Consider the following 72,089-nt stretch of genomic DNA (forward strand, 5'->3'; position numbering starts at 1 on the left):
CTCCGATACCCATATACTCTTTTGGGTTGAAGCGGGCAATCGTAGTGCTCATCTTGGCAAAGTCCACCCAAAGACAACTTCTTTAGGGCCTCGGTAAGCGCCTCTTGATGCTCAAGCATCTTGACTATCTCATCTACACTCATCTATTGCGCTCTAGTGTACAAAGCAGATCTCTTTGGCGGCATCTTTGAGCTATAAGAGGAGAGACAAACGTAAGCATATAGCCTACGACTCAAAGCATATACGACCTGTAAAATACAAACTCGATCGAGTAACCACACCCACTCGATCGAGTAGAGGTCACTCGATCGAGTCGCCCACTTACTCGATCGAGTGCTTCAACTCCAGAACCTGACCAGAACGTACCACATAACGCACTCGATCGAGCTCCAAACGTACTCGATCGAGTAGCCCCCACTCGATCGAGTACTCTACCTACTTGATCGAGTTTCCCAAAACAGTAGCTACTGCCCAACATCGTCATATACCCACTCGACCGAGCTCAACCCACTCGATCGAATCCACCCTACTCGATCGACTTACCCCCGCTCGATAGAGTCATGCTGACTCTCTAGCTACCCGCATACTTTACGTAACAACCTTTCGCAACAATAGATAGATAGATAGATAGATAGATAGATAGATAGATAGATAGATAGATAGATAGATAGATAGATAGATAGATAGATAGATAGATAGATAGATAGATAGATAGATAGATAGATAGATAGATAGATAGATAGATAGATAGATAGATAGATAGATAGATAGATAGATAGATAGATAGATAGATAGATAGATAGATAGATAGATAGATAGATAGATAGATAGATAGATAGATAGATAGATAGATAGATAGATAGATAGATAGATAGATAGATAGATAGATAGATAGATAGATAGATAGATAGATAGATAGATAGATAGATAGATAGATAGATAGATAGATAGATAGATAGATAGATAGATAGATAGATAGATAGATAGATAGATAGATAGATAGATAGATAGATAGATAGATAGATAGATAGATAGATAGATAGATAGATAGATAGATAGATAGATAGATAGATAGATAGATAGATAGATAGATAGATAGATAGATAGATAGATAGATAGATAGATAGATAGATAGATAGATAGATAGATAGATAGATAGATAGATAGATAGATAGATAGATAGATAGATAGAGATAGATAGAGATAGATAGATAGATAGATAGATAGATAGATAGATAGATAGATAGATAGATAGATAGATAGATAGATAGATAGATAGATAGATAGATAGATAGATAGATAGATAGATAGATAGATAGATAGATAGATAGATAGATAGATAGATAGATAGATAGATAGATAGATAGATAGATAGATAGATAGATAGATAGATAGATAGATAGATAGATAGATAGATAGATAGATAGATAGATAGATAGATAGATAGATAGATAGATAGATAGATAGATAGATAGATAGATAGATAGATAGATAGATAGATAGATAGATAGATAGATAGATAGATAGATAGATAGATAGATAGATAGATAGATAGATAGATAGATAGATAGATAGATAGATAGATAGATAGATAGATAGATAGATAGATAGATAGATAGATAGATAGATAGATAGATAGATAGATAGATAGATAGATAGATAGATAGATAGATAGATAGATAGATAGATAGATAGATAGATAGATAGATAGATAGATAGATAGATAGATAGATAGATAGATAGATAGATAGATAGATAGATAGATAGATAGATAGATAGATAGATAGATAGATAGATAGATAGATAGATAGATAGATAGATTTGGGATCCGGTGAGAACCACCTACATAATGAGAACCGTGAGAACTCCACCTTACGAATTTTTTTTCTAAAAAATAACGACATATTTGGATTTGGCATAGAATTTTATGCCTAGATAACATATGTCTTGGTCCAAAAAGTTTAAATTATTGCCCGAAATCGAGACGATAAACATTTTATTAATTTTCATGCACCTACTACTCATTTTTCATGTATTTAACAATTTTCACGCACCTAGAACTCGTTTTCGTACACCTACAGCCTGATATTTTCATGCACCTATTAATCAATTTCATGCATGTAACAATTTTCATGCACCTAGTATTCGTTTCCGTGCATTTATAGCCATTTTAGTATATCTAATTGTATTTTTGTATATTAAGTTTATATTTTGTAAATAAAATCAAAAAAAAAATTTAGCTACACCAAAAATGTGTTTGAATAAACTAAACTAAGGGTAAATGATCCATCAAAACTTTCGGAACAAGATTTGATGATGATTTAGTAAGGGTTCTCACGGTTCTCATTATGTTAGTAGTTCTCATAGGATCGACCTATATATATATATATATATATATATATATATATATATATATATATATATATATATATATATATATATATATATATATATATATATATATATATATATATATATATATATATATATATATATATATGAACTTTTTCCAAAATGGAGCTTTCCTACAAAATAATTAACGAAATAGGTGAACTTTCAAACTTATTACCGAAAATGCGTCCACGTCATCACCAAAGCTAAGTTCGTTTTAAGTCGCTCACCCGGTCAGCGGGCCGGTCATACCCAAAAGTGTCACTTTTTGGCACTCCAAACCTCCGTATATAGTTTAACCAAAGTCGCCTTGTCAGCCAGCGACTTGGCTTAAAGTCGTTTTCCCCTTGGCGTTTTTACAACTCCAGAAGACTGCTTAATTTTGCACAAGATGCCCCTTGAAATCGCTCTGGTAGTAAGTGACTTAGTATAAAATCGCCAGTTCCCTCACCGACTTGGCTGTATGTCGCTTCCAGCTTCATCATCAGGTTCTTACCTCGAGTTGTTCTTAATATTGTATAATCCAATCTTCTTGTATCCCTTAATTGCCATGTAAAAAATCCTCATAATTAAGAACAATATTCCAACAAACAACCCCAAATGATTGCTTAGAGACTAATATCTTGACGTTTAATCAAATTCATTGAATGATTTAGGGTGGTTTTTGGAAGAAAAATCGAGTAAGAAAAGTTAGGGTTTTGAATTGGGAATTTTTTTTTAATTGGGAAAAAGGTAGTGAAGTGAATTGGGAACGAGAGGAATGTGCAATATGGGCAAGAAACAAAGTCGCCTTCCGGGCCAGCGACTTGAACTCTTTCTCTAGCCTCACTAAATCCGATCCTACGTGGACCCATTTTCGGTAATAACTTTGAAAGTTAACCTATTTCGTTAATTATTTTGTGAGAAAGCCCCATTTTGAAAAAAAATTCTATATATATATATATATATATATATATAGAGAGAGAGAGAGAGAGAGTAAAGTTCTTATAAGTCCCTCATATGTTTTGAGTCCCTAAGTCTTCACTATAGCCTTTGGATCATCCAATATGGATGGTGGAGATTGAAACCAAAAAGCACCATTAACACTAATTTTTCACTCTCTCTCCTACACATTTTAATTAATCACTAACAACATAATTAAACACTAATTTACTATATATATTTTCCACTCACTCACTTGTCTCTCATCTCACACATTTCACTACTCTTCTCTCTCAAAACCCCAAAAAATAAAAAAAAAACCCCAAGAAAAAAAAACCCAAAAACCAAACAAATAGAAAAACCAAAAAATCCAAATAAATCATTTACTCATCTATTTCTCATTCACCACCCACCTACCACCACGCACCCGACACCACCACCGTCGCCATCCCCACCACCGCCGCGGCCATCACCGCCACCACCGCCGACGACTTTTTTTTTTTTTTTTAATTTAATGTTTAGATGTTTTTATTTTTTTGTTTTTTTTTTCGCAAATATCGTTTTGCTATACAATCTTGTTTCAAATTTGTGAGTTTCTTTTATTTTGATCTTAGATCTACTAAAATAGATCAAGTATTATTTTCATTGACCCGATTTTTTTTTCATTTGCGTTTTTTTTCCTTCAATTTTGGTGTTTTGGTTTTTTTTTATATTTGTTTGATTTTAGTACTAAATCTATTAATTATGAAATCTCATTGTTTACTTTTTTTTCACTAGATCTTTGATTTGTTTTACCATTTTTCAGATTTGATTTTTTAAATCTCATTTTTTACTTTTTTCTTGTTGATATCACTTTTTACCGTTAAAATTACACTTTTTTCGGTTAAAATCACAGTTTTTTTCTGTTAAAATTACACTTTTTAACGTTAAAATTACAATTTTTTCCGTCAAAATTACACTTTTTTCTGTTAAAATTACACTTTTTAACGTTAAAATTACACTTTTTTCCGTTAAAATTACACTTTCTTCATTGACCCTTTTTTTTCATTGATCTACTAAAATAGATCAAAAATTATTTTCATTGACCCGTTTTTTTTTGTGAACGGTTGTATTTAAGATTTCGATTGGTTTTTTCATTTATTTTCATGTACTTTTTATTTCGGTTTTTTATTATTTTAGATCTAGTATTCTTGGATTTCATTTTGGTTTTTTATTATTTTAATGTTGTGGGTGTTATACTATATTTTAGATTTGGTATTTTGGTTTTTATTTTGGTGTTTTGGGTTTTATTTTGGTTTTTATTATTTTTTTGCTAGGTTTTATTTTGGTTTTTTTCCAGATTTATTTTTTTTCGGTTTTTTATTTTATTTTTTTTTATTTTCATTTTTCATTATTTAAGATCTAATATTGTTGGTGTTTATCTTGGTTTTTTATTTTTGTAATTACATATTAATGTTGTGGGTGTTGTATATTGTTTTGCTAGGTTATACGGACTATATTTTTTCAGATTTTACAAATCTCGCCTTGTTAATATCAGTTAAAATTTCACTTTTTTTTTTGTTAAAATTACACTTTTTTTTTGTTAAAATTACACTTTTTTCTGTTAAAATTACACTTTTTCTGTTAAAATTACACTTTTTTTGTTAAAATTACACTTTTTTTCGTTAAAATTACACTTTTTTGATAAAATTACACTTTTTTTCGTTAAAATTACACTTTTTCTTGTTAAAATTACACTTTTTTTCGTTAAAATTACCCTTTTTCGTTAAAATTAAACTTTTTTCTGTTAAAACTACACTTTTTTCGTTAAAATTACACTTTTTCTTGTTAAAATTACACTTTTTTTCGTTAAAATTACACTTTTTTCTGTTAAAGGTTATCCTCACAATGACTAAAGTTATACTCTTGGACTAAAGTTACATTAATTTGGACTAACTAATTTCGACTAATTTGGACTATTTGGACTAACTAATGGACTGAAATTACACCAATTTGGACTAAAATTACACCAATTTGGACTGAATTTACATAATTTGGACTAAAGGTAAAATTTTGACTAAAGTTATACAATTCGGACTAAAGTTACACAATTTGGACTAGAATTACACAATTTTGACTAAAATTACACAATTGTGAACTGAAATTACATAATTTGGACTAAAAATACACTATTTACGACTAAATTTGGACTAAAAATTACACTATTTATGACTAAATTTCGTATAAAGTTACACAATTCATTTATTTTGAGTCATTGATATTGTGCAATTTCAATCATTAACCACTAAAGTGTAACTTTAGTACATTGATAGCGTATATCTTTTATCATTTTATGAGTGTAACTTTAGTCCATAAAAGTGTAATTTTAGTCCAAAAAAGTGTAATTTTAGTCCACAAATGTGTAACTTTAGTCTACAAAAGTGTATATTAGTCCACGGAAGTGTAATTTTAGTCCATAAAAGTGTAATTTTAGTCCAAATTGTATAACTATAGTCCAAATTTGTGTATCTTTAGTCCAAATTGTGTAAATTACAAATAACTCCATTAGTTAGTCCAAATTGTGTAATTTTAGTCCAAATTTGTGTAATTTCCGTCCAAATTCGTCTAACTTTAGTCCAAAAGCGTAACTTTAGTCATTGAGATGGTAACCTTAGTAGAGATAAGTGTAACTTTAATAATAGAGATAAATGTAACTTTAATGAAGACAAGTGTAACTTTAACAGAAAAAAGTGTAATTTTAACAGAAAAAAGTGTAATTTTAGCCGGAAAAAAAGTGTAATTATAACGGAAAAAAGTGTAATTTTAACGGGAAAAAAATGTAATTTTAGCCGGAAAAAAGTGTAATTTTAACAGAAAAAAGTGTAATTTTAACGGAAAAAGTGTAATTTTAACAGAAAAAATAATTTTAATAGATCCTAAATCACACAATACCAACACAAAATTTTAAATAACCGAAAAATAAATTTGGTACTAAAATCAAACTATAATTTGTAAGAATGCCAATAACCGGAAAACAAAAGACCAAAACATCAAAATTGAAAAAAAAACGGAAATGAAAAAAAAAGGTCAATGAAAATTGATCTATTTTAGTAGATCAAAGATTAAAATAAAAAAAATCACAAATTTGAAACAATATTATATAGCAAGACGATATTTGAGAAAAAAAATAATAAAAACAACACCAAGATTAAAATTAAAACATCAAAAAAAAAAATGACGTCGTGGCGGCGTAGGAGGCGGTGGCGGTTGGCGACTGTGGTGGTTTACGGTGGGTGGTAGTAGGTGGATGGTGAATGAGGAATAGATGAGTAAATGATTTATTTGGATTTTTTGGGTTTTTTATTTGTTTGGTTTTTTGGGTTTTTTTTTTCTTGGTTTTTTTTAGAGAATATGGAGAAGTGAGATCTAGAGAGAGAATGAGGAGATGTGATAATGACATAATGAATGAAAGATGAGGAGGATTAATTTAGTTAATGAGAAAATTAAAGGAAGATGGCAAAATTAGAGTATTAACCTTAATTTTTTGGTTCTCATCTTAGCCCTCCATTTTCAAGATCCAAAGGCCCATAATGGGACTTATGGACTCACATGTAAGAGGAGGCCTCATTTGATCTTATTACTATATATATATATGTATATATATATAGAGAGTAAGGTTCAAATGAGTCCATCAAATATATTGAGTCCCTAAGTCTTTATAAGAGCCATTGGATGAGGAGGATGGAGGGATGAGATTCAATCAAAATGAATGGCCACAAATTCATCTTATCTAATGATCTTCTTAACCCAATCACTCCCTCACTAATCAATAATCATTCATCCCCTCTTATTCTAACATCCTCCCTCTCTCTCCCTCACTTCTCTCATTTTATTCCCAAACAAACTGAAGATAACCCTCTCCTCACTCAAACACCCGACCACCACCATCACTGACAAAACCTCATCGTCGAATCTACCGCCGCCCTCCACAACCACCACAACCCCTGCTCTCGTCCCCTGCCTCACCACCAACCACCACTTCCTCGCCACATTACCATCCTCTTCTCCCTCATCTCTTTCTTTTTCCAGATTTACAACTGTTCCGGATGTAATTCCAGAGCAAGTATTGTTACCACCCGTGGCTTGTAGAATGATGTCTTGAGTTGGATTCCTCGTCTCTATCGTTCCTCTCGGCCTCTCCTGCAACAATGAACGAACTGAGGGCTTGGCTTTGTGCCAAGCGTACTCACTCCGACGCTCAAGTCAGTAAACTTAGAGGGATAAGTTGTTATTACTTGGCTAAGGATGTATTGTAGAGAGATAAGGAAGATATTACCAGATGAATAGTGATTCTTAGGTTAATTTATGGATCCTTTCCTCAATGAAGGTTGAGGAGTATTTATAGACTTTCACCTTTGGTCACGTAGTGGCCAAGTGGCCAAGTGGCTAGCAGGTGGAAAGACCGTTCTACCCTCGGCCGATGGACCCATGGCAGGCCGGCCGAGGGGTCTTGGATATGAGTACGCGGATATGTGTCCGGTGGTGGTTGCGGCCGGGACCAAGTGACAGCCGATGGGTTGCATCGGCTAGACTGTCTAAGTTGTTGACTTTCTTTGTGGATATCCTTGACCTTGCTCAATATGTTGATTTGGTCGCGGTGGAATATGCCCCATCAATTTGCCCCCCGTAGTCATCTATGCCGTGGTATGGGCTCCGATGTATCTTTGAGCGTATATTCTGCGAAAGTAATTTCGAAACTTTTTCTCAGATCGGCTTCTTCTATCTCGGCCTGGTTCTTATTAGGCCGTACCATATATATCCCCCTCCGCATGGATGTGTAAAGGGCATCCGATGTGGAAGAGAAAGTGATTATTTGGCCGAGACCAGGTTGAGAGTGCCGGTTGTTTTTGATTGCCCCCAGGCCGGTGCTCCCTAGCATGGTTGATCACGTGGTCGGCGGAGAACAGATACCTAGGAATTTGTTGAGGAAGATGAAAAGGCAGAGATATGAAAGGGCGTGTTGAAGACGCTTGGTCACTGTTGCATTGATTGACGTTCAACTGTTGCAACGATTGACATTCCGTGGTTGCATGTCCGACACGTGTCGCATCTTTGATTGGTGACGTTTCATGGGTCTGTTTCGATTGGTCCTTCTTCATGGGCTTTTCCCTATAAATAGGGCAGTTATTCCGCGAAATTGGCCACTAATTTCATTCTCTCCAAAATTTTCTTCTCTCTAAACTTTCAAAGGCTTCTTTGTCTTCTAATTTCCAAAGTTGTTACTCCGGCGAGTGTTTTTTCTTCAAGGTAAACAAACAAATTTCCTCACTTCTTATTTTGTTAAGTAGTCATTGCTATCATGTCTTCTGCTGACGCCGGGGCTAGTACTTCTGCGCCGGGGGGTTCCCCGTCGCGTCTTGATGAGGAGGAGAAGCTAGATGCCCTCCTGATGAGGCCTGGGGGCCCTAGGTCTCCTTCTCCAGAAGTTGATCCTCAAATTTTGGAGGAATGGGAGGATGACGATGATGTCGATGATGACGCAGACGATTTTGGTGATAACGCTGAAAAGGCTCGTCCTAAAGAGGGGAGGCAGTACGTTATGGATCACGGTGACGCCTGTAAGGTCCGCCTTGACCGTGCTTGACCCATAAGTTCGCCAGTTGTTCCGGCGAGACATTTTTCGAGGGCCATTTCTTCTTTGGCAGGGGGTACAAAATTGTTATCCCTGAGGAGGGTCAAGCCGTCTGTTGCCCTCCACCGGGCTACACCGGCGTATACATGCGGCACTTGGAGTACGGGCTCCGGTTTCCGCTGAATGAGTACGTTATGGCCATCATTAGGGCCATGAACGTTGCCGTTGCCCAACTGCACCCGTTGGCTATGAGGACCATAATCGGCTTTGTCTGGCTTTGTCTCTTCAAGGGAGAGGCCCCAACGGTGAATTTATTCCGCCGGCTTCATCATCTCCGGCCATCAATCTCTGGCCGCGTCGGATAGTACAGTGTGCACATGGAGCAGGGTTATGTCTCTGTTGACAAACTTACTTCTTGCAATCTTGGAGAGATCGGTGGGTATACGTTAAGGTCTTGGGATGACTATCCGCCGCCCGCTCCTTTCAAAGACCAAGTTAATTTGCGGTGCGAGACTAAGGCGGAGCATGATAGATGGGTCACCCGGAAAAAGCTCAAGATGGATGCCAGCAAGGTCCTTCTTAAAGAGGATGAGAAAGCGGCGATGAGGCTTTTGAGGCGGACAAGAGTGGGTGCCGAAAAGATGGATTCCCCCAAATGAGATCATTCTTCAGGATGAGCCGCTCTGCCATGTCGGCCTCATACCGGCCCTAGCACAGGGTGAGTGGGGTCGGTGTGAGGCCCATCACTGCTCTCAATGTTCCTGTTTCTCGAACTTCGATTTATTTCTTCTACTTAACTCTTGCTTTGTTTCCTTCGCAGACCACTTTGGACCGGACCTGTCTGAGGATATCCTCCGGAGAATGGGGCTGCACAAAGATAAAACCGTTGCTAACTTGCATCCCAAGGCTCTAACCCATGACCGCAGGACGTCGCCGAATGATCTCATGGATCAGCAGTTGAATAGCTTGAATGTGGTGGAGGCCCAGGCGAAGGTTGTTAGTAACATGCCGCGCCACACGCGAAAAACAAGGTCTTCGGCGGCGATGGCGTCGACATCAGTTCCACCTCCCATTCCCCCTGTTCAGAAGGCAACGGTGGAGATCGTTGATATCACCAATGGGGAGGACTCTGATGAGGAGGGGTCTCCCCTTGTCCGTAAGAGAAAGGGGACAGCCTCTACCGCTGTTTAGCCTGCTTTGGCGAGGAAACGCGTCCTCCCGCCAAGAAGGCCAAGCATGGTACCGATCTATTCGTGGCTCGATTTAGCCGGTTCATTAGCGCCGCGATGACGGGCTCTCTGGCATGTCTATGCATGTTGATACTGATGCTTCCGTTAAATTTTGCAGATCAGCCGCTGTCGGCCGTCGCTCTTAATGAGCAGCAAGTGGAGGAGAAACCCGCGCAGGCTGGTGATCATAACGTCACCATTGACTCTTCATCCCAGAAGGCTTCCCCCTCCCGACTGCAGGCTGGTGATCGAAACGTCACCACCGACTCTTCATCCCAGAAGGCTTCCCCCTCCCAGCTTGTAGCGGAAAGCGCGAGGTTGATCGAGGAGCTGGCGAGATGGAACGAGCTGACCGGTGCTCGCATTATAGAGCGAGGAGAAGGCCGTGGCTCGGTCCGCTCTTGAGCTTAATGCCACTAAGAAGGTGGCCGCGAAGGCGAGGCTGGATCTCCTCAATGAGCAGAGGCTTAGGGGAGATCTTTGAGAAAGCGCTCTTGGCCGAGAGAAAACTTAGGGAGGGCCGAAAAGGAGGTCCTTCTTTGAGAGAGCCAAGGCGAGGCTGCTGCGGCCGAAGTTGCAAAGCTGCTTTGGAGAAGTGTGACCTTGTTCGAGGCACGCCGACCTTTATTTCGAGAGGAATGAATTTAGGGGCAAATTTCAGATCCAGGGGAAGGTGATTCGGAGCAAGGAGGCCATTATTAGAAAAAAGGAGGAGGACATTGAGATGCTCCAAACCGTCATGCTCCCTAACATGTGCACCGAATTCGGGATGCGGCCGAAGAAGCTGCCGGGGAAGTGATTGAGGAGCTCTTCCCTCTTCTTTGGTTCCTTCCCGTGGGGCAAATTTGACGAGTTGTTTGACGATAAGCTCGAAGCTAAGGAGAAAGCCGTGGAGGAGAAGGCCAAGGAGGCGGTGAGGGTGAAGATTGAGAAAGAGGCGGCCGCGGAGAGTGCGACCCTTCCGAGAAGGCTAAGGCGGCCAAGGAGGAAGCCGAGAGGGCAAGGGCATTTGAGGTGCCGAGGCTAAGGCCGAGGCTTGAAGGCCGAGGTCGCTAAGAACGCCATTGGGTTGCCCATCGAAGAAGATCTTGCTACCGCTGCGATGGCAAGCGCAACGAAGGCATAGGGAGACGGGCGGTCGTCACCAGGCCCGCCGGCGTCTCGGATAGCCGGTGTTCGGGAGCCAATTATTAAGCCTTCCCTCCCCGCCATTTTTTTGGCGCTTCAAATGATAACTGTAATCTTTTGTTTTTCTTTTCCTTGTATTTTGTACAACTTTGGTAGGTTGTGTTTTGGCTTATCCTTATGGGGACGGCCGTCGTCTGTATTCTCCTCACTTGTAACTTATCATTTTTAATAAGAGTTCGTTTCTTTTGTCTTCGGCTTGGCCGAGGTCTTTACCTCACTTTGAGTTTCCTTGCGCTAATAGTTGAGCGTATCAAGCGTACTTAGCGTCTTCACTTTGCCTCGGCTTGGCGAGGTCTTTTTTCTCTTCGTGAGTTGCCCTTTTGTTTCGCCTCGGCTGGCCGAGGCGATCTAAGTGCGCATCCCAAGCGTGTTTAAACGCTTTTAAGGCGTTTTGATCGTTCTGCGTGTATCAAGCTGCTGGCGTAGCTAATCTTCGCGGCGTCGCTACGAGGGTGATTGCCGCTCTTGTCGGTGTGTGGTGTGAGCAGCGTCGCTTATTGGTAATGACGGCCGCTCTTGTCGATGTGTGACAAAGTGTGAGTGGCGTCTTATTTCTTGATGACGGCCGTGGCGTCTACCACTTGGAGTGACTGCGACGGCGTCAAACCTCTTGGGGTGACTGCCGTGGCGTCTACTACTTGGGGTGACTGCGACGGCGCCTGCTTCTTTATGGAGACTACCGCTCTTGTCGGTGTGACAGTGTGAGCTGGCGTCTATTTCTTGATGACGGCCGTGGCGTCTACCACTTGGAGTGACTGCGACGGCGTCAAACCTCTTGGGGTGACTGCCGTGGCGTCTACTACTTGGGGTGACTGCGACGGCGCCTGCTTCTTTATGGAGACTACCGCTCTTGTCGGTGTGACAGTGTGAGCTGGCGTCTATTTCCTGTTAATGACTGATGGAAAAAATGGACACTTTGATGGAAGACTTGGACGATTTTTCATTAGGTATAAACATGCGTTGGGGTGCCCACAGCTATCTTGGACACCTCCGCCGCCATACAAAGTTTTCCCGAGATTACCAGCGTCTAATGGCTCATCAAAGGCACACCTTCCCGATCGGCCGCTAGTTGCATCCATGAGGTCGCCCTCCTGTTGTAAGGATGGACTTTTTCCTTTTTCTGACTTCTTTGCCACTTTGAGGGATTGCATGTTGCATCCTCTGGCAGCTATCTGGACGTTGACCACCTCGTCCTTCTCGTCCTTGGAGACGAGCTTATGCGCTTCCCCCCGGTCCGAGACGTACATCAGTGTTAGGGCCCGGATGGACATCACTGCGTCGGCCTCGCTCAGAGTGACTCGGCCTATGAGAACGTTGTAGGCGGACGAGCCGTCAATGACCACGAACTCGGCTAGGACATTCTTAGCCGCACTCCCTTCGCCGAACATCATAGGCGATCGATTGACCCGGTGGTACAGTAGGCCCCAGAAGCTGTATAGTGGATTGGTGCAGGGGCTTAAGTCCTTGACTCTCAGACCGAGGCTGAGGAAGCACTCCCTGAACATGATGTTCGTGTAGGCGCCTGTGTCAATCATGCACCTCTTGACCAGGTGGTTGGATATGTCCAAATTGAATACAAGTGGGTCGCTGTGAGGAGCGATGACTCCTTCGTAGTCCTTCCTTCCAATAGTCATATCGGGGATGTTGGAAGCGGGGATCACTGTGTTGGGCACAAAGTTGATGGCCTGATATAGCTCGTTCAGGTGCCGTTTGTGCCCATGAGCGGACCCTCCGTTCTCGTTGCCCCCGATGACAACATGGATCACTCCTATCCGTTCGAAGACGGATTTCTTATCTGAACTGCCGGCGTCAGTCTTTTGGCCTTTGGCAACGTACTTGCCGAGGCTCCCCTTCCGGATCAGTTCTTCAATGGCATTCTTCAGATGCCGGCAGTTGTCAGTAAGGTGACCGGTGTGGCCGTGGTACTCACGCGATCGCTCGTGTCACCGTCTCCCTTCGGCTTGGGGGGCCTTTCCCACTTCTGGCCCTCGTTTTTGCTCAGGGCGAAGACCTCGGCGGCCGATACGACGAGGGGGGTTTTATCATTATACCGCCTCTGGTGGTACGATCCCGAACTCCACCCGGCGCCCGTCGAGTCCTGTTTCCTGGCAGATTTATCAGACCGTGACCTATTATTGTCACGGCGTCTTTCGCCAGACCGTGACCGATTATTGTCACGGCGCCCTTCATCCGGGTTGTCCTCCCGGCGGCTCTTCTTTTCTGAGGGTTTGGCCTCGCTAGGGCCTACCCAGGTTTTGTGATAGTCCTCCACTTTAATGGCTTGATCAGCCAATTTCCTGGCGGCGTCAAGGTCGGCGCCGCTTTTGATGAGCTCGTTTTTAGGTCTCCCCTTGGGAGGCCTTTCATCGCCGCGAAGGCTCGCTAGTTCATTTGTTCGGCTCGCGAATTTGTTGAACCTTGGCGTCGAACCTCTTCACATAACTTCGGAGGGACTCGCCTCCCTCTGTCGATAGTCGGGAGGTCCGATGTCTCCACGGCCCTCCTCTTGTTGCGGGAATCTTTGGGCTAGGAACGCGTCCTTTAGGTCGGCGTAAAGATACCGACCCGTCGGGTAGCCCCTTGTACCAACTCTGTGCCATCCCATGCAGTGTCGTTGGGAAGATTCGGCACCAAACCTCATCGGGTTGCTCCCATACTGACATGTGGGACTCGTAAGCCTCGACGTGGTCGGTCGGGTCACCTTCCCCTTTGTATGCTATAGGTGGTAACTTCAGCTTAGTCGGCACCGGGGTATCTAGGACGTAGGCGCTGAGGGGCTGTCTGACCACATGTCGAACGACACGCGGCGATCGGCTCCTCGCATTCCTAGTCCGGCTTCTCTCCTCGTAGCGAGAAGGACTTCTCCTCCGACTCTGGTGAGTCGGGCTTCTTCTCCAACTCTGACGAGTTGGGCTTCTTTCGCTCCTCCGGGGTGTGCCTCGTTCGTGCCGCGCGGCGACGAGTCTTCTCACGAGTGCGAGAAGGACTTAGGTCTACCACGACCACTTTGGGCTCCTCCGGTGTCTTGACAGGGTCAGCTTCTCCTAATGCTCCGTTCAAGTTTCTTGGGGTCACGTTTCGGGCCACGACCTCTGGGACGGTTTCCGCCGCTCTTGTCGGTGTGACGGTGTGAGCGGCGTACTCCCATTAGGTCCGGGAGCATCTTCGGATTTCTTTGCGTCAACCACATGCCCCATGATGGTGACCTGGTCGGCGGTGACGGAGTGTCACGGTATTATTGGCATCCCGTACTCCGGTTGAATCGCTTGACCGGCGGAGGGTTGCACAACTCCAGATTTGTGGACGGTATCATCTTGGTAGAATTCGGTTTCGTCGGTCACGAATGCCTCTTGTTGTTTCGACATCTTCTTGGCTTTTGGGGTGGGTTTTTTTTTGTGTGTGTATTTTTGTTTGGGAATGAATGTGACTAGCTTCTAGTGTCTTTCCCCACAGACGGCGCCAATTGTTCCGGGTGTAATTCCAGAGCAAGTATTGTTACCACCCGTGGCTTGTAGAATGATGTCTTGAGTTGGATTCCTCGTCTTTATCGTTCCTCTCGGCCTCTCCTGCAACAATGAACGAACTGAGGGCTTGGCTTTGTGCCAAGCGTACTCACTCCGACGCTCAAGTCAGTAAACTTAGAGGGATAAGTTGTTATTACTTGGCTAAGGATGTATTGTAGAGAGATAAGGAAGATATTACCAGATGAATAGTGATTCTTAGGTTAATTTATGGATCCTTTCCTCAATGAAGGTTGAGGAGTATTTATAGACTTTCACCTTTTGTCACGTAGTGGCCAAGTGGCTAGCAGGTGGAAAGACCATTCTACCCTCGGCCGATGGACCCATGGCAGGCCGGCCGAGGGGTCTTGGATATGAGTACGCGGATATGTGTCCCGGCTGGCTGGTTGCCAGGCCGGGACCCAAGTGACAGGCCGATGGGTTGCATCGGCTAGACTGTCTAAGTTGTTGACTTTGCTGTGGATATCCTTGACCTTGCTCAATATGTTGATTTGGTCAGCGGTGCAGAATATGCCCCATCAACAACAATACACCAACCCCTTCCTCAATAGAATTGCCGCCACCGCAGCCACGACAACAACAATGCCTCCGCAACATCTTCACGGCAACAACACGGCCACCATTTGCCACCCTCGTCTCTCATCTTTCGTCGCTGACCAAGCCGACCACCACTCACCATCACCCAGTACCACGACTAACCATCGACCGCTTCCACTACCGCAGCACACCCACCCCCGTCCACCACGCCCCACCAGAACCCGCTTTCGCCATCCACCGCACCACCTGAACCGACTGCTCTTCTCCTCTTCTTTTGATATTGAGATCTCATTTTTTATTTCTAGTCTCGTTTTCTTTTAATTTCTGAGTTTGTTTTAATTTCTAATCTTTGTTCTTGATATCTCATTTCTTCCTTTTTCCAGATCTGGAATTTTTTTTAAAAATATTAATTGTGGAGATATCCTCTCCTCATTTTTGCTTTTTGTTTTTGTTGGTGATGGTGGTGTTGTTGGATGTCGATGGTGATGTCGTTTCATTTTTTTCCTTCTTTTTGTGTTTTTTTTTGTTTTTCAGTTTTGATGGTGTTGTACTGTTGTTAGATGTCATGGTTGTGTTTGGTATTGTTTTGTTTATCTTTTCCTTTTTTTGTGTGTATTCAAATCTTTTCTTATTATAAATTTTGAGAATTTTTTTTTTTTCAAATTTTAAAATTTTAATATACAAAATGACTTTAAAAGTCTAAAGTTATAACATCTTTATGACTAAAGTTATACTATTTCTAACTAAAGTTACACTATTAACGACTAAAGTTACACCCTTGTAACATTAAAGTTACATAAATTTGGACTAAAGTTACATAAACTTGACTAAATTAAATAAATTTGAAATACTAAAGTTACATAAATTTGGACTAAAGTTACACTTGTAAAACTTTAAAGTTACATCAAAATGATTGGAAATTATATAATTTTTTTGGTAACTTTGAGACAAATTTAAATCATTAATAGTATAACTTTATTCCATGACAATATAACTTCAGTTCATGACGGTATAACTTCAGTCATTTCAAGTCATTCTTATATAAAAATTTGAATTATAATAACTTTTTAAACATCTATTTTTTATGTAACTTTAATGTTTAAAGGGTGTAACTTTAGTTATTAATAATATAACTTCAGTCATATAGTCCATTTTATACATTATTTGAGTTTATGTAACTCTAGTTTTTCTGGTCATAACTTTAGTCCGTGACGGTGTAACTTTAGTCCATAATAGTGTAACTTTAGTCCCTTTTTAGAGAAATTTATATAATTTTAATCGTAGTATAATTTTGGTCCATGACAGTGTAACTTTGGTCATTTTAATATAAAAATTTGAATTATAAGATCTTTTCAAACTTCTATTTTTCATTTAGTAGATTTAGGATTAAAAGTAACACATTATATGAGATCTATTTTAGTAGATCTATAATCTAAGAAAAGGTTCTTACAAAAACAAAGACTTGAAAAACCCAAAATCTGAAATAAAATAAATGTATGACAAGACAAGATTTGAGAAAAAAAAATAACAAAACGAAAAAAAAAAATAACAAGACGAAAAAAATTACATATAGAATAAAATAAAGACTAACAAAAATAACAAATAGAAAAACCGACCCCAAACATAAAAAATAAACACAACATAAAAAAAAATAAAAAAAAAATAAAAAAAAAAATCCGGAAAAAACGAAAAAAAATACATCGTGGTGGTTGGGTAGGCGGCGGCGTTAGTGGTGGTGGTGGTGGTGGTGTCGGGTAGGTTGGTGGTGGGTGGTGGTGGGTGGTGGTGAGGAAGAGATGAGTTTGAGATATATTTGGGTTTTTGATTTATTTGGTTTTTTGGGGTTTGAGAGAGATGAGAGGATTATTTGGGTTTTTGAGTGAGATGAGAGTAGTGAAATGTGTGAGATGAGAGAGAGTGGTTGAGAAAAATTATATATAGTAGTAAATTAGGGAATAATTAGGGTTAGTATGAGAGAGTGTTTAATTAGCCTCTTAATGACCTTTTTTTGTTTTAATCTCAGCCACCCATTTTTTGAGATCCAATGGGTAGGATGGGGACTTAGGGACTCAAGTCATCTAAGGGGACTTTGATGATCCTTACTCTATATATATATATATATATATATATATATATATATATATATATATATATATATATATATATATATATGTGTGTGTGTGTGTGTGTGTGTGTGTGTGTGTATATATATATATATATATAGAATTAGGATCACATGAGTCCACCCTATCTTTTTGAGTCCGTGAGTCCATGATATAATATCACACGTTATATTAAATAATATCACAGCTTACAGTATCACGCGTTATACTAAACAATATCACAACTGGAAAAAAAAAACTTTTTGAAAAAAAAAATTGAAAAAAAAAATCGTGATATTGTTTTGTAATACAATATCACACGTTATGCTAAACAATATCACACGTTCTACTAAACAATATCACAGTTTTCATGAAAAAAAAATTGTTAAAAAAAATTTCAAAAAAAAAAAAATTCGAAAAAAAAATTTTGAAAAAAACAATTTCTTGATATTGTTTTGTAATACAATATCACAAGTTATGCTAAACAATATCACACGTTATACTAAACAATATCACAGCTTACACGAAAAAAAAAAAATTGTTAAAAAAAAAATTCGAAAAAAAAAATTCCGAAAAAAAAAATTTGAAAAAAAAAATTTCGAAAAAAAAATCGAAAAAAAAAATTTTCGAAAAAAAATTTTTATTTTGAAAAAAAAAAAAATTTTGAAAAAAAAAATTCGTGATATTGTTTTGTATAGTGCGTGATATTGTTTTATGGACTCATGGACTCAAATATTTAGGTGGACTCACCGGATCCCACCTATATATATATATATATATATATATATATATATATATATATATATATATATATATATATATATATATATATATATATATATATATATAGAGAGAGAGAGAGAGAGAGAGAGAGAGCAAAGTTCTTCTAAGTCCTTTTTTTTTTTTTTTTTTTGAGTCCATAAGTCCCTCCCACAACCCTTGGATCATGCATGGTGGAAGGTTGAGATTGAAAGCAAAAAACACACTTAACACTAATTAATTCACTTCTCTCTCTAGTTTTAATAATACATTCACTAATTCATTATCATACACAATTAACACCATATTTTGTCTTATACTTCAAAGTTTATGAAAATTTTGTGAATCCATTTTTGAAATAATGGTCAAAAATAAAATATTTGTCGTTTTGGGTCGGTTTTGAAAATATTTGTCAAAATGGTGTTCACGTAGGCTCGGGATTTCTGGACCTAAAACACGCCACTACCAATGGCGTGTTTATAATGAGTACGGAAAGAAACTTCATTAAAAAATGGACTAAAACAAACACGCCATTGGGAATGGCGGGTTTCGGAGGGAAAACACGCCACCCCTAATGGCGTGTCTTATGTAATTTTTTTTTTTTTTTTTTTTTTTTTTTTTTTTTTAAGTTTAGTCAGTTGAGGAAAAAAATTGTTGTAAAGACACGCCACTACTAATGGCGTGTTTCCTTCACAAAACACGCCATTAGTAGTGGCGTGTTTCAGGTCTAGAAATCTCGAGCCTACGTGGACACCATTTTGACAAATATTTTCAAAACCGACCCAAAACGACAAATATTTTATTTTTGACCATTATTTCAAAAATGGAATCAAATTTTGTTAACATTTTTCCTATTTCGGTTTTTTTCGTATTTTTTTTTTTCGAGACAAGTTTTCGACTGTTTCGTTTTTTTCGTTTTTTTTTTCGAGACAAGTTTTCGACATTTTAGGATTTTACGAGTGTAATTCTAACGGTAAAAAGTGTAATTTTAAGAAATATTTTCGAGAATTTAGCGTTTTACAAGTTTAACTTCAATCTTTTCCGAGTGATTTTAACGAATAATATTTTGAATTTTTGTCATTTTATCACAAGTTATTGTAATTTAGCATTTTACGAGTGTTATGTTAATGACAAAAAGTGTTATTTTAGTCCAGGTAAGTTTAATTTGGTCAATGAGATTGTTATTTTTAGTCAAGGAGAATGTAATTTTAGTCGAGAAAAGTGTAATTTTAGTCCAGAAAAGTATAATTTCGGTAATCGAGAATGTAATTTTAGTCCATTGAGAATGTAACATTAGTCCAATGAGAATATGAGTATATGACCAAGTCCATTGAGAGTATAACATTAGTCCAATAGAGCTAAGTGTAATTCTAACAGAAAATAGTGTAATTTTAACAACAAAAAGTGTAATTCTAACAACAAAAAGTGTAATTTTAGCAGAAAAAAGTGTAATTCTAGCAAAAAAAAGTATAATTTTAACAGAAAAAAGTGTAATTCTAACAACAAAAAGTGTAATTTTAGCCGAAAAATGTGTTATTCTAACAAAAAAAATTGTAATTTTAACAGAAAAAAGTGTAATTCTAACAACTAAAAGTGTAATTTTAGCCGAAAAAAGTGTTATTCTAGCAAAAAAAAGTATAATTTTCACAGAAAAAAGTGTAATTCTAACAACTAAAAGTGTAATTTTAGCCGAAAAAAATGTTATTCTAGCAAAAAAAAGTATAATTTTCACAGAAAAAATTGTAATTTTAATGGAGGAAAGTGTGATTTTAACATAAAAAGGTGTAATTCTAACAACAACAAAAAGTGTAATTTTAGCAGAAAAAGTGTAATTTTAGTCGAAAAAAGTGTTATTCTAGCAGGAAAAAGTGTAATTCTAGCCAAAAAGTGTAATTATAGCAAAAAAAAAAAAGTGTAATTGTATTTCTAGTAGAAAAAAAGTGTAATTTCAACCAAAAAAAGAGTAATTCTAGCAGAAAAAAGAGTAATTCTAGGAGAAAAAATGCACATCTAAGATGAAAATCAACAAATAACCTTAGATCTATTTATTGGATCTAAGACTAAAATAAAACGATCTAATATAACAATAATTGAAGAAAAATGAGAAGACGACATTTTAAATATATCTAAGATTAAAATTAAAAGATCTCACAAAATTAAACAACTTATTTGAGATCTTTTTTTTCGATCTATTTCAAAAACCTAGATCTAAAATTTTAAAAATAATAAGAAGCAAACACTAAGGAGAAAAATAAAAAAAAATAACCACTGAAAAAAAAAACGAAAGGTGTGAGCTTGAGTTGGCAAATATTAATACATACAAAAAAGACAAAAAAAAAAAAAAAAAAAAAAAAAAGGAAAAATGCTACGGAGTATTAATGCTAAAGGTCAAAGACTCCAAAGTGTATTAATGATTGTGTTACTCGGATCTACTCCTCGGGTCAAAGACGCACAAATGCTACGGAGTATGAAAGGCCATGGTTTATTTTTGATTTTTGATTTTGTGTTTGATGTTTGTTGTTGGTGGTGGTGGCGGAATTGGAGGAGGTTGTTGGCGGTGGTTAAAAAAACGTGGGTGTTTGGCGTGGTGGGAGGTGCAGATCTTAGTTGGTGGCGGAGAGAAAGGAAGGTGGTCGGGGGCGCGGGGATGAGATCGACAATGGTGGTGGTTGTGGGGCTGTCGTTGTGGTCGGTCAGTGTGGTGGTTTCGGTTGTGGTGGCGAGGGGAGGTGATGAGTGGTGGTTGTGGTCTTTGGTGAGGGGATGTGGTGTCGGTTGCTGTGGTGAAGGGAGGTAGCCGTAGGGGGGCTGGATGAGTGTGGTGGCTGGTGGCGGTGAGGCAAGGGAAGGAGAGGAAGTTATTTGTAGGTTATTGGCGGCGGGAAGGGAAACAGTGGCAGCGGGGTGGGAGGTGGTGGTAGCCGGTGGGTTGGGTTGGAGAGAAAAGGGGGGGAAATTTTTTGATTTTTTGGTTTTGAATTTTTTTGGTTTTTGAGAGATGAGAGGTTTTTGAGATAAAATATGAGGAAAATTGTGTGGATGAGAGATAAGCAGGTGGGAGAAAAATGTATATATATTGAATTAGTGATTAATTAGAATTAATTAGTATGGGTAGTGAGAGAGTGGTTTAATTAGCTTTAATCTCCTTTTTTCTTGTGTAAATCTCAGCCATCCTTTTCCCTCATCCAAGGGCTCTAAGGAGAACTCATGGACTCAAATGTAAGAGGTGGACTCACTTGATCTTTACACACTATATATATATATATATATATATATGTAGTGAGAGAGTGGTTTAATTAGTTTTAATCTCCTTTTTTCTTGTGTAAATCTCAGCCATCCTTTTCCCTCATCCAAGGGCTCTAAGGAGAACTCATGGACTCAAATGTAAGAGGTGGACTCACTTGATCTTTACACACTATATATATATATATATATATATATATATATATATATATATATATATATATATATATATATATATATATATATATAACGCAACATCCTATTCACATGTTACTATAATGCCATATTATAAATCATCCATCATGCAACTCCATTATTCGCAACAACATATTATCATATAAGCTACCTCACCTTTCTCCACCACATCCTCCATTCCTCCACATCATTTATCAAACCATTCATACAACACATCATCCAATATATGCAATAGAACATAAATAAACAAATAGCGATCCCACGACACCCCATAGTGACCGGTTCAAAGTTGTAGGGCTAGTTCGCGACTTTAGGACGTCTCCCAAGTCTTTGCATTAGCTCCTAACAACTCCTACCCGGGTTCGTTTTATGACTCCCTAGATTTATTGGGTTCATTAGTTACAGGTTTCAAAATCGTCGCTCTGATACCACTTTGTAACACCCCCATACACCAAGGTGCCTTACCAAGACCACCTAATGCATGAAAGTGCTACCATCTCGGTTACCCGAGGCAATATATATCAAATTGACCATAATAGAACATACTTAAATAAATAAGTTTAAGTGATTACATAACCAAACCAAGTGGTGTTAGTTCAGTGGTAGCTGGGTTAAACCTTTAAGATTGCAGAAATGCAGGAGTTGAGAGGTCCCGGGTTCGACTACCAGCTGGGTCGATGATCACTTGACCACTGCAGCCCCCGAAGGGGGTGGCTTACATGGTTCATGTGGTGGTGCGGGAATGCATGGGCCCGGGGGGAATTCAACCCCCTCGTCATCAAAAAAAAAAAAATTACATAACCAAAATCCCAAAACTGTTAAATAAAATACAAATGTTCCAAATCCAAGAGTTCAAGACACAGTGGAAGACTCTAATGACACGTGGTGACTCCTTCCCAGCTATCCCATGCACAAGCCATCTCATACCTGTTCAATAACTGCTCACCATCCCCGAATGGATTACCACAGTTTTTAAAACAATTACCGGGGTCAGTTACTGATTACACAATACAAGATAAACAAAACAACAATATACACAATCACCCAACTCCGTCACATATCTACACACCTGACTACACACTAAAGTGTGTAGTCCTTCCAGAATATCCATCGCAACAGATATTCCACACCGCCAGTGGGGGGCCGCAACCGTACCCACCAAATCCCCGCCCATCAACTCCGAGCGAAAACCCAAGTTCCTTAATGTGCACATCCCCTCCTGTGGCGGATTCCACAGAGGGCGAATCAAGGGCGTGAAGCCACTCTCGCAAGTGACTCCACTTAGCCGAGGACGCGCCTCGCGAACCACAGACAAACACATCCAGCCAATTATGCAACAACAATTACCAATCACAATACCAATATGATAAAGATCACAAAACCACAACCATCACTAATCAACTATCAAATACCATGTAAACAGTAACCGAGTAGGGAAACCCTACCTGGAAAGGCAAATCACCAAGATCGTCACAAATCAGCTATCCAAAACTGCTTCTCTACGAAGCCACCTCCTATAAACACACAATCATATAATTACTAACTAACAATCACCAAACTCCCAAAATCCCCCAACATACCCAATTAGGGTTTCAACTAAAATCAATAAAACGATATAAAAACTGTACAAGGATCTTACCCACAATACGACGGTCTCAACGGCATAAAGAACATAACGATCCGACGACTCTAGCCTTTAGGACTTGATAGCAATGCAAAAAATAAAGCAACGTAACTTGTTTAACTCTTGAGAAGTTTCAGAAAAAGTTAAAAGTGAAAAAGAAACTGACGGAAGCGTTTATATATCTTTCTCGCATGGCTAACAAAACCCGGCAAAATAACCCGTAAAACCGACTTACTCGATCGAGTATGGCAATTACTCGATCGAGTGCCCCCTACTTGATCGAGTAATCCACTTACTCAATTGAGTACCCATCAGCAGTACACTGTTTCGAAACCAAAACTCACTTACTCGACAGAGTAAGCCTTACTCGATATAGTACCCAACAGCACAGAAAACCGTAGTATTACACACATCCCCCGCTGACCAGGACCTCGTAGCCAAGAGAAGCGAATAAAAAGATGGGTAACAAAGGAGAAAACCACTTGAACATCCCCCTTCAAAACCATCTCTGGAGACCGCAGAGATCTAGGCGCAACAGAGACCGCATGCAATGTACCAGTCGTCCTACTTAACCCATGGATAAGGGGACAGGATACCCCAAACCAACAGCAGCTTATTATTTGAAATAACAAAAAACACGATAAGCTGGAAATTAATAAACATTAGTTAAAGATGGATCCACCGCATCCGACCCAACCAACGATACTGCCACAGACCCCGAAACCACCCTACGCAACACGCCTCAAGCAGACCGAAAAGAAACTCAATAGCCATGACCTCACCCCAACCATAGAACGAGATGGACTGACAAGCCATCCACGAACGGCAAGATAGACCTAGTAAACACCAAAACCCGAAAAGACCCCAAGACTCCAAATTCCAAAACGAACCCCCCCCCCCCCCTCGGAGGACCATCGGCTTACATGCAACCAAACAAACCAAGAGTGTAATACCTGAGGTATTCTGATCTTTAAGTACTCTATCGAGTAAGTTGTATTCAGATTCTGGAGTACATTCTGCTAAGGGTGTACTCGATCGAGTAGTGGCAACTCGATCGAGTAAGCGGTAATCGATCGAGTACGTTAGTTACTCGATCGAGTGCCTGTCTTTTTACGGGTTTTTCGTCCGGTTTGATAATAAAGAAAGGAGAGGTATTTATAAGCTTAAGTCGTCAGTTCTTTTTATTTTACTTTTCATTCCCAAAGCTTTATCAAAGAAAAACATTTACGACGTTTGATTCTCTCTTCTCTTTGCTATAAAATCAAGGGCTAGAGTTCTTAACTTTTGGGGATTTTCATACCGTTGCGTCTGTCATCAATTGGGTAAGATTTCTATGTTGTTTTTATGTTAGTTTGTTAATATTGGTTAAACCCTAATTTGGGTATTTTGGGGGGTTTCTGGTGTAATTGTATGCATTATTGTTATAGGAGGTGATTTCGTAGAAGAGGCTTTTTGATCTGCTGCTGTTGTTGTTGGTGATTCCATTTCAGGTAGGGTTTTCCCTACTCGGCTACTGTATAATTGATTTAAGTTAATGTAATGGATGAATTACATGGTTATCATTGTGGTCATAATTGTATTTCTTGGTATTGGCATGATTATCAGTATTGTGGCTTTTGGTTGTAATTGTATGTGGAAGCGAGGTGCACCCTCGACTGAGTGGAGTCATTTTCGGGAATGACTTCACGCCCTTGATTCGCCTTTTGTGGTTTCCGTCGCAATGGGGATGTGCACATTAATGGACATGGGTTATTCGCTCTAGGAGTTGAGCGGGGCTTAGGTGGCAAGGCTGCGGTTCCCACTGGCGGAGTGGAATAACTGTTGCCATGGGTATTCTGGCTAAGCTACACACTTTAGTGTGTAGTCAGGTGATTGGTGATGAACTGGAGTTGGAGGAATGTGCTTGTGTAATTGGATGTTGTTGTATTGCTTATTTTGATTATTCAGTAACTGACCCCGTTTAAATGTTTTGAAAGCTATGGTGATCCATTTGGGGGATGATGAGCAGTTGATTAGCAGGTATGCCTTGGTTTACGCGCGGGATCTTGCTGGGGATGAAGTCATCACTTTATGAGTCTTAGTCTTCCGCTACAGTTTATGACATTCTTTTATTTCAGTTTGGATATTTGGTTGAGACAGTTGTATTATATTTCCAGTTTTGGTTTAAGTTGTACGCACATTTAAATTTTGAACTTAAAGTATGTTTTGGAATGGTCACTTTTGATTACTATACGTCTGGCGACTGAGATAATAGCATCTCCATGTGCTAGGGTGGTCTTGGTAAGGCACTTGGTGTATGGGGGTGTTACAAAGAGGACGACACAGACCGACATTAGACAACCAAGGATTGGGACTAAACGGTGGGGGAAGGGGGCGAGGGGAAGGGGAAACACTAAATCGTCCCAAAACCACTACCACATACAAAAACAGCAACACCAAGATGAGCTATACTCATCGACAAGAGTGTCGAACTCAAGGAAAAGGGAACATACCAGGGCTGGGGAAAGGGGAGAGGGGAAACACCCCTGGGTTGCATGCGAGGCTTTCGATGACAGGACATGGGAATCGGAGGAATGGAACGACCTCATAGCAAAGCAACCTGCCGGACGATGTTGATGGGACAAGATCTGTCGCCAGAAAAGAGGAGTGAAATCAAGCCTATGAGGACCGAAACTCAGAGGAGACGTGAGCAATCGCCGGAGATATGTTAAAGGATGAACCCATCTCCGGCGATAGGGTAGGGGGAGGAGGAGAGGAAATGTGTGGAAAAGAGAGGCGGCGGCTCAAAAAAATTAGGGTTGTTTTGTTCTTTTTTTAGAGAGAGAGGGAAGGCGTTTTAGAGAGAGTGTCTTGTGTTTTTTTAAAGTAATATTAATTCAACTTATACACTTCATTTTTTGCTATCATTAAACGAGGTGTATGAGTGAATACATTGCTGATAGTGAAGTTTTTAGTTAAATTTTTAAACTTTTTCAAATTGACCTTATGAAATAGGTTAAAGAATGAACCCATCTCCGGCGATAGGGTAGGGGGAGGAGGAGAGGAAATGTGTGGAAAGGAGAGGCGGCGGCTCAAAAAAATTAGGGTTGTTTTGTTCTTTTTTTAGAGAGAGAGGGAAGGCGTTTTAGAGAGAGCGTCTTGTGTTTTTTTAAAGTAATATTAAATCAGCTTATACACTTCATTTTTTGCTATCATTAAACGAGGTATATGAGTGAATACAGTGCTGATAGTGGGGTTTTTAGTTAAATTTTTGAACTTTTTCAAATTGACCTTATGAAATTGGTCGTTTACACATACACACACCCCATGGAATCCTGCTCCGCTATTGAGTAAGAAATTAGACCAACAATAAACCGGTTTTATCACCCAATCATTTCTAAAGATCATCAACACTATCTTAGAGTAGGCAATGGGCCGTGCTGGGCCGGCACGCGTGCCGGCCCAACGTGCCTTCCCCAAAAATTGGCCCGGCCCAGGCACGGTTATTGGGCTCCTCGGGCCGTGTCGTGCCAGGCCCACTGATCCAAACCTACGCCGCGGCCCGCTCAAGGCACGACCATTTTCGTGCTCGGGCCGTGCCTGGCCCATGGGCTTTTCGTGCCTTGTCCGTGGGTCGGCCCATGTGCTTTAATATTTTTTTTATTTAAAAAAAACGTTATATAATTGATATGTTTTTAGTACTTTTTTTTTAATAAATGATGATTAATGGTTTAAATATATATTTTATTAAATATTAGTGTACTTTTAGTTTAATAAATGATGATTAATAACTTAAATATATATTTTGTTAAATGTTAATGTACTTTTTATTTAATAAATAATAATAAACGGGTCATTCTTCGTGCCGGGCCGTGCCAAGCCCGTCGTGCCTGGTGCATGCCGGGCTTCACCGTGCCTGGGCCGTGCCGTGCCTAGGCACGGATTTTTGATGAAAATCGCGTCGGAGCCCGTCCAAAGCCCATCCGTGCCGTGCCCGTGCTTCCTCGATTTTCTCGTCGGGCCGTGCCATGCCGTGCTGTGGGCCGTGCCGCCCACCGGCCCGCGGCCCTTTATGCCAACTCTACACTATCTATGTTTTGCTATTATTAAACAAGGTGCATGAGTAGACATTGTTAAATTGTTTTCGAAAGTGAAGCAGGTAGAATATGAGATGGCAATTAAGTCATCCAAAATTAATGCTGAAATGAGGGAAATCCAATGAAGTAAAAGAGTGTGTGTGTATGGTCAGAAAGGTAAGGTGCATATGCACATACACATTCCTGAATCATCTGAAAATGCAGCTACGAGGAGGCTCGCAATTACTCTTTAAAAAGTGTGCCGAAATGTTTGTAAAATGTTGTACGTACATTATTAGGTCCCATTGTAGGCAAATTAATAGTTTTGGTAGCTAAATAATAACGGTTAGTCTTGCTGAAAACGGGTCGGAGCAAGTGACGGGTAATGTCACTTATAAAACGGATATGGGGATAAAGTAGGGACACCTCCATGTGCTTCCCTCTCTCCTTTATTTGGGTCATTTGTGAGAAAAAATGGTATCCGTCACTTCAAAGTGACAGATACATGTTGTCTTCAATGAAATTTTGTGAAATAAATTTGATCATGTTGTCGTCTCATTATACCGTATTACCGTGGATGGAGAATGCACGTTGTCTTCAATGAAATTTTGTGAAATAAATTTGATCATGTTGTCGTCTCATTATACCGTATTACCGTGGATGGAGAATCCACTTCTTATATTATTAGCCGCACATGCATGCCAATTCAGAAGACTAATCTTCACATCTTTTTACGGTAAATATATGTCGTCGAATTAGGGGTGCTATGTACCTTCCCCCTTCAACCTTCTTTTCTATCTTCTTTTACCCTTTCATAATTGATTAATTAAGTATATATCATGTGGGATCAGAAAACAAGTGGATGAAATAATATAACTGATAATTTAATCGGTTGTGAGAGAAGAAGGTAGATAGTATTTCTCGTCGTCGAATACATTTAACTACTGGAGAATTATATAATCTTTTTTTTGGGGGGCAGACGGAGAATTATAAAAAGTCTATATCTTGTATCATTGATATTGAGTTTTCAGTTAAATGGGCACATCTTATACTACCGTATGGAGCTGGCCACGAGCCAGGCCATACCAGGCTCATCCTAATGAGTCCTTAACCGGCACGTGAAGAGGCGGGCCTGGACAAGGCGGGCCGGACTGTGGAGGATATTACCCGTACCCGGCTCGTGGTGGGTTTTAGGCAAGTTTTGGGCGGGTCGTGCCGGTAGGCTTTGCTATTTTATTTTGTTTTGCCTAAAATGGCGGTCCAGGTTTGAAATTTAAAACCCGGATATGAGGCAGGTCTGGCGGATCAAATGTGACCCGTGAGTCGGGTCGGGCCGGACTAGGCCGTTATTTTGGACAGGTCTACTACGATAGTGAAAAGTATGAAACTAACTCTTTCGTAAGACTTGGCAAATGGGGTAATCGGGTTGGATTTAGGATAGGTTAGTTCGGATCGGGTCGGGTTTGCAAGAATTCAGGTCAGATCGACTCAGTCGGCATATTGAGCGTGGTAGCGAGTTCGCGGGTGGAGGGTGGTAGTTAAAACTTGGCGGAAACTCTCAAAGGCTCTCAAGTAGAGCTGTCAAAAGATGACCCGACCCGAAAAACCGACTGAAACCCGCCAGAAAATAACCCGGAAATAACCCGCTCTTTTCAAACGAACCCGAAGGCGACCCGACCCGATAATGACCCACACATTTAGGGTCAAGACCTGCTTAAGCCGTGACCCGACCCGTAAATAGGTAAATTTACTAAAATTTTGTATTTAAAGAAAATCAAACTAATATAAAATGATAAATATAATTTGAAATTTAAAAATTTTGGAATAAAATATGCTTAAATTTATCTTAAAGCATAGTTTTATCATATGATTAATTACTCAAATAATTATCATATAAATATAGTCATCGCTTGTCATGTACTTGTAACAATTGATTGATCAAATATTTTGTATAACGTTGTGATATACTCCCTCCCATTCACAATAAACCTCCCATTTCATTTTGGCACAAATATTAAGGAAACACACTACCCCACCATATAATTAAATTTGAACCACACAAATACACAACCCCACCATACAATTAAATTTGGACCACACAAACACTTACCAAAAAAGGAAATAGGGAGGTTATTATGAATAGACGGAAAAGGAAATAAGGAGGTTTATTTTGAATGGGAGGGAGTATTTAATATTGCGCATAAAATGCTTACTCTTACTAATATTATATATTAAATCAGAAAATTATAAAAGTTAAGAATAGTTATATGTTTATAATTAAAATTAAAGAAAATAAATATTTATAAAATGGCGTTAATTAGACCCGTTTTGACTCGAACCCGGCCCGAAACCCGCATAAACCCGACCCGCACAAACCCATATTTTTCAAACTCGAAATAGGCCCGACCTGTATTTTACCCGAATCCAAAATGACCAAACCTATAACCCGCCCGTTCGACCCGTTTAACAGGTCTACTCTCAAGTTAAGTCTCTCCAAAGAACAATCTGAGGAAGGTTATTTATGATCTAAAGAGATCTTGAGGGGGTTATTTATGGTCTGAGACTATGCCTTTAGAGCCTATACGATCAGTGTATTGTTGTTGTTGTTGTACTCTCTATTACTCGTACAATAATAGAGTTACAAGTTACAACTTAGTTGTATAAATATCGCTATCTGATATAAGATTCATCAATTGTGAGCATGCAAGTAAGCTGAAAAAAGAAGTAAAAATTAATGCAAGAATGTTATTAAAAATACAATCCATCTCTCTCGATTTCTACCAAGTACTTACCATAACACCACAGTTAAGAACAAAGTACTGCACACCAAAAATTAGATGAAATAATAATCCTATGAACAAACATGATTATGGCAAGGTCGAATACCCTTTCAAGTGTTTCAACTGATTAAGTGATTAACCTTGCGATGCAATTACAAACTCAGAGCACAGCTGTTGGATGATGTGTTCACCACAAACCAAGATCGATCTCAACTCCAAGTTCGCTTCTATCATCACTTGTTAGACTTCAGCAACTGCTGCTCAAATACGGTGGCCGGATTTTACAAGAAACCAGGGTCGTCTCAATGATTTTGACGGCCCTGCGGAAAGCTACAAATTACCTTCCATATGGTTTTAAAATAATCAACCAAAAAATTTCGCCGAGGTTCCAAACTAACGCTTCTCTTCCTTGAAATGTATGGTGACAACCTTCAACAGTATCCCACAGTGAAACAGTTAATGGTAACGACACTGACAAATAATTGGGCCCCCATTGTTCAAATGGTCCTGTAAAATAATATACCTCATTTAGCTAGTAACCTCAACGGCCTCGACTTCACTGTCACTGTAATCTCCCCAACATTTAGCAGGTTTTTCCTCTACAACAGCATCATTGTTGTCAGCTTCTTCAACAACTTGATTAACAGTATCAACTGAAGCTGCTACAGTGACGGCAGACTCTTCAGTCTCAGTGTTCTCATTTACATCATCGGGATTTGCTTCTTGTCCGTCTTCATTTGGGGAATTAGTTGCTATTTCTACTGAAGTTTCCGTCATTTTCTCTTCAGCCACATCCGCATCATTGTTTCCTCCATTTGGAGATGGTGGAAATCCATTTGCCTCTGGAATTCCATTTAGTGAGGGTGTGTAATTACTAGGTGGCATGGCTACACTATTCGGAGCCACAGCATAAGTATTCAGAGGCATTGGCCCACCATTTGGAGATACCGGGTAACCATTTGGGAGCCACGGTTGACCTGGCACAAACTCAATAGCATGAGGGTTCATAATCCCGGGCAGGTTAAAATATTGGGCATCCCCAACATGTTCTCCATTGTAAAACCCAGGTTTCACACGTGTCCCTCGGTTTCCAGGCCTATTGTAAGCTCCTGACAGACGTGGGCCATATGGTACCCTGGTTGTCGCCGATTGATGGGGCGATCTACGGACAGGATTGACTGAAATTAAAGGAGCGACATTGACTGGTGGCGGTAGAATTCCAGCATGGTCCTTGAAACCTTGCACTGGTATAGACCCAAAGACTGGTACTGGCGATGGGTTATAAGGAGGAGCAGCTGCAGAAAGTTTCTTGGTTGTTTCTTTCCCGGATTCCGATACTTCTTGTTTCTCCCCTGGTGGCGAAGGCAACTCACTGCCTTCTTCAGGGGCTTCAGTATCAACTCCAGTTGAAACAGACTGAGAGTCTGACAAAGTTGAAGTTAAAGTACAGTTGTCAGAGCCTACTTCCGATATTTGATTACTCGAAAGAACATCTTTCGAATTATCTGCCTCTGATTTCTGGACCCCGAGATTTTTGGTCTCCCCATTTACAGCCACCTCATCGACACTTGTTTTGACCACATTATCAATGATCTGGCTTGTGCTAGTCTTTACTTGACTGGAGTCGGCCTTGTCTAAGTCATCTTCTCTTTTTTGCTCTTCCCTTACAGGTTCCTGACCCTTTTCTTTATCCAAACCCTGTAAAACCACTTTCTCTTCAGCCACAGTATCCAGATTATGATTGCTGTCCTTAATTGATTGCTCCACAACGGCCTTCACAATTGTCCCAGGTGGAGCTAGAGCGACCTCTTTATATGAGAGAAGTTTTGAACTTGCAAGGGAAGCTGACTTCGGAACTGGCTCAACAGAAGCCGGGCTAGCTGGTGCTGACTTGGGGTTTGCCGGTTTCTCACTCACAGCAGCTGACGTCTGCTTTTGACTAAAACTCGCACTCTTAGCAAACTTCTTTGTGGGTGCCGACGTATTAGAAACAATCGGTTCATGTGGTCCCTTTTTTGGGGATGTAAACTTTGCGCCTTTTCCTCGAAGTCTAGATTGTTGTTGGTCAGCAAAATTTGTATTAAGTTTTGCTAGTCCAGGTTTCCGTGAAGTAGACGTCTTGCGGGCTAAGGTCGAACGGCCCTTAGAAACAGCTTCTTGCCATCCTTCATCAGAAATGTCATCCTGGGTTATATCACCATTTTGTGAGGTGACTATCTGAACACCAGGACTGCTTTCTATCTCTTTCACAGGTTCAGGGATGTTAGGTTTTGATTTGATTTCTTTCTCTCTGATGTTCTCAGTTTGATAGTCGGGTGATAAAACTTCTTCATTGGGGGGATCCTCGGCAACTATTTCCCCGGTTTGGCTTATTTTGCTCTTGATCTGCTCATGCACCAATTATATATTTCATGATCAGATTCAATCTTAAGAGAGTTGTACACTTGTACAGCAACATTACACTATGTCTCAAGGGTTCCCACAAATGGTGGTGTATGGGAGGTCAAATGTATGCACCCCTATCTTAAGAGAGCTAACAAGCCATCAAGGCTGTTTTCCAATGATCCCATGTAATTGCGTCGAGAATGGCATGGAAAGATTACTACTTCACAATAGAAAAAGAGGCACAACCAGTTTAATGAATCAGTTTGTCTTATTCTAGCATAATCCATTACTAAAAATAGCGAGTTTTGGCTCCATTGGATATGGAAATTTTTCATACAGAGATGTACACACCAAAAAAAAACCTTCGACAAAAACGAGGATGTCATTACCTTTGCACGAGCTTGTTTTCTTTGGGCTTCTCTTGCTCTTAGTTCTTCTTCCGGGGTAATATAGTCCAGAAGATCTGATACACTGCAAAACAAAAATACAAGGATTAGAGGAACAGTAGAAACACTAATATAACATTTACTTTCCTCTTGAAACAACCGGGTTACACAATATGGCGTTTGAGATACAAAAAAGAACAATCAAATTAAGTTGCTTTCTTAATTTGATTTTACTAATGGTGTAAGGAGATTTTATCAACATGCATATAAAAATTGCTGTTAATTTTTACAAGAATAAAAGCAAGAATCACTCTGAATTTTTGTTCTCTCTTTACACAAACATTATGTATTTATAGACAACTTTTGATTCGGCCAGGATAATTTCTACGAATGATATGAACTAGTTGAAAGTGCACTATAGAAGTGCTGTTTCTTTGTGAAACATTTACACACCCAAACCATGTTGTTTTTGCATCCATATCACCCGTATACACAATCCCAGTCAAAGCATACATTTATTTGTATGTGTACCTTATACAGTATATAATATTTATTAGATACCTTACTTACATTTCACTTCCTTAGTTCCTTGGTATACTAATACAATACATTGATAATACTATTATAGTATCACTCCCCAACTCCTTGCTACAAATATCATAAATCATGTGTGTAGACTTGCCTTGTTAACACTAAAATTTCCGACATAATGGTCATGTAAAAGTCACATAGGCTTTGATATGCTTTTTTATAAGATCTATGATTTTTACCCCATTATGATCGTACATTGTTCAAGTGATCATTGGCGAAGCCAATGTTCAATAGTATCTGTAAATGGGACAAAAAAGGGAAATCTCTGAGGCTCTACACATTAAGAACCTTGGAAGTTGGAAGTAATTCTTAGATTAAAAAGTAATAGTCAAGTAGACAACCGACAAACAAGAAGGCGCCCAGGACTATGCATAACTTGCAACATGAAATAAACGGGTAACAAATAAGCAGTGACTTTCAGAAGCAAGTCCCAATGTAAATATGAACACGCTATTTTTAGAAGTTATCACTGAAATTCGTGACTACTACATCAATTTGAATACCTCAAGTGGCCTTTACTGGAAATAGACGCATCTGGCTTTGGAGATCCATTACGTGCAGCTTCTTGCTGTTCTACAGCTTTAGATTCAAAATACTCAAGCCAGGCAGCCGCGTCCTACATACAATAGTTCAGAACCGAGACTTGATGGTTTCCCAGTGTTGAAAACATCTAACTAATATAAGAATTATTTTCACTTTAAAAGTGTTTTTGTAAGATAATAAAATAACTTCACCTGAGTTCTCAGATCTTCTGGACCAAGTTTTGCCTGCAGTATTTGCAGAGTAGTTTGCTCATGCTGAACACTCAAGGAATAAGCTTCCATCAATGACAGAGCAATTGCAATGGCATGATAGCTGGCTGCAGTCTGCATGAGAAAACCACAGATTGAGTTGAATATGAATATATTAATAGAGTGGAAAGGGTATAGGACGAGAGATGACCTGAATATGATCAGCTCCAAGTAGTCTTTGATTGCATTTCAGAGCTTCGTGAAGGTATCTTAGCGCAACATGAGCATTTCCTAAACCTTCTTCCATCATCGCCACATTTATGTAGGTAGCAGCAGTGTTTGGATGCGAAGGACCACAGGTTAGATGCAGTAGATACAGGGCACGGTTCACATACCTTTGTCAGCAAAATGATGTCCATCAGGTACATTATCAAAATGCTAGAACCAATTTATAACACCGTACTACCCTAGAAAGCGGACTACAACATGAGCTAAAGCTGCGTCAATTGTGCTATAGAAGGCATGATATTAAAAATGGACCGGGACATTGCATCACGACCTAGTTATCAAGGTTTTGAAGGATACAATGATCCCGTATCAAGAAAAACGTTATAATTGAGGGTATGCATAAGCTTCTTATTTAATTAACGATCTTTATTTAAAAGAGGTTGAATATTGTTCAATTCTTATGTGTTCTTTGAATTTTGACAAACATTTGTAGATGTTGTGTGGATTATTATCTCAATGAAAATAACAAAATTTGTGATCAAGTGTCGGAGAGAGATTCAGTAACACCCCCCCCCCCCCCCCCCCCCCAACTAGTTTGTAAACCAACCAACTAGCATTTCATATAGAAACTTCTGATGTTTCAAAATCCTATCAAAGCTGTACCTAGTAAGTTCTAGGTTAGAATCTTCATCCCCCTACAAAGATAAGTGTTTGCTGTAGGGGACTAGAGGCTTATATGTGGAAAACAATAGTAGAAGCATAATTTAAGATAAGACACAAGGCTTACTTCAGGGCCAGTTCTGTATGCTGAAGACGATAGTAGAAAACTGCCAGATCCCCGTAACTTTTCATTGTGTCAGGATGGTCAAGTCCAAGTTCTCTTTCATTGATGTCCAATGCTTTTTGCTGGTAAATTGTAGCCTAAAAAGGGATCGTGAAAATTGATGCAAGTCAATATCAAATTGTGAATTAAGTGCCAAAGAGGTATCCACCAACTCTCACAATTAAGCAGATGAAGACTATCAACTATGCGCACGTCAGCTAGCTTAGAGGATTCAAGTTGTTGAGTATTGGTACTCATGACCTGGGTTTGAAACTTGTCAGCATCAAAATCGCCCTAGTGGCCTGCCATACACATACAAGAAAAGGGAGAAAACGAAAAAAAAAAAAAAAAAAAAAAAAAGCTATCAACTATGAAGTTAATCGAAGTGGTGCTAGAATTTTGAGAAAATTCACTCAATCGTACAGAAGACGAATTTAGCACAATATGAAGTATTTATAAGTTCTTTATACACGCAAAAATAAAATGAATTCTAATTGGTAAGCATCTCCACCAAAATACCCACCATCTTTAATGCAAAAGTAATCATAAAAGGACCGAGGTACTCAAATGGCAGAAGATCAGAAATTGTGCAGTTTTGTTGAGATGACAAACCATATACTGTTGTCTTTAGTTAGTCTACTGTATTTACACTAGTTTCTCTAACATGCAATACACCATTCAAGTGCAATAGACTTCACCTCTTTCCAAATGACTTTCAGAAATCTGACAATTTTGCTTCAGTCTAACAGAAGTGATACCTGATTGAAATCTCCAGTATGGTAGAGGACGACAGCAAGAAGACTATATGCTCCGGCTGTCATACGATGGTAGGGACCACATACCGACACAAGTTTGGACAGTGCCTTCACATTTAAGAAGGTAACTGATGTTAACAACAAATTTAAAAATAAGACATCAATTGGAAAAAGAACGCCTCAAACCTTAGTCCCATAGTTGACAGCATCTTCCAGTTTGCCTTTGTCCAAGGAAGTTTTTGAGGATTCTAATAGTGTACGCCCATCGGCAGAGGAACAAGCAACATGCTGTGAAATCAAGCTCATAATTAAAACAAAAGACTGTATTTTGTACTCAGTTTAAACAGTTTTTAGCCCCTCACTATACCTTATACACTGGAACCATACTTATGATGTCTGACTTCCTAAATGGACACTCACTGTCCACATCATAGTCTCTTGGAACAAGCTCAAGTCCAACCTGTAAAAATGACTCGAAAAGTTGTCAGACTGCGTACATCCAACCCCTCTACTCCATCATTTGGAGGGGCCCTTGAGGCACTGGGGTATTGTTAGATGGTTAGAAATAACAATATGGAAGAGTCAAAAACTGCTGAACCTTGTGGCAGAGCCCTCGGAGAATGGCAAACTTCCGAAAGTCTTCACAGCTTTCTTTGTTCCATTGCCAGCCAAACCTTTTATAAAGAAATGTTTCCACCCATTTCTGTTTTAATTTATCATCATTAACAGTCTCTTCATCGGCATTCTTTGAACATGGTGATCCCAGCAATACATTTAGGCATGCTGCTATAGCATTGGCCAAATTAGTTACATCAGTAACAGCTGCAACGACAGCTTGCAGAACATGCTTGTAGGCACGAACAATCATTTCATGCACACATAGTGACTGCACATGTGGGAGCTTGTCTGCAAGTTCGACCTGAAAAAGTGGTATAGTAATTAGAGATAGATCGGGACAGTTTACTGATCATTTACTAGCATAGAGAATTAAAGAACGAACAATGTGCAAACGAAAGAGGTTAGGGAAATAATAATAACAATTTAACAAAAAAAAAAAAAAAACTAGTACACCATTTCATCGATGGAACATTACACAACTTTGACCGTCAGAAATTTTAAGTTTTGATGTAACTGTCAGTAATTTTAAGATTTGATGCCTCACACGCTAAGTGGCAAATCTTAGAGTTACTGAGGAGGGTTGGCCCCCTGAGCTTTAACTTTCCTATCATTAGACGCATATTATTGAGACTTGAGAGTGGTAAAGAAGCCATTATTGCGACCTAGAAGTTCCAGGTTCTACTGTTCTAGCCTCAGCCAATAGAACCCATCATTTTTCCCTCGAGTTCCAACATCGTTGTGTATTTAGTTACTTAAATGTGGAAAGGTTTAGGGGTAAAGAACAGGAAAAAGAAAATGTCTAATTGCAGTCTTTAGTAAACCCATAGTCGTAATCCACAACATCTATGAGGGAAAAAAAAAACGCTGATACATAATACCTCCATACTCATATTTATTGTCCCATTTAACTTTTGTGGCCAAAGTTACAAGAATGATCATTAGTTTCTCCAAATATACACAAACTACAATCTAAAATATGTCTATTGGTTTGTCAGAATTCTTTCTTCATATTATCAGCTTAAAAAATTGTAGTTAGTGTATGCTGTGAAGTAGTAATAGTCAAAGTTAACATCAATGTACCATTAAAGTCACATGTGAATGGTATAGCTGTATAACTGTATAACTGGGACAGAATGAGTGCTTCCAAAATTTCCAGTCATTTTCCCTTAGGTGGCTTACAAAAACTAGTCAGTTTGCTAGTGCCCTAAATGAATTTACATATAAAACACAAAATCTTGTGGGAATAGTGTCATGGATTTATACCACTGAAGTTGATAACAGCTCCCACCAACCAATTGAGTGGTACTGGTATGTTTGTTTATACAGAGAACTTCTAACAATTGGTTGCATATGAGAAGAGAAAGGAGGGGAAAACATAGCTTTCCTACATAGATGAGAGAAGAGAGTCTGGAGAAAGAAAAACTTACAACTCGTCCTAAGGAGCACATTCGCAAACCCCTTGTATGCATGAAATCTGTTAGTGTCCTTCCGTCAACAGGAGAAAGTTCTAGAGAGCCAAAATCTGCCACCTAAACCAATTTGTAGTCAAATTTCATATCATAAAAGTTCCATCAATGCAAAATAGAACCACCAAGATATAGAGACCAACCAGCTTCGGAAGGGCAGTATCAGTATAGTAATCATGGGCCATCTCAATTAGTTCATCGGGTGCCTGTGAGTGAATTATGAACTTCAGTAGATATCAATAACATTAGACCCTTGCAGAATGTTAACCAATGTAATTTAACCATAACTGAGTGTCCTATTAGCTTCCTTTTCCAAAGGAGCCAAAAACTCAGAATTCTTGCTATAGCAATATAATGGAATTAAGCAAAATAGCTCACTAAACATGGAAACATTTTAGTGTCACTGTAATGACAAATGGCATTTGCTACCCTCTAGATATAGGGAGTAGTTTTGAGAATAATAAAATGATAAGTAAAGAAAAATTTTCCTGTTAGCTAATGATGAGTAGGCAATAACACCTGGGATATGTTAAAGTAACACTAAAGTTTTCTGAAACTAAATCCTGTTGGCTAATGATGAGTACGTAACACCACCTGAGATTCTGTTAAAGTAACACTGAAGTTTTCTGAAACTAAATTGGATTTGCTTCTTTTTTTGTGGGTAAGAATCACTCTATGAAACTATCAAGCCAATTTTCATTGAGGCACTGGGATATGTTGTCTAAGTGTCCCATGGAGAATTCAGATTTTAGCATACTGATACAATGGATTAAAATGGTTTCTTTCCGAATCAAGAACAGAAAGAATTATGCTAACATATGACGTCACGCAAAGAAGCTAAACCAGATGACCTGATGAATTCTATATGGGCTTATCACCTTCAAATGAAGACCAGTCTCTGATTCTTTTAGCCGTACATAAGCTGCTTCAGATATCAATTTCCTCCACAGGCTTTCCTTCTCTGCAGCCTGTTTCTCTACCTCCTTTGGATCAATAGCCTCTGATTTCTTATCCATGTCATGAATCTCTTTACCATGCTCGTTTTTGCTGTTCTTTTCATCAATTCTCTTCTTTATGTCCTTCAACAAACCACCTTGCTTCCCAAGACCTTTTACAGCAGGCTCAACCTTAGCCTCTTCGGCCTTCTTGGATTCTCCTTTCCCAGAAGTCTGATTTTGCAAATGTTGCACCCAACAAGCCCCAAGCTCCCACCTTATGAACTTCACCGGTTTATTACTTTCACCCTCTAACTTCGACAGACTCTCTGTCATCACTGTTCTCACCAGAGATCTACCAGAACGTAATTCGTCCATGTCCGCACTCTGCAGTCGCTGGGTAGAAGGTATGGATGGAGAAAGTGACTTGTGCAACAGCATCCTCAAACTGTCAAAATCCAAGTGCATAATCTAATTAGTTGCTAAAGCATAGATGATAGATGTATCACTGAGGAAAGTTAAAATCCCTCCAACCACCTATAAACACCATGCGTCTTTAGGGACTAGAATTAAGGCGCATGAAATATAATTTGGATTCAACTTATTTCACAATGTGGTGCTCCTTTAGATTAGTAAACTTAATGGCTATTAAAATTAATATATGTAAAATTCTTTCAGTGAACTAAAAATAACAAGATCATACATTTATCTGCATAAGTCGTGTCTCAACATGACATTAATCAGGATATCATCACTATTTGTCAGCAATGCAAGGTGGTGAATGATTCCAAGCAGGAAGTTCAAATATGATAACAAATCACAATGACAAAAATAACATACAAAAAAGAAAGATTTTAGTGCGAAGTTCAAATATATTCATCCCAAAATGAAAGAAGAAAGCTCGGAGGTGATCAAGGGAGTATTCAATTCTCAAAAGACACTGATGACAGACCTATTTACATTCAAGGCGTTGGCACCACCATCAGGCTGGTCCTCAATTTCAATGTCTTGGGGAATAGGGTTTTCTTCCCAGTTTACCGTAGTTGAAGCTTTCACGACAGCTGTATAGCCACAATGCCTAACGACCACAACAGCCAGAGTGGGCGTATCCTGGCATGTTAAAAGTTGAGCACAGATAAGTCATACTTTGAGCAAATAGAATGAATGCTCGAGTGAACCATAGTAACAGACACATATGAAAGGCAACTAATCAAATTACTTACATGAACAGTTACACTCTCGTCAGCAGTTATTCCCTTGAATAAATTTCTACTGGCAAGCTCCTCTTGGGGTAATCCAAGAACTTGGCTACCATCATTCTTGCAGTCCAATTTTTGGCTAGCATCAGGTATGTCTTTTGTCACCCTTATTAGCAAATCCCCTACTTGTTCCTCATGGGAAGGAACAAGAGGAGAGCTCGGGTTGCTTTGAATGATATGCTTGATAGCAGCTACTGCTTTAAAGACTGAAACGTCGACAAATAAACTATGGAGGATGAATGCTTTACGGTCTCGTATCTGCCTCTCCTCCGGAGTTTTGCATGGCATAGCTGCCAATATTGCAAACTCCTTTGACCACTGCCTATCCTCGTGCTTTCTGTTTCCTCCTTGACCACCTCCATTTCCTCCCCAATTCTCATCTTCTACGGGAAGAGGTTGGAAAACAGCCGGGTTATCAGCAACCACTGGAGGGACAACCCATGTATTTGCCCGAAATCCATAAGGAAGGTTTCCAAACTGAAATGAAAAATAAGAATCAGTGGCGGGCCGGCTAAATTTTTTTACATTAGCACATTGAAAATTAAGTAGTTACTAAATAAAGTTTTATATTTTTAATTTTATAATACTAGAATTGGGTGGTTGCACAAAAACTTATAAAAACTGTTATCGATGTCCTGTGACAGTGTGACCCCATATCACTACACATGGATCCGTCGTACTATTAACTATACATACACCTAACTCAACGTGTGGCTCTGGCAAGGATATGCACTGCAATGTACCTTGTTATGTTCTGTAAAGCCTTTCATGAGTGCCTTGTATGCCTGTACATGGTAGAAAGGGAAACTAACTTAGTAATCTAACAGTAATGATCTTGCAGTACTGGTATGAGAAGTGTGTACACAATACCGTATCGAACACACGACTTAGTTGCTGCAACAAGGCAACCAGTGAGTGACAAAGCAGTGACCGTCGTCCTGATGGATAGAATCCTTCTCGTGAAGCGACAATCGTGGTAGGCTTTCCGCTACAAACACGAACCTTCAGATGCACATGACAAAATTAGGCTAAGCGAAAACTTCCAATGTAGACGTACAAAAAGTTGAAAATTTGCATCAAATACAAAATAATTGCTTGAAATACGATTACATCAATTTGGAAAAAGTCATCTTCTGTTTTGTCCTCAAGGAATGGGCGATGAGATCTTCTAATATCTGCGAGGGAGATCGGTAAAAGCACGATTATAATTATGTTAAAGTAGCTCCTACATGTGAGTATCTCAGATTGAAAGATGAAGAGAGCTGATCACTATAAACTGAGTTCCTCTACCTCATACTAACTAGTTTAGGAAAGGAATCTCCTTTGGACGTATTAAGCAGATTCCCTCTCCTCTTTGTGAGTGTGGTTCAAATTTTAAGCAGAATTTCACAAATTACAAGTCCTAAATGGTACTGTGGTTGAAAAATGAAACATCGTCAACACAGGGAAAAAAGCATGGAGGATCAAAAGGATTGAATGGTGTTGAGCATATACCCGTAAACTGCTCTCTGACATCAAGTAATAATGTGTTAACGTTCAAAACTTAAAAGTTACATGCCTCATTATACAAGATTACCTATTCCCTCCACTTTAGAATTGCTTATTTTAAAGAAGTGTAGTCTTGAACAACACATTTTACATAGATTGGTAGGTGAAGGTGTGCTTCTATCAGCAAGCCGACAATGCCATCACACTTCCTCCTCTCCCCATCCCAAACTCCAAGTCAACAAAGCACCGGGTAAACACGTGAATTTAAGCAATACACAACACACAAATTATAGCGAACATAACATAGTTTATGTTGTTACAAAGGAAATCTTATTGTTATGACATACCACGTTCTACATACATCCTCGTCACTCTAGCTTGTATAGAGTGGTTCATACATTATACAAAGTAGTTCTTATTTGGTCTCCCAAATGCAAGATCACAACCTTCGAGGCTCTAATCACCCAACATTTATCAACAAACCTTTTTAATAATGCCCATTTAGCAATTTATACTCCTGAAAGATGCATCTTTCTATCCAAAATGTGTTATAAAATTAAAAAGTTTTCCCTGAAAAAATTGAATTTCCCCTTTCAGCCATTCTCTTGCTTATGTTTTAGCTGCCTCAAAAATGGTTTCTACCCAACAAATCACTCTCCCACCATCTCCGCATGAATGACTCATTAGGAAATCTCCAACAAGACGGCATGGCCATTACGCCTATGATTAGACGCGTGAGATTACAAGCAAAAGGGAATAATTTTTCAATAGTGATGTGACTTTTATCTACCATAATCATAAAGTTAGACAGGTCTTATTCATATACAAGGATTTGTGGAGATCGAATAACAAACTAACTCAAGTAACATGAATTTGAGCATAGTATTGGCAACCAGTCATTCTCCTTTCAAGCAAATTTTGACATATAAGATTAATTCCGCAAATTTCCACCCTCCGATCTCATAACTCTTACATTCCGCAAATGTCTTTTCAAAACATATTATCTTTTCTGTAATTTCTAGAACAATTTCTCCAAAATTTCAGCTGCTCTCCTTTATCTCGTGATAAGGTTCAAACTCTCGGTACAAGAATTAAGATGGTAATAACAGTTGACGGAAAATGCAAGCTGAGAAATATGTGGGACCGCAAATAACGAACGGACAAAAATAAAGTAAATACTAGCCTCATTGCGAAACGGCCTGAAGAGAAAGTATGAGACAAAGCAATAGAAAATGAGATGTCGAGTCTCAGGTAAAATCAAAAACAGCAAAAGGAAATAAAGGAGAAAGAGAACTAACAATGAATGGGAGGAGTGAGGTGAGAGAAAGAGAAGAAGTCGTAAAACTGCCCTAACCGCGGCGGCGGACACATGTTCACTTCCCCTTTCTCCGCCGCCGCAGCAGCCGCCTGTTTTTTCGCATTCTCCGATTCGACAGCGTCCGGTTCTTTGCGAGGTTTGGAGCCGAAAGCGGTGGTGCACGCCACCAGGTCGAGGAGGCGGCGGATGTGCGACACGGCCGCGTCTTCCGTGTAGTCCTCTGCATGTTAACCGGATATTAACTAATTATTCAGGCGTTAGTGTTACCCATGTTCAGTTGTTCACTAGGTAGGGGAACACCGTTACTAAACACGTTGGAGTCGACTTTTGATTACGGCAAATTCTTATTTGTGACGGTCAATTTCGTTAAAATAAATAAGACAGATTTTTATGACTATTTTATGGTTAAAATGTCAAATTTAATTACAAATCTACAATATTTCAGTTAAGTGTTATTATTTAAAGGAGAAATTTTACTTATTATTTCACACCAAAATGACTTGTCTAGAGGAACCCGACTCAATTGATTAAAATTTTACTTCTCATTATTATGATTAATTTAAAGCTAATTTCTCTCTTTTTTTCAGTAAAAATAGTTTTACCCAAGTTTAGTTATTTCCTATTTTATGACTCACTCGAGCAAAATTATTAGCAAAATTTTTATTTTTAGGAAAAATATCGATAACCTTTTCATTTTAATAACTATACTAATTTCCATTCATAAATATTACTTCCTCTCATCCAAACTAAAGGTTACATTTGACTTTATTACGCTTGCCGAGACGCATTTTGCAACGTGAATATCTTTAGCTACACATTATTAAAAATTATAAAAACTTGATATTCTTATAGCATTCATGACGATGAATCAAACAAGATCTCGCATGACTATGTTTTCTCTTAAACATTTACTAATAATACCAAAGATTCTATACAATCATGAATAGTGATAAAAAGTCAAATGTAATCTTTGGTTTAAATGGTAGGGAGTATGTCATAAAAATGGTTGTATTATGTCATAACATCACCCTATACATTTTTTTTTAAAAAGAAAAACATTTGTGTGGCATGGATGGTCAATTTCTCTTACCTTCGGTGATGGTGAGATGGCATGGCTTCAGTGAGGCAATTTCGACCGTGTCTTTCAACTTTTGTCCCCGTACCTAATAAAATGTTACTTAAAAGTCAATTATGTGACAAAAATCTTTTTTTTCCTAATCAAAAAAATGTTGACAACAAGTCAAAAAGGACTTTTGGTATCTTTTGTTCCATTTTCGTATTTTATTTTGTGTCTCACTATCTCTCTAATTGATATATAAGTACACAAATATTAAACATTAAAAATTAGTATCTAGATATTATAAAAAAATGAGGTGTTAGAAGATTAAAATAGTGGGGCACAAGATGAGACACGAAAGTGAAATGGAGATTCCAGACTCTAAAAATAGAGGTTTATACTCTGTTTGGCAATATGCATTTCAGGCCCCTGTTTTGACTAAAGTAGCTTTTTTGAGAGAAATTTCAGGTTACCTATTTTTCTGTACGTGTTTGACAAGTATCTATTTACCCAAATAAGCTACCTAAAATTAAATAATACCTAAGATAAGTAGCATTTCATTTCAGGTAACTTATTTGTTTAAATAAAGTATTTGTCAAACATTTGCAGAAAAAGAAAATAGCTAAAATTTTGATCAATAAGCAACCTGAAATGCCTTGCAAACTAAAGTCTATATATTTTTCGAGTGTACAAAGCATTCATTAATCATTTAATAGAATATGTTTAGTCTAACTTAAGGTGTTTCTCTACCAAAATACACAAATACGCCATACACACATGACACAACTACACAAAAGTTAAAAAATAATTTCTTAAAAGCTCAACAACTATTATTTTGATCTTAAAAATAGAAGTACCACTTTGATATTACTAGCTTTTGAAAAACACTATTAAAAAATGAAACTTGAGAAACAAAAACTCATTAGTTATTTATTATTATATACAGTCCTATGGGATATATATTTATATGCATAGATCTTAATCTAGAAGTAGTTATTTTTGGAGTAAAATAGATTTTTTTTATGTAGCCTTAAAGGCCGTATTTATTCGTTTATTAAAGAAAATATTAATTCATTAATGAAACGGCAAACGACACTTACAAAAGATATGTAAAATCGAAAACAATTCTAATAGAAGCTAGAGGAAAAATTTCAGAAGTAAAAATAAGGATCTCAATGTAACACCTCGCATTTTATTGCATTTTGGATGGAAAGTTTAATAATTAGAGTGTGTTTTAACGATTTGATAATGTGTTGTGGTTCGAATTTTATTTGGCCAGTTGGAGATTATTTGTTTTTTTTTTTTTTGAGTACTTTGAGTGAACTTCGGGACGAAATTCTATTTAAGGGGGGAAGATTGTAATACCCGTATTTTGGTAGCATTTATAATTGCATTTTAATGGATTAATTATGACGTCTATAATTAATAAAAGTGAGTAAAACGGAATAATAGAATAAAATAATAAATAAACGTTGAGTCGGAATTACCACTGGCCGTGTATGGCCCGTGTATTACTTGGCTAATAATAATAATAATAATAATAATAATAATAATAATAATAATAATAATAATAATAATAATCTATATCTATATCTATCTATCTATATTATTAAAGGAAGCTTTTTTCGAGCGATTATAGAGAGTCCAGTTTTTACGAAAGACTTTCGACCAATAGTAAAGAGTTCGGTAGTAAGCGTACGTCATGACTCTGAGAAAGAAGAAATTCTATCATTGTAGGAATTATAAATAAACTATACTTGAAAACCAACTAAAGATATTAATTAGTTCATCATAAACAATATAAATCAATACAATAAGAAAACAAATAGAATTTAGCTAGGTTTCAAACAGCTCGGTAGCAAAAGATAGGAAAGCTATATATACATTGCTCTTTTATGATTTTCTTGGTCACATAATTTTAATTGTGTACATGTTGTATTGGTCTTTTTAGTATTGATATATGGATATATGGATGTTGATGTTGATTTGCTTTTTTTTTTTACCTGGTGACTATAGATTATATTAAATTGTTTTTTTTTTTCTTTTTTGCAGCTTATACAATTGCGTTGATTAGTATGGAGTAATTGGGTGTGTATTGCATGGTATTCTACACAAATACGAAGTAAAGGTAACCACTAATGTCCAATGATACAAATAAATCATATGCTACGTTGATGAATTGTTTGTAGGAAGATATTTATGATTTGTATTGTTGGTTCTTTTTGTTTATAATGCTTAGCGAGTAATCCTTTGTCTATATTAATTTGTCTAATGCTTAGCAATATTAAACTTTATTGATATTTAGAAATAGATTTTCATGCTAACAAAAAGTATAGAATAAGACATGTCGCCTCACACAATAATTACAACTAAAGCTAAAGGTTAGCGTATTTTTAATAGCTTTTAATAATGGCGATAATCGATATCTAATTTATAGTTTGTTTTACGTCTAATTTTACTTCATCATTACTTTGTTTAATTTTTTTTTCCATCATACTTGGCTACAAAGAATCAAACCCTTCATGCACTTTTTTTTTCGAGTTCAATTTTTATTTCAGTAAGGATCTATTATGATTTTTGTTTCATAGATGAGCTATATAATCGCCTACTCCATTTAATGATGAACAGCGTCGGTGATGATCCGTGATCGAGCAGATTGGAGGGGAACAAATTGATTAAGGAAAGAGTTGAAGATGAATGGAGGATTTTGGTGGTAGTGATGATCTGGGAGAGAATTTGTGGTGATAATATGGGTTGATTTGTTTGATAATGATTTGGAGATAATGACGTTGAATTGGGGATAATTGGTTTGGGAAAGGATGGGCTGTTAATTTGGGGATGGTTTTTTAACAAATTGGATTTCTATGTTTAGGGGGTAGGGTTAAACCACGTATATTATTGAGTTTTGTTTTGTTAATTCACTTTTTTTTCTACTTTTTTTTAACAAATTGCTCACTCTCAATATGATATAAAAAATTGATAGGCCGTAAACACTACTCCGTACAATCTATTCCTACATGCAAACAAACATACAAGAAAACAAATATACTCCCTCATATTCACTATAATCTTCCCTTTGTTTGTGGACACGGGATTTAAGGAAAGGAATAAAATACGACCTCCTATTCACTATAATCTTCGCTTTGTTTGTGGACACGAGATTTAAGGAAATGAATAAAATACGAGTAAAAGGGTTGAGTGGGGGTGATAAGGAGAGACATATGAATAAAATAAGAGAAATAGAGAATTGTGGGGCCAAAATATTAAGGAAAATAATAAAATATGAGTAAAAGAGTTGGGTGGGGTTTGGTGATAGGAGTGATGAGTAAATAAAATAAGAGTAAAAGTTGGAAGAAAACCTGAATAATCCATTTTAAAAAAATAGGGGAAAGTATAGTGAATATAAGAGGGAGTATTAACGTATATGCTCCATAAACAAATGCTCTAGCATGTTCACTGCTAGCCAAGCACTTAGACCATAATCCCACATCAGCCATGCAATTAGACCATATCAATCCTAGCTTCATTGTAGTTTAACACTTTTATTTCATGGAAAATTGATACATTGACGAAGAGACGAGTTTGAAAAAATTGAATATACGTTTAACAGAAGAAATTTATATTAATTCTACAACAATTGTTATTATTATACGACGAATTATGGTGTTTATTTAACCAGCCGGTGCATCGAAAAAACCTAAACTCCTTATAATGAATACCACAAGTATGAGATAAACGTAACGAGATCAACCTAGCGAGTTTTTTTGTAAAGAAAGTATTTAGAGATTAAATTGATGATTATTTAATGTTCTTTATCAATGAACCTATTTTGTATAGAGGTACTAAACTGAGTATTTATTGGGTTGGAAAAAGTAATAATGAGGTGGATGTGGGCATAGTAGTAAAGGGAAGAGAGATGATAGAAGAGACAAGGGAGATGAGAGGGGTATATTGTGAAAATAAATAAACAGCTTATTATAATTTAGAGTAACCTTTGATATTTTACAATGAGTAAAATGTGTGTGCACCCAAAAAAAACAACGAGTAAAATGTGTACTTGAAAATTAAGAACCCATTATAATTAGAAATATACTTTAACATTTTACAATTACTACAGAGTATATTTTAGAACACTACAAACAGACCCGTGCATCGCACGGGCATTAAATCTAGTATATACATAAAAGAGAGTTTTTTCGAGCGATGCTAGAGCGTCCACATCATCAAAAATTAATTTAGGAAAGTTTCATAAATAATTTTTTCCGCATAAAAAATAAAGTGGAGAATCTTTTAATTATTATAATATCTATATTTTCTATTTTATATTCATGAGAAGTTTCTAATTTTTATATAAAAACTTTGACATATCATTTGGCAAAAAAATGTCGTTATAAAAATTATGAAGATAATATAGTTAGATTCGTGGCAAAACATGTTTTCATTAGAGTATAGATTTCATATGATTTGCACATATTAAAGATGGTATACTTCTTAATATGTTATATGTCCCACATTGAAAAACAATGTTAGTGTAGGGATTATAATACGTATAAATTATAGAATTGTCCCACATCGAAAGATTAACATAAGGTGGATAATTCTATGATTATATATAGGGGTCATCATTGGAACTTATATACCAACCAAAAATATTTTGAGTCTCTTAAGTATTGTTTTGGAGAGTTCTTAAGAGTTTATATCATTATCTTCACAGTATGATATATATATATATATATATATATATATATATATATATATATATATATTTATATATATATATATATATATTTTCTATAGTATGTATTATATTCAAGTGATGTTTATAATCTTTATATAAAAACTTATACATTTCATTTGCCAAAAAAAAGTATTATAAAAAAATTATGAAAATTATATTATAATAGATTCTTGGTATAAGAAATGCTAGCATTAGAATATAGTATCATATTATTTGCATATATTTTAAATTATGATAAAAAAAATTAAAAACAAACGTACGAATATTAATAAATAGTACTCCTTCCATTCAAGACCAAATACAACATTTTCATTTACACACTTGCCAAGACACAAATTACAACGTAAATATTTTTAAGTTTACATTATAAAAAATTTAGGGATATTCTCTCGTGTACCCCTCAACTTTTTCATTTTCTATGATATACCACTTTTTTCATGCAAAAAAAATTGACTGTCAATAACTCTGGGCTACAAGTTCACAATACGATAAACTTTTTTTCCAAATTGACAGTCTTTAAGAGGTCTTCCGTTTGAAAAAAATTCACCGACGTCTCAACTCGTAGACGGGAATTATGGTCGGTCAAAGTTTATTCGTTAAAAAATGTTTGACCAACCATAACTACTGGCTACGAGTTCAAAAAACGGCGAATTTTTTTCAAATTGAAGGCCTTGACGAGATAATTGGTTTGAAAAAAAAAATAACCGTTTTCTGAACTCGTAACAGAGAATTATTGTCGGTCAAAGTTTTTTTGCGAAAAAAGAGGGATACACCATAGAAAACGAAAAAGTTCGGGGGTACACGAGAGAATATCCCAAAAATTTAAAAATTTGATATTCTCATTGTACTTTATAGGTAAATCAAATAAAATCCCACATGACCATATTTTGTCTTACATATTGCAAGGAATCGTAGAGATTTTATTCGTTCATGAATAGTGTAAAAAAAGGAATGTTGTATTTGGTCTTGAATGGAGAGAGTATAGTATTTGCTCATTATTATTAACCCGGGTTAGATGTCGAATTATGTGCGAAAAAGATGGTGTATTTCTAAGTATGTTATTTGTCCCACATTGAAAAATATGTTGGTGTGGTAAATATTAGAATTATCCCACGTCGAAAGTTTAGCATAAGGTGGGTGATCATATGATTATAAATAGAAGGCATCCTTAGAACCTAAATACCAACCCAAAACCTTCTGAGTCTCTTAAGCAATGTCTTGGAGAGCTCTTAAGAGTTTATATCATTATCTTCACGGTATGATATATATATTTTTTATATTATGTCCAACTGATGTTTATAATTTTTATATAAAAACTTATACATCTCATTTAGCAAAAAAGTAACATAATTTTTTTTTGAAAATTTATATAATTAGATTCGTGGTAAATAAATGTTAGCATTAGAATATAGTATCATATTATTTGCACATATTTTAATTATGATAAGAAGTTAAAAAAATGTATTGTACTAATAATATTACTTGGCTAATAGTAGTAGTAATAATAATAATAAGGGTAAATTGATAACTTATACCTTCTATAACACACTTTTTCAAATTTGATACCTAGAATAATTTTTCTTCAAAACTTATACCAAAGATCTTTATTTTTTATATACTTAATACCAAATCTCTGAAACTGACCATTTTACCCCTACTAATAACCTATTACCACCTATTTGACCATTTCTAATTCCATTAACCAACCCATCATCCCCTTTCCCAACAATAATAACGCCATACTCACCAGTCACCACAAACCTCCACTTCCCTCATCGGTGTCGCCGCTACAGCACCACCACAAGCCTATCCCACCCTCCATCACCACGAAATTGTTGCCTCCAACCTGTCTCTAGACTACAAGACCACACCACAAGACCACTCTGCCATGTCATCACCTTAATCCGCCAAAATCAAGTTCCCCTAATTTAATTGAGACGATTTCTCATATCCTCTTTCTAGGCCATTCTCTAATTCACCACCACCACAATCAAATAATCATTTAAAGAGGACTACAATTACGTATCTGGTAAGACCGGTATAGTGGTTTGTTCGTTTCATATGAAAATGAGAATGTGTGAATTTGGTAACCATTTCAAGTTTAATAACCTTCTCCTTATTTTTATTTTTAATTATTTTGTTGGTTTTATAAGGTGTGGTGTAAGGCAAGGTGGTCGATGGTGGTTGTGGTTGACGAAGGTGGTGATTATGAGTGGCGGTATAGTGGTAATGGAAGATGGTCGTCGTTTAAGTTGTGATGGAGTTGCGATAAGACGGATGTCTTTGTTGCCGATACCAGTGGTGGTGGAGTGTACTAAGATGTTTGATTCTAACGGTGATGGAGGGCGGGATAGGGTGGTAGCGATGTGGTGTTGCCGATACCACAGTGGTGGTGTTGTAGTGATGGGACGAGGTGATCCATGGTAGAATTAGACTATTCTGGTAATTAAGGAAATTAAAGGGGACTAATGGGTTAGGAATAGGTGTTGATAGGATAATAATAAGGGTAAAATGGTCAATTATAGAGATTTGGTATTAAATATAAAAGAAATAGAGATCGTTGGTATAAGTTTTGAAGAAAATTTATTCTAGGTATAAAATTTGAAAAAGTGTCTTATAGAAGGTATAAGTTATCAATTTACCCTAATAATAATAATAATAATAATAATAATAATAATAATAATAATAATAATAATAATAATAATAATAATAATAATAATAGTGATATAATAATATAATAATAGTAGTAGTAGTAGTTGTAGTAATAATAATAATAGAATTTCCTAATCGTCTTTCTACCAAATATAAATAGAGAAGAGGAGACCTTACCCTAGCTTATTCAAATAATCGACAAAAGGTAAGACCGTCTCATAATTTATTCAGTTAAAGTTTATATTGCCTTGTATCGTGTTTAAAACCACCGTGCACCATCATACACGCAACCCAAGGGACCGTGACTTCGACCATAGGCTAGCTTGGACCACCGTGACTTTGCCTGACCCTTATGTGACCGTCGACAACTGACCTAGGGTGGTTAATTGGGTGGTTTTTGTGGTTAGGCCGTGGTGTTGTCGTTTAATTAAAACAGGGATTTGAACTCTTTTCGTTGACCGTCGTGATCTAGGTTGGGGTTGGTTGGTCATGGATGGTGGCGTCGACCCTTGTGGTGGTGGTTGGAGGGTTAAAGGTTGGATCTTGGTGGTTGTGGTGGCCGGAAAACGCGAAACAGGGGATTATTGGTGTTTTGTTTGAAACCGTCTTAAGACGGCTGCCGTGGCCGTCGTGGTTGCTTCGAGGGAGTTTGGACACCACCACTGGAACCGTTGTGAGTCAGTGGTGGCTATGGTGGTGGCCAGTGGAGGTGTGAGTCCTTGTGTTGGTTGTGGTTGTGGGATTTTTACACGATGAATATGAGTTGTTGTTGGGTTTGTCCGTACAGGTGGGTCATAGGGCGTGGGTTTATGGTCTAGTGGTTGGGCTCGACGGAGGTCGTGGTGGATGACTAGGCTCACTGTGGTGGTGGGTGGCTAACCCGGTGAGACTTACGGGTTTAGGTCTTGTGTCGGGGTTGTTTTGACCGTGGTTTGGGACACGGGTAAGAGGGTGATTTCGTGGGTGTTTGTGGGTTGTGTAAATTTTTTAAGACGAGTTTTGTTTCGTAAATTTTATAAATAATAATAATGAATCGTAATTAATTAATAAATGAGCTACGGTAAGATTAATATAATTAAATTATAATTTTGTCTTAGGTGACGGATTTGAAGTGGAGTATTTTTGATTTATTCTTGGACTGCGTAATTGGATTTTAGCTACAAAGGTAGGTTATCTACTCAACTAGAATATGATTTGTGTTACTTGTCATCTAGGTAGCACCAAAACGGACACGGACACTGACACGACACGGACACACGACACGGCATCCCATGAAATTTAGGACACGGAACACGGGACACGTCATTTAAATTTAATAAAATATATATTTTATAGTTATTTATGTGCGATTTTATTTTTGAAAAAGTATTAAATATTAAATTTAAATAAGTGAAGGTAAAACTTAACGTTAATTATAACTCATTCTCATTTCCAAAACCAAAAACCAAAAACCAACTTATAATCAATCTATTTTGGCATCTTAATACTAGTCTAAAGAACATCATTTACCCCCAATTCAACTTATTTCCCCACCAAATTCAACCATATAGCAATTCACGTCATTTACCTTAAATTCAACTTGATTCCATTTGAAGGTGTGTCCAAATACCATGGACACGGCTCAAAATACCATGGACACGTGTCCAAATAAAAGATGAAAGTTAGACACGGCTTTACGAGTGTCCGACACGGGAACGCCGATTAGGAGGAGTGTCCGTGCTAGCTACCAAGCTTGTCATATGGATATTATTTGGAGAATGGACATTAATTGCTGGATGATTAGTGATGTGAATTGTTATTATTAATTCATTGTTGAGTATTCATGTTGCATATATTCATATTGTTGAAATGGTTGAATGAGTATTGGAAGGCCTCAGGCTTAGTCGCTGGTGGATAGCATGTGAATACCCCGGTCCAGGGATTGGCAAGTCGCTGGTGGATAGCATGTGAATACCCCGGTCCAGAGATTGGCAGGATGAATGGTGTCTCGGAGATGTGAATTGGTTGTTAAGCATTTGCATATTTTGATTGCTATTATTATTTGTATTTGTATTATATTCATGTTGTTTAGATATTCCTACTCAACCATTTGGTTGACAGTGTATTATGTAAACACCTGTGATGAATCAATTATTGGGGAGCAGATTGACGGACAGGTACTAGAGAATAGCTGATTGGGAGCTTGGGAGTGAGATGGATGGCAATGGACCGTATAGAAGTCTAGCTCACTTAGATATTTATTTAGATATTTCACTTATTTTATTTTCACTGCGAGACTGTATTTAATAATTTCTATCCAGTTGTTTGGTTAAATAAATTATAATAAGGCCGCTAAACATTTATTTATTTAAAGTATTGTGGTTTGATTTACTTTGTTATTCACTAACTCGGGCAATCCGAGATGGTAACAACTTCTTTTATCTAGGAATGATTAAAGCTCTTGGATAAATGGGAGTGTTACACTCAAACCATGGTATGACAATTCGGTCCGTCCTTATATCGTGATATAAAAATAGTTTTTTTTTTTTTTTTTTTTATATATATATATATACTCTTATCAATTTCTAGACTTTGAAACATCAAAGCGTCTTGCATGTGACGAATATTGTCCGTCACAAGCGGAAGACAGATAGTGTCCCTTTCACAATAAGGCAAGTGGAAGGGCAAGTGAGGGAAAAATGGAGCACCCCATAGATAGTGCCACTTGCATATTGTGAGAGGGACACTATCCGTATTCAACTTGTGACGAATATTGCCCGTCTTCAATGAGAATTTGTCTTAAAACTTATTTAATTAATCATCTATTTATCACTCATCAATCCATCTTTTTTATTCGGTGGTTGAATGTGGGGTGACATATTTCACAATGATGAATGAATTGATTGGAGCTACAATTCTACAAAGACCCTTTTTATGTCATTAGCTCATTCAGCAATGACAATGATGTTTGTAGCTAAAATTGTCACATACTCTAACATGGGAGAATTGGGTTAAAAAATCAAAATCAGTTTAGCTACAAGTCTACAAACATCAATTTAACTATTACAATTTTAACACGTTCAATTTTGGCGAGGGAAGATGCACAACAATGAACATACTAGAATGAAGTGGTTCACACATTTTTAAATATTTGTACTATGACTTTAGTTATTAATGAAATAATTAATATTTCCAATAATTATGTCCTATGTTTGTCTTTGATTAAAATACTCCTTCTCAAAAACAATAAAAGAGCAGCTAGTCTTGTTATAGACGGATATATCCGTCTATAGCTAAAGACGGGTCAAATAGTTTGAAAGTTGTGACATTTTTGGCCCCACCACCCCATTTGTTGCTTGTTCTATTAGGAACGTGGTATTGTATTTTTCTAATAGAACAAGCAACAAATGGGATGGTGGGGCCAAAAATGTCACAACTTTTAAACTATTTGACCCGTCTTTAGTTATATACGGATATGTGCCGTTTATAACTAGATTTTGTGATAAAAGAGAGTTCGTTATACATACCAATCATTATATAATGATACAGTAGTATGCAATGTTAGTCAATCCAATCCCAAGAAAGTAGAAACAAGTACGAAAACAGAAGACGAACACTTAGTTTACATTTATGATACTAAAAAGTACATGAAGAGGTACTTACCTCATGAGAGAGAGAATAAGATGTCAAATGACATGTCTCAATATGAACTGCTAACAGCTTTCTCACATCCAAAATCTTATCAGTGGATATCCCCTGCACCACTTATATGTCAACTTACCAAATCCAAATCCAATATCTTTTTCTATTTCTTTTACATGCAATTTCATTTCTTACGTGCATATCTTTTTCATTTACTATACATGCTTTTTATTTAAGTAATTAGATACACTTATTTTTTTAATAAACCATTTAACCAATTTAAATTTTCTCTAATAAAAGACTAGTCGGTTTGTATCCATATTGAAAGTTTCGTGCTCTGCCAGCGTACATATTGTACATTGTACATATCGGAGGATGAAAAGAAGAAATACCTTAAGAGTAACACGAGAATCGTTGGGTGTATCGACACTCAACTCAATTACCGTAGGCAAAACTGCAAAATATAGTTCGAAATTAAGATAAAGTCGTTATCTAATAACCAAAACAAAACTCCTTTGGCATCATTTGTTCGTTACATATTGTTACCAATTTATTACTTTAGCCTTCTATTTCGCCGTACTAAATTCATTGTAGTCGGTACATGAGTTTGTACATACTAACCACAATTTCAATATTTACATGCCTTCCACGTACAATTGTGTCAACCCAATAAATGAAATCTTTATTATTGAGTAACTAAACTCGTTATTCGTAAAAATAACATGTTCTCACGTTATTTTACTACCTTGGTTCAATTTTAAAATACATATGTATATGAATATGATATCGAGTTTCAGTATAGTATGTATGTTGAGGCCATAACACTTGACAAAAGTAAATACAAGATACCTTTTTCTTCCTTCTTCTTCTTCTCCCCTTTCACCTTGTTTTGTTTTGCCTTTCCCGCCTTTGGAGCCATAGATGTTTATTTATACGTTTATTTATACTTTTAATTTCTTAATATACAAATTCTCTGGAATTATCAACCGATATACAAATATGCTGAATTGGACACTCGGATATACAAATTGTGGACTGAAGGAATATATTCTGTTGACGAAGCTATATTTTATCGCACTCGAGTAACTAGTAATAACAGATAAGAACTACAGGAAGAATGAGGTATTTTTAGTACAAGACCATGTAGTAGGTGTATGTAATAGTGTATTCCATAGTGTGTAAAGATGAAGTTATAAGGAATAAGGAATAGAATAAAAAGAGAGTTATAGAGGGAAGTGCATGGAGGATAGGATAAGGTGAGAGAGCTAAAGAAAAATACGAGACTCTCCTAATCTCCTTCAAGTATGAGGGTGTCCTGTTTTATTTAGAATTGTATACCAACAAAATTTAAGAAAGAATGAAAAGGTAAGAGACTATTATAGGCCATTCATTTTTTTGGGCTTTTCTTCCTAAACCGATGACTCTAACTCCTCCAACATTCGCATTTTATCTCTTTCTATGCTTACCTGCCTTTTCATTTTCATTTCTTCCTATGCCATATGGAAAACTATCTCATTTTCCTAATTTGTACAACATATTTTAACTTTTTATTCTTTATTTTAATCAAGTGACGTAAAATTACCGATATCTCAACTAATTCAATTGAGAATATGGTACAATTGAAGAGTAACGCCCTGTTCTTTTCAGCTGAACTGAACTTAATGGGGCTGAGCTCAACTAAATTGAAGTAAAAGTTAATTTGTGAAGATATGAGCTAAACTAAATGAAATTGAACTGAATAAAACTGAATTGAAATGAGTTAAAATTTAAGTCCAAAATTAAAGAACAAGGCCTAAATTATGTCAATGGGTTGACAAATTATTGTCAAAGAAAATAAAAAGTGTATAAAATAAACGTATAAATGAAGCGAATTGGCATTATGGATATTTTGAGAAGTTTCATTAACATTAGGATACCAATGATGTGTGGAAAAATGCATGCGGTGCCCTTGAAGTTTCGAATTTTGCCCGTAATACCCAATTTTTTGTTCCGGAAAACTTTAAGAGGCTATAACTCGTCTACGAGCTCAGAAAGTGTGGACATGGGCCCACCTGCGAATGCCCAGCCGATCTGTGGACACGACAAAGGTCTTTTTGAAAGCCACGCTCGGCAGTGTAAGGAATGCTTTCGACCGGATCGTTTTAGATCGGTCGGTTTCGTCTCGACAAGGGTCTCGAAACGATACAAGAGATGTTCGGAGTCGCCACCAAGCATTTGTGGGATGCTGGGAACCCGTTCGAATCCACTTTATACCTAGGTCAACCAAGGCAAAAAGCGGTGTTTGACATAGGTACTAAAGATAAGGAATCGTCCCTCTTTAGCATCCTATCTCTAGAATGACTCTCGTACGCCCTGGATAAGGTCGTCCACTATCCAAAGTTTCTGAGTAAGAGGTGAAGGTACGTATTAGGAAGCCCTTTAATCGGACATCGAATCCCGCCGTGATGCAGAGCGGCCTCTCGATCGATCTAGGTTGGTTAAATGCAAAAGTTGATAAAACGGGTAAATGCATGAATGCGCATCCACGTGTTTAAACCTAACATGTGAGCTTTCTATGTCGGTTGTTTAATCCAAGTATCAAGTATTTGATGTCGAGTTGGATTTAATGTTGATTCGCATGCAAGACGGAAATTAAACATCCATTTACCGAGTTAGGTTTATGGTGCATAACGTGATCCATTTGTCTTAGTAAGGCGTTTTGAAAATATGATGTAAAATGGGCAGATTTGTCATCTGATCCGTCCTGTATTCGGGTTAACCGAAGTCGGGATCGTCCTAGACAAATGCTGGAAAGAAACAGACCCTGCATCAAGCAGCCAGAAGAGGCGCGAGTTGTCGGGCGATGCAAGTGGGCCTGCCCTAGTTTGAAAATGGAAAAAAGGTGGCCTGTTTAGGCGCAGGTCAACAGACAATGGAAGAGTGTCTTCTGACCATTGAAAAAGTTCGTAAAATGTGTTGAAAAGTGGGTGTTTAAACCCGTCTTGATTTGAAAAGACCGTTTAGGCCTGTAACACCTCCATTTATTCAGGAGCCTTTAGCTAGACATTCCCAAGTAAATGAGAGTGTTACCATCTCGGTTTCCCGAGGTAGTGAATAACAAAAACCAACTCACCAAAGTACTTTAAATAAAACTTTAATGATTACATGTTGATTACAACTTAACCAACTAAAACTTAATATAAATTAATTACAACTCGCAGCGGAAATAAATAAAGTGATTAAATATTCTACGTGGTCTAGACTTCTAGGTAGATTGGCCAAGTCCTCACGCATTCCCATAAGCTCCCAAGTCAGCTAATCTTTAGTACCTGTCAAATCTGCTCCCCATTAAGGTTCACCAGAGGTGTTAACGAATACACTGTCAACCACGAGGTTGAGTAGGAATAGCCAAACAACCACAATAAATGGATACAAGAACAATATTAAATGCAAATGCAATGTATGCTCATGATCAATCTTCCGACGCTCCCGTTCATCCCGCCAATCCCTGGCCGGGGTAGTCTCATCATCCCAACCGAAGTTGAGGTAGTCTCATCATCCTGCAGCAGGTCTGCAGAACCGGCCCGAGGTATCCAATGCAAGTGCTCATGATATGAAAATGTAAACAATTGAGCAACACAATTTCTTACCATCTCAGACACGAAGCCGAGGAATCCAATAATCAATATAATCATCTCAGTCACGATCTGAGGTAGTCAATAATTAAATCATCTCAGTCACGAGCTGAGGTAGTCAATAATTAAATCATCAATATAACCAACCAACAAACATATATCATTCCATCACAATTTCAAATAATTCAACCAATACAATCAGATAATATCATTCAAGTATAAACATTAAAGTGATTGAGTAGCTATCCTACCTGGCAAGCAAATCCAAATCAAGCAGCTCAAAGCGATCCAAATAATAAAGCAATCCGACCCGATTATAATTTTCTTCACAATCGTCACCTAATCAAAATATTATAATTCTTCCATCAATTATTAATCATTACTTCCCATTATTAATTACTAATTTATAATTATACTAATTAATCAAATTAATTATTAATTATTTATTATTATTAAAGGTTTACGATATTTAAAAACCCGATTCAATTATAACCCAAAACCCGATTCATAAACTCCCTTGACTCGACACCAAAACACCCACTTTCATCCACCATTCTCATCCTAACCCGACACCGATAACAACACACAACCATTCCTACCTTGGGTCCTCACTGCCACCTACACAACCACACCAACGACACTCACGTGCAACCTCTACAACCACCACACGAGTCAGCCCTAGCACCCCCACATACACGACACTACCAATACCAACACAAAACACCCAATTTCCTTAACATGTTTAACCAACTCGCAACACCCATACAATCACCAACCTAGCCACCAGTGGCCACCACCGTGGTCCTCCTCTGGCCCAAGGTGGACCCAATGGTCCCACCACCCTACACGGTCACAAACAGGTCAACCCAAATAAACTACAAACTTCCTACTCAAACCGACATACAACACCACCCTTACAGACACACTGTCTTATACACTCAACCACAGCCAATACAGACAACCACACCACCTCTGGCCACCACCGTTGACACCACTGTACCATGGAGATTCTAGAGGTGGTCCCCACTTCCCCAATGATCAACTGACGAAGTCACAATGCTCGTTTTAAGACGGTCACGACAACTCGCACGAAACCCCTGCATCTCTCCTGTTTTCGCGTAATTCTGGCCACCACCACCACAAACCACCCGAACATCCACCAGCACGGTCGACCCAACCACCCTGACTTATCCCTACTAAACCCAGATGAGTCACGTCCTGAATAAGGGGTCAAAACGACACAAAACCCGCAACACAACCAGCCCTCGAAACTCGCCTGAAACCGCCCTCTCCCGTCAGTCAACGGTGGTCAAATCAGTTCAACGGTGATCCTTGGTCATCCACGGTCACAACGGTACTTACGACCTGATCTATGGTGGTCTATTTTACGAGTTATAGCATAGCAAAGAGTATACATGAGACGGTTCAAAGTATTACCTTGAGGCGATAATAAAAGTTAATCCTTTTGCTTTTCTCTTCCTTAATTTCTTTCTTCTTTCCTTTAAATTTCTTCCTTCTAATTTTATGAATTATATTCAGATTATTGTGTATTTATAGTCTCGAATTAGAGAGTATATGACGTTGATTAGAAAACTAACAACTATTTCCTTATTCCAATTATTATAGGAATAACTAATATAATTAATATTATTACATATTTATTCTTTCCATAGGTAAAACTTCCACTTACTGCTTTACTAATTCTATTATTATTATTATTAATATAATTATTATTACCTTTACATATTATTATTTCCATATTATATTATTATTAATTCCCGATACAAATCCCGATAACACTCATACTAGATGAACCATAAAATTCGGCCCAACTAACAATAGCACACGACCAATATTATATTGGCTAAACCCGATTCCCGACCTGCATTATTAATTTATTATTTAATTAACGTCTGACTTGTATTTATTATTAGAAATGTCTTTAATCAATTATTAATTTACGTAAATTATTCTCTTAAATTACTATCAAAATACGGGGTATTACAAGGCCGCTTTTGTGTTGATATGAAGAACGAGACTTTAATAATCGTCATTGTTTTGACAATATTCGATGTCGGGTTCGGTTTTGCAAGCTTGACATGAATAGTTTTGAAAATGATTATGAACTAATTGTTTTAAGTTCATTTGTTTGTAATTAGTCAATGTTCATCATCGTACTCGAGTTAAAATCCGACATGGTATGTAGAACCAAGGATGATTTTGTGTTTATGACTAATACATTTGTTTTGAAAATGTAAAGAAATGAGAAAGGTTTTAAAATACCTTTCAAAATGTAAAGAAATGAAATAAAAGGTTTTAAAATACCTTTTAAAATGTAATTAATGAAATATTATCACCGAAACACGAATTAAACCGTCATGGTATTAGGAACCAAGGGTGAAAATGTTTTATGGTTAAAAATTTGTCATAAAAATGGTTTGAAATATTTGAAACGGTGAAAACCGATTACAAATATGAAATGAAAATAAAGGGGAAGAAGAGACCAAACACGGTTGGATTTAGGCTGAGGAGGGGGTTTTAGGCGCGAGCCTGGCTGCTACACAAGCAGCCCCTGCCTCAACCAAAATCCGGTTTTGGCTCATTTATCCCATATTTGGACCATGTTATGCATGTTTTAGCATGTTATAGTCATGAAACAAATGAAAAACATGATAGAAGAGGATTTTTACACCCTCATACTTACATGCTAGGCTTGAGACGAGAAATCGACGAAAGTGTATCAACTTGTTTGGTCGGAAAACTCGGTTTGAAAACCGTTTTAGCAATGTAAAAAGAGTGTTTTAAGTTTAGTGATGGTGTAGTGGTCGAGATGGTCGGTCAAGTGATTTAATGCACGATGACGGTACCAAACAATGTGTAAGGCTTATGTTTATGATCGGTAGGTCGTAAACACGTGTCGGTTTGTGACTTGAGAAGTCGAGTCTATAATTTTAAGAGAGAGGTGAGGGGGCGGACGCTCGCGTAACTCTCAAATGGTGGCATTTGAGGGGTATTTATAGGAAAATGGGTGGTTGTGTGCATTTTGAGCGACGTGGTCGCATGGGCTGCTCGGAGAGGCGCGAGCCATTTCACGCATCTTCGAGGTGTCTTGTCACTATCACGCAAGTGTAATCATGATTTGTTGTATCCTAGCTTTTGGATGAACTTGATTTGTACTTGACCACTAAGGATTCCGGGAAACCTTAACATGGAAGTATTTGAAAAGTTTATTTTTTGTGTTTGACTCGGTTTGACTCGTTGTTGGAGTCGGGATTTGAATTTTGAGTCGATTTTTGGTCCGGTGTCAGTTTTGACTCTAATTAGTGTCATTGTGACCCTGTCGTCATGCATTAAACACTCCAGGTACTTTTAAAGTTTTAAATAGTTTTATTTTCGAAATCGTTTTAAGTTTTCCGACGTATAGTTGTACAAAACTGTCGATCAAACGCTGCGATTCCTAAGCATGCTGTAGTCCGATAATCATCGGGTGTTTGTTGGAAACTCGACAGATACTGGGTATCTACAGAGCCCCCACTTTGATTGAGACTTGGACTGGGCGAAAGTCAAAGTATAGCCCCCAGGTCAATCGAAGATTACAACCTGGGGACCGAAGCGACGTCGAGGCGGCTCGAAAGGATTCGGGCCAAGGACCTGCCGTCGGGAAGGGTGACGCCAAGGCGACTCGAGGGTACGAGCCAAGGAACTGTCGTCGGAAACAGTTTAGAGTTTGTCGGCTATCCGTGCGGGTCGTTTAAAATCCGTTAGACTAAGTATAAAGGCTCGCCAGCCATAGGAAGGAGTCATACCTGAGTCATCTTCGGGATATGTCCTTGAGTCGTTTCTTGTTTTCGGAAAAAAGCTCGCCAGCCGTGTTGCGGATATGAAGGGCTCGCCAGCCGCGGTGTGTACATAAAAGGGGCTCGCCAGCCGCTGTACATGAAAGGGGCTCGCCAGCCGTGGTGCGTATATGAAAGGGGCTCGCCAGTCGCGGTGCGTATATGAAAGGGGCTCGCCAGATGTGGTGCGTTGTAAGGCTCGCCAGCCGTGTTGAATATGCATTGTAAGGCTCGCCAGCCATGTGCATTGTGAGGCTCGCCAACCATATGCGTTGTGAGGCTCGCCATCCATACGGGCTGTGAGGCTAGCCAGTCATACACGTTGTGAGGCTCGCCAGCCATATCGAATGTGCGTTGTAAGGCTCGCCAGCCATATTGAATGCGCGTTGTAAGGCTCGCCAGCCATATTGAATGTACATTGTAAGGCTCGCCAGCCATATTGAATGTGCGTTGTAAGGCTCGCCAGCCATATTGAATGTCGATTGATCGACTGTGGGAAATAGCCGCGTTGGACGGGTCTATTTCGAGAAGTTGTTCGAATTAGTGGGCTTCGTGAGGAAGCCTCCGATATCCCGTTGGGGAATTTCGGTGTTTTGTATTGAATGTTTGTGGTGCCGGAAAGGGACAGGTTTATGAGCCTGGCCCCCGTGGCCGGCGGTGATTTTGAATCTCGAAGAGAGATAGCGGTTTTTATTGCCGTTTATTTTGTAAGAAAAGAACAGATGCGTATTCTGTCGTCTGATGTGTGTTTGGGGAGGCTGATTTTAATTTCGTCTTCCCTCGATTTGAGATTGGCGAAAGTTGTTGAAAAATTTATGAGAACAGCGGATTTGAATCTCGCTATTGGTTTTGGTTTTTGACAGATGGGGGTTTTTAATGCCGCCGTCGAAATTTTGAAAATAGCAAATTTGAGTTTCACTATTTTATTTTTTTGTATTTGAAATGACGGTTTATATTGCCGTCGTTGAAAGTTGAGAAAATAGCGATTTTTGAATTTCACTATTATTGCTTTTTTGTTTGTTTGAAATGACGGTTTTTATTGCCGTCGTTGAAAATTTGAGGAAATAGTGAATTTTTAATTTCACTATTATTGTTTTTTTGTATTTGAAATGGCGGTTTTTATTGCCGTCGTTGAAAATTTTGAAATTGATGCGAGAAGTTGGGTCAAAGCCCAAAATCTCGCTGAATGAGTCAAGGAGCACCTCATTGAGGCGCGAGTCTTGCTGCGAAGAAAGGGAGCTTCCTTTTTTTCTGTAAAAAGACGAGAGAATGGGAAGCTCCCCATTCTCACTTCGTCTTCTTCATAAACACAAAAACCCGAGAAAAAGACGCCATTTTCGACCTCATTTCTTGCTTGTTTTCGTGCCCTTATCATCATGTCATCTCAAGGTATGTAAATCCTCTTGAATCCATTTGAATTTGTTTGTCTTTTTGTTGATTGAATTAGGGCGAAACCCTAAACCCTCAAAAATCGAATTGGGCATTTTTGATTAGGCCATTTTTGAGTGAAATTGATGATTGCATTAGGTTAGAAACCCATGTAGGAGTATAGGGGTGCTTTTAATTTGCATTTGGGTCCCCGTTCCCGCTCCCTATGCTCGAAAAACGTGAATGAGATGGTAAGATCGTCTTGTTTCACAATTTCAAGTTTGTTTGCTTGAGTTGTGTGCCCCACTAGGTTGTATTGTAGTCGGGGAAGACCATGTTTGCCGTATTGAACATTCGTTGGGGTATTGTGGGCAAAATTGGAATTTTTGCCTTTTGCGACGGTCTTATGTGTGTTGAAATAAGCGCCTGTTTGAGCTCAAATTGAGCCAATTTGTTGTAAAATGGACTTTATTGGTAGTTTAGGCCGCTTTGAGACGTGATTAAATCACGTTGTTCGTCGTGGTCGTTTTTGAATTTTTGACCTGTTTGTGTTCTAACTGGCGCAAAACTGCCTTTTTGAGCTGTGGAAAATACCCCGTTGTGTCGGGAATATTTTTTTGGTTGTTTGACGGACCTTGTGTGGGTCTTAAGGTGTTGTTTTTTTTTTTTGAAAATTTTCTGTTGTTGTTGTGACTCGTCTTTTGCTTGAAAAGAAGGGCGAGTCATTTTTGTGCGATTTTTGTGAATTGTGTTGTTGTTTTTGTTCGGTTGGGTTTGGGCGGGATTGCCCTTGTTTTGTTTCGCAGGTTTTTTTTGGATTTATCCATTTCGTGTCGTCGTAATGCCAAAATTTCGGCTGACGTTTTTGTTTTGTCCCGATTGCAGGGGAGTGTTCGGGGCCTACCAGGTCCGTTGCTGAGACTTTGGAGGACGAGGATGACCCTGAAGGAAGAGAGACGACTGTTTTTTGTTACAGGCTTGGTTGTGTTTCTCCCTGGTGGCCTTTGCTCGGCTCTTGATCGAGTATCGATCATTGGCTGTTGTCTGCAGAGGTTCGGACGTCTGATGATTGGGGGTCAAGACGAGTGCATTGTTCTACGTTGCCGTCTTTGATTGTTGTTGAGTTCTGATGATAGGGATTCAACATCGGGGTAGCGCCCGGTGTCATGGCTCTTTTTCATCACCGAATTCCGACGATTGGGGGTCAACGTCGGGGGGATGCACTGAGTCACAATTCCTGATTGTCCTGTCGTCCGAAGTCTGCCTGGCATTGTTTTCCTTTTTTTCGTGGAGTAGGAACGAGGTATTACCGTCATGGTAACCACCTCTGCTTCCGCTGTTACTCCTTTGTTTTCCATGTTGCTCCTTTTCTTTTCCGATCGGAGAGATAGAGAGTGCTTAGTTCGGTAGGTGGCAGATAGCCCCCAGTTCGTTGTTTTAGGCCAGTGTCTGTATGATAAATACTTGTACCGGATCCTGTTTGTATGGTCAGTCGTTTATATCAAATGTGTGTCGATGTATTTTGCGTGAGGCGGTTTGTATATATGTGTTTTTGGATTGTGGTTTATTTGTGTTTTTGGCTTTTTTTTTTTGTCGTGTTTCGGAGAAGCGTTGTCGGCTATTAGTTCCCCTTTGCGTCACACTAGTTCCTGCATCGTTAGTGTAGAAAACAGGCAACATGTAGCACATATGCACAAATGTAAACACGTAAAAGCACTTGATGGAAATAAAATAACTACGATGACTCGAAGTTAAAATTTGAAAATTAAATTTTGAAAATTCCGCGACAGGTCGTCCCGTTTGGATTTATCAAAATGAAACTTGTTTGAAATTTTGCGCAATTAACTCGTGTTTTGAATTAAATTGCATCGAATTTTGCTGGGATTGATTTGTAACTCGAAAAACTAAAACTCAAACCGTCACGGGTGAATTTTAAAATGGATTTTCGCGAGTGTATTTGATTTTTGTGAGATCAAGACTCGGATTTGCAAGAGCTTGAATTGTTGAGGAAAATTGACGTCGTATTATCAATTTTCGATCTTTGTGGAAAATATGAAAAATCGAAATTTTTTCGGAATTTTCGACTGACATGGAAACGATCCGTCGCGGATCGGGGCGACTAGCCCTTCCCGCTTAAGAAAAGAAGAAAAAAAACCCGTATGTTTAAAGCCGCGTCATGGAAACCGTGTCGGATTTCGTAAAACTCGAAAATGAGGAAATGTGAGTGTGAGAAAACACAAAATATCTTGGATAGGCCCAAAGAGGCGCGAGCCCTGCGGCGAGAGGTTTGAGGTGTCAGGAAGAAACACAACTTGAAAGAGACAATTCATGGTTGCGGATCCTGAGGAGCAGCCCAAAGAGGCGTGAGGCCACCAGCGATGGAAGTCAGCTTCCCCTTTTTTCGGAAAAACGCGCTGATTGTTTTGTATAAATAGGGACGTTTGTGCTTCATTGTTTCATTATCCGAAACACGAAAAAACATCTCCACAAAACCTTTCTTCTTCTTCCACAAAATCATTCATGGAGGCTTTCAAAATAGGTTGCGACATTGGTGTCGAGATTTGTCACCTCCCGAAAAGTATCAACTCATTGTTATGGGAGTTGGTCAATTGTTGGTGCTTCGTCAACTTCGTCAAGTCAAGGTACAATCCTCGTTCCTTGAAGCATGCTCTCGGTTTTGGGATTCGAAACATCATGTTTTCGTTTTCCCGAAAGATGAAATTTGTCCTCTTGCCAAAGAAGTAGGTGCCATTGGTGGATGTCCGGGGTGTGTTCCGATGCTTCCCCCGACTCGGTTGTGTTATAAGGAGAAGTTCCGTTCAATGTTGGGCTTGTCAACAAGTCAAGTCAACTTTCTCCTTGCTCCTCATGGTGTAGATATGTTGGCTCTTATCAACATTTTCTCAAACCGGTTGGATGTCAAATGTTTCGGAGGTGGCTAGGAGAAGGGCTCTTGCCTTTTGCCTAGTCCATGCATACCTCTTTGTTGATGCTTTGAAGAAAGAGAGGTCAAGTGCTATGGTAGTATGTGTTGGGGCTGGTGTCCTCCACAGTTAGTGCAATGACATATAAATATCTAAAAGGATTAAAGGGTATACTTTTGTATTATTATCAGTTGGTCCACGTTTATCAATAACGGTTGGCTTGCTAGATAAGTTTGACGTTATTGTCATACAGATGGCGGTGATCAACTGGTCCCTAAAAGTCACACCTATAGGATACGTTTGAGAGATGTGACGGTATGAAAATACAGTCATGTTGATGCCTAATATGACTAAGCGGTTAGTCAGAGTTATTGACTAATAATTAGTCAAACGCGATGTTGAGATAATTATTTAATACGGATTAAATAATACTGGCTAAGGTGAATTAAGCGGTTAATTCGCAAATTGAATATAAACGGTTATATTTAATTAATGTATATTGAGTTGATTAATTATACAATATTGTCATTGTCGGACAAGTATTAACATGTCGACTGATTCATGTTATTAGTCGATATTTTAATATCCGATATAGAATGATGATTTATAATTAAAACCCGTCATATACATTTTAGCGAAACGAGTCGGACCACGAATTAAATAAGGAGAAAGTGGAAAGCCCACTCCCCCCTTGAGCTCACGGTTTGGCCGAGAATAACAAAAGGAGAGTCCCTCTCTCCTTTTGACCTAATTCATTGTCATTTGCACAAAAATTAGGGTTTTGGAGTAATTTCCTCTGAAATTCTAGATCTCACATCAAAACCTCACAAAAGCTCTCTCAATATTGCAAGGCAATCAGAGAGCAATTTCTAGCACAAGGGGCATAGTCTCAGACGATCTTGGGTGCAACAATTAGGAGGAAATCTATATTGATTTCTGTTCTTAGGCCGAAATACACAGGACCCGAGGTTGATTCTTATTCTTTTATCGTTTCTCTTGTTTTTCGTTTATGACAATTAATCACATGATAAAATTTCATTATAGTCCTTAATTTTAAGGGGTTTTATACGGATATTACCCTACAAGTGGTATCAGAGCGAGGCCACGTAAATTTTTCATCGTGATTTTCATAAAACGATTTGAATCGATAATTTTTTGCCTTGAAAACCGTGCGGCCGAATCATTTTTACACATTTTGTTTTTTTTTTTTTCTTGTCTTTGTTATAAACGATCGGCAAAAAATTCGATCGATCGATCGAGGATTTGTAGTGTCTCGATCGATTGGTTGTGTTTTCGATTAATTTTTGCATATTGTTATTATAATCGGTCTTTATAGAAATATGTTAAGGTTTTATCAATTGTAGATTTAATTTTATACGAATTAGGTCAAAATTGCAATTGGTTTCATTTTGTCAAATCGATTATGTTTCAATTTTTGGGCTCTCGTTGAAGCCGCTGAAAAAAAAAAAAAATTTTTTTTTGTTTTATTTTTTTCGGCCATATTTTGTACACAATACGAATTTTGTGCACTCGCTTGATTGTGAAACGGTTCACACACGTACCATTTAGTTATTTTAAAGCGGTTTAAAGTAACAGATTGTAATGGATTAAAATTAAGTTGATAAAAGCGGTTTTGTCATATAATTTTAAGCGTTAAAAGGTGGTTTGGATAAATTTAACATAATTACGGAATTATGTCACGAATAAATTTAGTTTTAGTTGATGCTTCTTTTATTTATCGTTACTTTTGAATGCCATGAATGTTTTTATTACGTATTTAATTTTACAAACAGTTGTAACTTAGTGTGGCCTTAGTAGAACGTGTTACCGTAATGATGGAACACGGTCTTGGTTGTATTTTGAGATCTCGCATCTCCGTTTTGTTTTTTTCTTGTAATTACAGTTTTAATTTAGAATGTAAATAGGTTTATATTTTGTAAATTTTAAATTGTAATTTTGAGAAGACCAAAGATGGAGATCGGATGCTCACTCCCGCTGCATGGATCAAGATGGAACATCAAGACAAGCTTCTCGGGTCCAACGGTGGATTCCAAAGTTGTATTATGTTCATTTTGCTAGGATAGGCCACACTAGGACTTTTATTTACGTTTTATTTTTGTTTTATGTTTTTCATCGTAACGATAGTTTGCATCATATTCCGCCTAAAACCAAACCACCTAATATTTGCATGAAAACCGACTCATATAGAGGTTGCGCGTTAGTTTTCTATGACATACAGATGTCACACGGACTTAATAAGCCATCACCTAAGTTAATTCATTCACCTAATGCTAGACTTTCGTTCACTTTAAATGAATCAAAACTAAGTTGATGGGATCTTCCTCGTATAACCAAAAATTGAGAACAGTCTTTATAGGTCAAACTCTAATGAATCCCTTCTTCGTCGGTAGGCATAATATGACCCCTTCTACGTCGGGTAAGTTGGAACTGATTGACCTATTTTATCTCAACACTATGGTCACTCGTACGATCCTGTGATTATGGTGGACTACAGATAGGATTTACGGAAATCTATCGACCGAGAGTTCTAACGGTAGAACTAGCCAAACAGTTGGCTTATCAATTTACAGAAATTGAGTCTTGGGATCATTTGTATAATTCTTGAGGTAGATCGATTATACAAGTGCAATGAGTCTACACGTTAAAATGAATTTTAATTAGACTTAAATCACCTCGATGAGTTGCTTATTTCGTTTTGTTTTTCTTTCTTTTTCAAAGTGTAGAACACGATCATTTAAACTCGCTAATAACATAATGGTGGCCGTATGAACGACCCAATGCCAAGTGCCACATTGGACCGTGAGTCCGGGCTTCGGATCTTCATGAATCGGATGAATCGGTCTACTCGGATCGAAGAATGATGGATCAAACTTCGCGGATCGGGAGGCGGCATTACGGAATCGCCATTCGACGGGAAGCTCAAATATCGATAGAGCCCATCCCGCCAAACCGAGGCCCCACGGCTGGAGCTAACGAGATCGCCACGTATAGCGATTTCGTCATGGAAGCGGGTGCGATAAAGAACGTACTCATTTTTGCAATGGAATCCAATTTGCAGAAACGCTTCATAGCCCAAGGTGCAAACAAGATTTTCACCACGCTCACTAAGGAATTCTCGAAAGCACCGAGAATCGTGACCTATGAGCATACCTGTCGCTTCTTTGAGGCGAAACTCCAGAAGGGCCAACCGGTTAGCCCACACATTCTCAGCATGATTGAGAATGTCGAGAAACTGGAGGCACTTGATTGCAAGATCAGTGAGAACATCGTGATTGACCGCATGCTTCATTCACTCCACGATGGTTTTGCGCTCTTTAGAGCCAATTACTATATGAATGATTTGAAGAAAAGTCCTCATGCACTACACTCCCTTCTCGTACAGACCGAGAAGGACATGAAGTTTAGTGGGAGCCTAAAACAGGATGTTCTCGTTGTGTCAAACAAGGGCAAGGGTAAGGGCAAAGCTCAGGCAGACCTAGCAGTAGGTAAGCCGAACTTTAAGAAGTCGGGATCGGGTAAGAGTGGGCCTGGTGAGTCAAGCACCTCACTAGGCGCGACAAAGAGCAAGACCGGTAACATGGAATGCCACCATTGCCACAAGACTAGGCATTGGAGGCGTACATGTCCTGTATACCATGAGGACATAAAAGCAGGTCGCGTTACTCCTGTTGGTATGTCTTCTTCTTCTTCTACTTTTATTCATATGATTGAGATTAACCATGCAAGTTACGGAACTTGGGTACTAGATACTGGTTGTGGTTCTCATCTATGCAATCATGTGCAGGGGCTCCGAAACATCGAACCCCTCGTAAAGGGTGAGGTGGACCTGCGTGTCGGGAATGGAGCACGAGTGGCTGCCGTCTCGAGGGGAACATATGTGATCCAGCTTCCAAGCGGATTTGAGTTATTTTTATATAACTTCTATTATGTACCCAGTCTATCCAAAAACATTATTTCAGTTTCTGCACTTGACAAACTTGGTTTTTCATTTGTAATAGAGAATAATATTTGCATTTTCTCATTACACGATATGATTTATGGCAAGGCAGTCTCCATGAACGGAATTTATGTTTTAGATCGATCACTGAAATATTACACGTAATGAATAAAAAGTTAAAGGTTGGTGACAAAGATCAAACTTATCTATGGTAATCGCCGTATGGGACACATTAATGAGAAACGCGTTAAACAGGTCATCATAGAATGGAGCTATCTCGGCATTTGATTTTGAATCATTTTGGCACGTGTGAATCATGTCTCATTGGTAAGATGACTCGAATTTCCTTCAAAGGTGTTGGAATGCGCGGCTGCGACCTATTAGGACCCATACATACGGATGTGTGTGGACCTATGTCAATCACCGCACGAGAAGGCTATAGGTATTTTATCACTTTCACGGACGATTTAAGTAGATATGGCTATGTCTACTTAATGAAGCATAAAAGTGAGTCCTTTGAGAAATTCAAAGAATACCAGAATCGGGTACAGAACCAACTGGGTAGAAAGATTAAAACACTACGATCAGACCGTGGTGGCGAGTATCTTTCTCACGAGTTTGATCAACACCTTAAGGATTGTGGGATTGCCTTACGATTAACTCCACTGGAACACCTCGGTTGAATGGTGTGTCCGAACGGAGAAATCGAACACTTCTTGATATGGTTCGATCCATGATGAGTCACACCGTATTGCACGATTCATTATGGGGTTATGCTCTCTCTTCACATTTGCTCTAATACTTAACCGAAGTCCGTCTAAAGCTGTTGACAAGACACCATATGAAATATGGAAGGGAACGGTCCCCAACTTGTCCTTTATACGGGTTTGGGGCTGCGAGGCTTATGTCAAGTGGAGACACGAGGATAAGCTCGGCCCTCGATCGGTCAAGACATACTTTATAGGTTATCCTAAAGGAACATTTGGTCATTACTTCTATTCGCCAACCGAACAACGTGTATTTGTTGCGGCTAGTGCCACATTCTTAGAGAAGGAGTTTCTCGAGAACGCGAAGAGTAATAGAACCTTCGAGCTGTCGGAGATTCCAGAACCAAATACCGAGCAACCATTGGAGGAACCAATTCCTTCAATCCCGGCTGCGGTTAGTATTCCTGAGGAACCT

The 72,089-nt window shown here is 38.2% G+C and overlaps 1 protein-coding gene across 2 annotated transcripts; it reads right to left on the bottom strand.

Moving 5' to 3' along the window:
* Nucleotides 1-30,084: 30,084 nt before the first annotated feature.
* LOC141637682 (protein REDUCED CHLOROPLAST COVERAGE 2) lies at nucleotides 30,085-56,626 on the bottom strand. 2 transcript variants are annotated; one of them, XM_074447141.1, is made up of 24 exons: nucleotides 56,057-56,581; nucleotides 55,600-55,661; nucleotides 55,229-55,321; nucleotides 44,230-44,302; nucleotides 43,120-43,359; nucleotides 41,444-41,508; nucleotides 41,204-41,335; nucleotides 41,077-41,118; nucleotides 40,298-40,810; nucleotides 40,027-40,184; nucleotides 39,018-39,522; nucleotides 38,283-38,345; nucleotides 38,101-38,202; nucleotides 36,654-36,974; nucleotides 36,423-36,515; nucleotides 36,242-36,343; nucleotides 36,059-36,163; nucleotides 35,265-35,398; nucleotides 34,461-34,644; nucleotides 34,253-34,384; nucleotides 34,022-34,134; nucleotides 32,931-33,012; nucleotides 30,680-32,541; nucleotides 30,085-30,585 (listed from the first exon to the last, which is right to left on the bottom strand). In XM_074447141.1, exons 1-23 carry the CDS (start codon nucleotides 56,124-56,126, stop codon nucleotides 30,685-30,687), a joined length of 5,241 nt encoding a protein of 1,746 aa, XP_074303242.1. In that variant the 5' UTR covers nucleotides 56,127-56,581; the 3' UTR covers nucleotides 30,085-30,585; nucleotides 30,680-30,684. The 2 variants fall into 2 exon arrangements, with proteins under 2 accessions (XP_074303242.1, XP_074303241.1); XM_074447140.1 differs by having other exon boundaries at nucleotides 30,085-32,541; nucleotides 56,057-56,626.
* Nucleotides 56,627-72,089: the final 15,463 nt, after the last annotated feature.

The sequence above is a fragment of the Silene latifolia genome, unplaced genomic scaffold, assembly GCF_048544455.1.
Source record: "Silene latifolia isolate original U9 population unplaced genomic scaffold, ASM4854445v1 scaffold_132, whole genome shotgun sequence".
In the NCBI taxonomy this organism is placed as follows: domain Eukaryota; kingdom Viridiplantae; phylum Streptophyta; class Magnoliopsida; order Caryophyllales; family Caryophyllaceae; genus Silene; species Silene latifolia.

Coding starts and splice junctions, on each gene's coding strand:
- LOC141637682 (XM_074447140.1), bottom strand. CDS start 56,126: ATGGCTCCAAAGGCGGGAAAGGCAAAACAAAACAAGGTGAAAGGGGAG. Junction 43,360..44,229: donor CCATCTCACCATCACCGAAG/GTAAGAGAAATT, acceptor GTTAACATGCAG/AGGACTACACGGAAGACGCG. Junction 34,645..35,264: donor CATACAGAACTGGCCCTGAA/GTAAGCCTTGTG, acceptor TTGCTGACAAAG/GTATGTGAACCGTGCCCTGT.